This window comes from Coptis chinensis, chromosome 3, assembly GCF_015680905.1.
Source record: "Coptis chinensis isolate HL-2020 chromosome 3, ASM1568090v1, whole genome shotgun sequence".
NCBI lineage: Eukaryota > Viridiplantae > Streptophyta > Magnoliopsida > Ranunculales > Ranunculaceae > Coptis > Coptis chinensis.
The window spans coordinates 119,706,819-119,778,907 of record NC_141458.1 but is presented as its reverse complement, the minus strand read 5'-3'; the positions used below and the strand labels follow the sequence as shown (position 1 = coordinate 119,778,907).

Sequence of the window (72,089 nt, the reverse complement as noted above, 5' to 3'; positions counted from 1 at the left end):
AAGCACACAAACATGTCCAGATAAATTTACTGAAAAAAGAGGAAAAACATACCAGTGAAGGTTCCACGTTTGTGCTTAAGATACATTTCAATGATCTCATCATTTGGAAAATTCTTCTCTGTGGAAATTTTTCGGCAAACACCAAGTTGCCAATTTTCATGTTTCTTCTGCTCCTTAATTTTCCTATCCTGACCAATCAAAACAGAAGTCTTATTATAGGTGAGAAACAAATAAGGTGTGAACTGAAAAGGAAAGAGATATTTTGATTTCCTATAGGACCACAAAGGTCCAGTTCCACATTTGGTACTACCAATCTTCAGTTGGTAGTCCCTCTTTATGAACAGTCATATCATATATACGGAACAACAACAAAAACTATATATGGAGCAACAAACAGAAACCAGTAATATCAGAAAAGAGAAGTACCAAAGTGCAAGTGGGGCATCCACATTTAAACCCCGTGGCTTTTGTGTGCAATTTTCTTTACCACTGGTTACACAGTGCTCACAGGCAACTTTGGAATGGGCTCTCTTGCTACCTGGATGTCCACAATAGGAACAATGAGGAGATTTTGTCTTTGGTGAGTTCTCATTTGGATTGGGTAGGTCACAATCTCCAACAGACCTGCTATCAATCTGAAATAGAGGAATATCTCCATTGCCTATGTCATGTAACCTGCAGGAGATGCATATTTTGATAACACCAAATCATTCCATGATATAACATAAACTGGGTAGACTGAAATTTCCGACTAAAAATATTCTCATCAAACACACCTATTCAAGATCTCTTCCTCAGGAAACATTCGAACAAAACGCAAAGCTGTCTCAATACCAATCCCAGACACCCCACCTAAATCATGGTCATTCCCCACCAGAAGTGAAATTGCAACCAAGTGTACTTGCTTCAGTCCAAGTCCAGCTTCGAGATCTGACATGTAGTAACACTCAAATGGTTCCTGCATAAACAATGCAACTCTCAGCCTTCCTAGCAAAGCTGATATCTAATCGACCAGTAATTCAATCTGTTAACGATCACTGCAAACATAAAAATGGGGATGCCAAAAACAGAGCTCGTTGAAATGGACAAAAACAAAAAGGAAGACAGAGACGCACAAACATAAAGAAGCGAGCAAAAGTCTTGAAACAATTTAAAGGGCAACTAAAATTGAATTATAAAAAGTGTTTCCATTACAGAGTTTATTCTGTCTCTTCCTATAATGTACCCTCGATATATTTAAAATACTCCGAGCATGGTCGACTGACCTGAGAAAACTTTTGAGTATAATCACCATAATTCTTATGTAACTTAGCTTGAATAATTTCAAACCTATTCTAACCTTTTGTCTCTTCTGACCGCATTCTTTGTTTTGCACGCAAACTAGTTTGTTATGAAGATATATTTTTTCACTGGGGGAACTGACCAAAATCCAATGTCTGATTCAGGAAAAACAAATTCAGTTTTCTAGTCCAATGCCAGTCCCCATATACACCTTAGTTTTTCAATATTTAAACCATCGAGCATTATCTATCAATCTTGGAGGACCGATATCATGATCTTTATTCAACACGTAATATCATGATCACCTTTTTTTTTCCAAGTGTGGGTTTGAGAAATAAAATCTGTCACCACATCCACCACAAACAATGATATTGCTTGAAAGAAAAGAAATAAATGCAAGAGTAAAAGGCAGTGGTGATTTTACTAACATATATATATATATATATATATGCCAACGGTCGGTTTTGGGTCGGGTTTTAACAGTTTCGGTTTGGGTTTTACTATTTGCGGTTCTATCAGTTTTGATTCTCAACGGTTTTAGTATGAGAATTATAGAACCCAACCCAAAACCATTAAAACCCATGGTTTTTTATCGGTTTCAGTTTTAATTCGGGTCTTTATTATTTATTATAATTATTAAACAATTTCAATCATTTAAACACTAAAACTTGTTTTTATTTTTCTTTTTTTCTTTTTCTACATGATAATATTTTATGTATAATTAGTGATGTATCAACAATCATAATTACATCAATCTATGAACATATATCAATCATACACATTAAAACATTTACCATTCATGTGATAATTTCAAGCTTTGATATAGAAATTAAAATAATCAAATATCTAACCCCAAAAATTTGATTTTTTTTTACGTGCATACACATATTTGTTTTCTTGTATTAACTTGATCGTGTACACGTGCAATCACATATATTAGTTACCTTGATACATTTTACGTGCATACACATATATTTGTACACGTGTATTAACTCGCATTTTAAATTGAACATGTGAGTACATTCATCTTACAATTACATCTCATCACTAATTTTTAACATGAACACTACATATTGGTTTATAAAAAGTGCGTGTACCATAATATATCAAGCATGTGTATCCTATTTAAATATACACGTGCATAAGTTAATAAATATAAAATATATTAGTTAATTCATAATATACACGTTGACATTATTATTAACTAACATCTATGATACATTTGTTTAACGTATTGTTATAAAATATAGATTTAACAACACACATTCATTATTATGCTATATATATTTAATAGACTTTTATATATAAAAACATATTTTATATTATAATGTATGAGTTTGATTATCTTAAATGTAATATAATACTAAATTTTATATATTGAAATCATAATAATCGGTTTCGGTTTCAGTTCGGGTATCCACGGATTTTTTACTATTCAATTCTACGGTCTCAGTTCTTTATCGGTTCGGTTCTTAATGACCCGTTTTAAATGGGTCTAACTTTTTAAGACCCATAACTAGAACATTCGGTTTCGGTTTCGGGTAATTAGGTACCCATTGGCACCCATTGGGTAATCGGGTACCCATTACCCATCGGTTTCGGTAATCCAAACAAAATCATGGACTTCAAAAGTTGAATTAAGGGCTGATTTTTTGTAGATATGATCTCCCTACCATGGAGAACATGCTCACAAAAATTCAGCTCATTCAAAGAAGTCTAACATTAGAACATGCTCACAAAACTTTTAGGCCATTAGATGAAAAATTCAAAAATGAACACAAATGAACACTAATTTTAGCATGGTTAGACATATCCAAATATTATGATTTTTTGTGAGAATGATCTTCATGGTGGGGAGATCATCTCCACAAAAACTAGGCCTTAATTCATTTGTATGTCGAAAATGTGGCTATAATGTGCGCATAATGAATGTGCCTCTATCCCTCCCCATATATATATATATATATGGAATTCAAAAAGTTACTTTCACACTACAATGAAAGCAAGTGCACATGAAACTATGAAAGGGTGCAATAAAGAATTGAAGAAGCAATATCAGGCACAATAATGGTATTCAAATGAAATAGTTAAAACTGAAAAAACATGAGTACTTACTTTAGAACTGGGTCGAAGACATTTAATCACACACTTGGCACCATAGAGGAAAGCATCGCTGTCGGCTGTTATGCAAGCATCTACATGACCTTCACTATTTAGTTGGGCACAAAGTTCCTCTGCCTCACATCTTGCCTTTAACACCGGTATCCCTAGAAGTTCAAGTAGCTCCTATTATGTCAAAGTTAGTGCATAAGTATACTTTAATCACAGATATATTTATGAGGGAGATATCTTGGCTAACAAGGCTAAAAGTAACAAAAAACAGGTTTTTACTTATTGGGAACATGGTTGGTTCCATGTAAGCATTTAGGGAAGCAGATAGCGGATGGCGGAGTGTTTACAGATAGGGTGTGTGTGTGTTTCTAATCATGTTTGTGGGAATAAGGAGCCACATCAACACCAAAAGAAACTCTTATTACTGATGTGTTCTTGAATGACAGAAGAAGAAGAGGATGGTGATCTTACCATTGATACCAAATGGCATGATATTTACCGCTTAAGCTCTCTGCATCCCTAAAGTGGTTGTAGATAGTGAACACAAAAGGGATGGTGACAGATACAGAGAAACTTACAGTCTTGAGATGACATACATTATGAAAGACAAATTTCTACATACGCTCTCCACAATATTCTCCAAATACTGTGATGGGGGCATACTTGAAAATAGACTACCAAGTTTGCGTTACGTGATAATTTGACCATGCATAACTTTCTAATACCATGCATATCCAATAATTTAATTCAGGATTAATTCCAAGAGATAGTAAAACTTGATACCAACATCCAAACCCATACATTTTAAGTGTGTGCATTCCTAAAATATGAAATCCCAATATTTCATAGACATTATCAAGAATAGCATTAAACATGTAAACTACTATGTAACGAACAACAAGCATTTCAATAAAAAAAAAACTCACCACACATTCCCGAACACATTTCTGAAAAGCCCGATTTCTTTCAACAGAAACCCCATCCTCTACTTTCCTCACATCCAACCCCGTAAGCCGATAAAATCTCTCCATCCTTGCTCGAGCCTTCAACGGCGACGGAGTCCCATCAGTTACAAATACAGGAAATGCCCCAAGCTGCAAATATTCACTTACATTAAAAAATAATTAAAAAAAAAAAAAAAAAGGAGGGAAAAGTTTTTTTTTATTTTTGTTTACCTTGGAGAAAAGATTGATGGTGCGAAAGAAAGTGAGTCTGAGATGAGGGTTTCTTGCTTTATTCTTTAAAGCAGTTTCATGTTGAACAATCCAGTACGATAAATCAACTGCTACTTTCTTGTTTTGAAGAAAATCGAAATTTTCGTTTCGAGCATAGGGTTTTAGTATTTCCCAGAAACCCCCTCCAACACCCATTATTCTTAGATAATACTTTTCTTTTACTATATCTCGTTTCTCATTATTTCTTTGTAGTCAAGTGGAAGAACATGAAAGAGAGAGGAGTCGAAGAAGCTTTGGTGTTTTTGCCCGTTGGGGGGACTTGGGCTAGGAACGGTTTCTCTTGTTTTGTTTTTTTTTTTCCTTGTTGGGCTTCTGGGTCGAGTAATGGACCGGGCTTTGGACCTTATTTTATAGACTACTGGGCTTGGACTTTGCGTTTTGTTTAAGCTACTAGTGTAAATATTTTTACTCGGTGCAAGTAACTTTTTATTACTACATAACTGCAAACAGTGGGGGCGTGAGCGGAGGTAGAGAAGAGAGAGAGAGAAATGGGTTTGTGGTGGGGAGAGAGAGTTGAGTTTGGTTGAGAAGGAAGGAGAAATTGCTCGAGAATGTCGTCTTGAAATACACACATTTGCCTCGAAATACAGACCTCGACCTCGACATCTATGTGTTGTGTATCTCGGCACAGATCTGTACCCAGTTATAGAGGAACCGGACTCAACAAGAAAAGGCTAGAATCAAGACACTTTTCAGTCATTGATGGGTATTTTTAGTAAATCTTAGTATCTAACGGTGCAATAACACCGTTACAGATATTCATCTCTGTACCGGTTATAGAGGAACCGGACTCCTACTACCTGAAATTAGACTTAGTTTTGAGATGTACTATTGATTACTTTAAACATGAAACGATTGCAATTAATTAGCTTTGTGGATTGAATTGTTGAACTGGACGGAATTTAATTGGTGGTTACTATCTATTAGATCTTCTAAATGAAAATGACCAAACTCTTGGACCTATGATCTTGATTGGTATCTTAAACAGTTTTGGGATTGGAAGTTTGCTACGAGGCTTAATATCGAGATGTCGTCTACTATAAACATGATTAGGTTGATCTTTACAGTTAGACTTGTGGATTGAATTGCTGGAACTGGGAATGTGATTGGGGGTTAACCATTTGATCTTCTAAAGGAAAATGACGAAAATGATCATTTTTTGTAGTTTCGGTTGGATCATGATTAAAAATGTTAGCCATTAGGGAACTATTGTATTGGTATGTTCTGCACTTAGAATGACAAAAGCTGGTTTTAAAATTCCATACAATTTATTTCTACACATGAACTTCTTGCAGTCGCAGCTGTTCAAGATCTGTACAAGACTTTAAATTACCCTCCACAGCTAATAGGGTGGAAATCAGATGTAAGTGAACACAGGCATAGAAGGAACCCTGCAGGAATAGCTTTGACTGTTGTTGGAGTAGCTATAGTGGCAAGTGGCAACCTGTGCAGCAATTATCATTGCAATCCGTATAAACCGATCCAGAGAATATAAAATGCACAACGTGGAAGGTGATGGTAATTCGTTACCAATCAGTACAGCATATGGTAGGTGTTCTAGCCATTTCGCTATTATAAATTCTTTTCATCGCCTACATTTTCCTGGTCGAATCACTGTATGGTTCTTAGATGGTGGTTAGTTAATACCATTTGCCTGATTCGACTGAATACCTGATAAGTCTAAGGACTTTTGGGACATGACCTTGATTCTGTACCATTCTATAACCGAATGTTTTTGTTCTCGAAGTAGGGAAGCAATTTATAATTGATACTCTGTTCATATTGTTCTATGTCATCTTTTCTACTTGCAATAGAAATATGAACAGACTTCCATCTGTTATAAACCATATGTGTTTGAAAAGAAAATACTATATCACGTCTTTGTCTTTAGTAAATAATTGTTGTGTTCTCGACTTGGGCCGTTTGACCTTCTTTTCTCAACAGTAAATACCTACTACAAAATATTACAGATATTTTCTTAATTCCGTTGCTTCTCCGGTTTATTACAGATTATGTCTTTGACATTCCAGACGATACTCCAGAAAACTTGCCTAACATGTCTCCTCCCATGCTTGCTCTGAGGAGTCCACCCTCTGTTCGCCATGGCACAGCTGGAAACTCGAATAAAATAATAAGTTCTACAAGGAGAGCCAGAAACCCGGTGACTGCTAAAACTTATACTGTAGCAGAGCTGCAATCAGCTACAAACAGTTTCAGCAAGAATCACCTTCTTGGAGTGGGATCACGGTTCTGTTTTCAAAGCAGGGTTTCCTGATGGCCAAATATGATCTGACAACTAAACTTATTGTAGATCAGTAAACATTTTTTTCAAGTAAAACGTGATAATTAAACTAGCTCTTTCTGTCATTTTCATAACAGGTTTTAGCTGTGAAGAATATCAATACAGTAGCGCTATCTATCCATGAAGAGGAACAGTTGTTGGATGTGATTTCTAATGTTGCACGCGTGAGACATCCCAATATTGTAAAACTTGTTGGGACTGTGTGGAACATGGGCAGCACTTCTTGCGTACGAGTACGGCAGGAATTGGTCACTTGAAGATGCACTACATTTCAATGTACATGAGCGTCTTACCTGGATTGTGCGCATAAGGATTGCTCTTTCCATAGCCCAAGGGTTGGAGTAAGCAATGCTAATGCTGTTAGTTGTCTGTTTGTTTATTTTTTTTGCTTTAATGGAAAATTTATGCTGTACGGATATTTGCATTCGACCTGCTTGCCACCTGTGGCTCACTGCAATTTAAAGGCTGCTAATATCTTACTTGATGATGAGCTTATGCCTCGTCTCTGCGACTGTGGGCTAGCTGTTTTGAGGTGTCTCACTAGCGATAGTGTAAAGCTTAAGGTAAGCAATTTGAACAGAAATCATATCCTAATCAAGTCATATATAAAATAAACGGGTGTATATAAGCTTGACCATCTCAGTGATCAGCATATGTTTGCACTGCAGGCTTCTGAACTGGCTATTAGTTGCACGGGCTATACTGCTCCAGAAAACAGCCAACCCGGCGTATATCAACTGAAGAGTGATATCTATGCCTTCGGCGTGTTGCTTTTGGAGCTTCTTACAGGAAGGAAACCATTTGACAGGTGTCTTGGCCTTCTCATCCCCTAAGTTACATGTAAACTTGTTACTGTTCTATTTTCGTGATCCATCATGCTTTGCTTTTCTCTTTCAATATAGTTCACGACCAAGACAGGAGTAGTCTCTGGTGAAATGGGCTTCATCTTGTCTCCCTCTGTATTCAGGTAAGACCAATCAAACATTCAAACCCCTTGTATATATATTCAGATATGCATTCAGTTGCATTAATTTGCAATATTGTTCAGAAATTAGTATATAAACATGCATATGATATTTTGTCTCTGCAATGCCAACAGACTGAGCCAGAGTTCAGGCCTACAATGTCCGAGATTGTGGAATCTCTTGAGCTCCTGAATGATAGGAGTTCGACAGATGGTATTGAAGGGGAGTCCTTTGATTTGTCTCTTCAAACAACTAATACTCGCTTCATATCCTCTCCTGTTACTAGCTTCGCCTCTGCAAATGTACAACAATTTTTGTGAGAAAACAATCTGTTTCACCATCTGTTTGTTCAATGGCAATGTCATGTCAATATAATTTTGTAGTTTTCAGTTGGACAACAAAACTGTAAATCACATTTTGTGGTACTTTCTTGAGTGGCTCTGAATGAAAAGTGACTATAAATGTAAGAGTGACTCTGAATGTGTATTCACATATCTTATCCATTTTTTTTTTGTAAGATGAGTAGAATCCACATATTCCACAATATGTCCCATATTAGTAAGATAAACCTTAGTACAAAGTTATGAACTTGTTATTGAATTAGCCATACTCGGGCTCGACTGCTTGTTTGTCTTGCAATACAAGCTGAGCCTGAACTGATTTGGGGTTCGTTTAAAGCACGAGTCAGAAATTTAAGCATACTGAAGCTTGCCTAGCTGTGCTCTAATATCATCTCAACTCAGGGCTCAGCTCGTATCTGGCTTGCAATGCAGTCACAGCCTGAACTGATTTTAGCACTTAACATGCTGAAGTTTAATACCAGTCTAATAAGCCGAGAAAAACATACAGCATATCTTGTGCTAGGCTGCTATTAAGCTTCAGCATGTTAAGACGGAGACCGTCAAATTTATGATGGTTCTCACAACTGCCCCCATCTTGACGTCTAAGTAACTACCTGATTCGTGTTTTGAGCAAGTCAGGTTTCTTTAGGTGATCATGATGCTTAAGGACGGCATACTATTTGAGATGTTTACTAGAATCCCAGCCGATTTACTTCACAAGAAATTCAAATTCCAATGTAAGCAGTGGTTTAACATCATATCTAATCCAGTATTAATTGATACCCATCGCCATTCAATTGGAAGATGGTTTCCTTCAAGCAGCGTTACTAAGGATGACATAGTTGAATGTTAGCCATCAGCTTTTGAGTGCCAACGGCCAAAAAGTGGATTTGTCTAACTCAGGTATTAACTTAGGTTCATACTTTAGAATTGAATAAGAGAATTTCACTAGGAGAATTCAATTGTTTAGGTTGTTATATATGAACTTAATCCTAGTTCCAAGAAACTTTGCCTATTGATTTTCTAATTTAATCTTCTAGAATCTAGACCTATTTTAAACTAACCAAATTTCATTGTGAATTGTTTTCCAAACCTGTGAAGCCTTCATTGAATGAAGAAAAATGATATTTCTGAAAACTATCTGTCAAATTGTACTGGTAAGACTGCAGAGGAGATTTCTACATCTCAAGCAGCAGTGCAAATTTGACAGTTTTTTGTGAAAGCAAGGCCTTGAATTGGAAAGAAGAAAGGAAAGTTGACCGAGAGAGAAAACAAAGAGAAGAAGATGAGAAAACACTAGAACCAGAAATTCCACAAACTAATATTGGATTCAAAATGTTGAAACAAATGGGTTATAAACCTGGGTTAGCATTAGGGAAATATGGGTCGGGTCAGGTGGAACCAGTTGGGGTTGAGATAAGGCGAACGAGGGCGGGAATTGGGAAAGAAGACCCAGTAAAGGAGAGAGGAAGTGCAGGCGGCTAAGGCGAAAAAGAGGAGGTGGAGAATTTAATGGTTTGTTGTTAATTATAGGAAGGCGCAAGGGAGGTTGTTGAGCCGGAGAAGGATGGCGAAGGAGAAGAAAAGGAGGAGGAGGAGGAGGAAGAAGCAGAAGAGATATGATAACGGAAGAGGTATGTCTTTGCAAGTGCTAGGGTCTATTGTGATTTATGTTTCTCTTCTTGTTAGTTATGATCGTTTCAAATGATTTATGATGCTCAATTAGTTAGACAACACTCTCATATCAAGTTAACAGGATGAGCTGACCTTTAGTGTAATCATTGAAAACAACCTGAGTTTGCAATCTTGGAATGCCCTATTAAGGTTATGCTTTGAGAGTTTAAAATCTCCATTTGCACCTTAAGGCCTTTATCTTTCCATCCAAGTTCCGGATTTAATACTATTATACAGTTGATACTTGGATGTTGTTGCATCAATTAGATAATGTTCCATTGTGTGAAATTGTGAAATATAGTTGTTTTGTTTTGAAAGGGAAAGCATGTGGATCTTATTGGTTGCCTTCTTATCAATTTGAATTTGTCTATACTGTTTAAAACTTATATAGTATGCTAAATGCTATGCTTTTCAATTGGTAGCCAGGACTGTGCATGAATTCTGCAATGGCAAACATTGAACACGGTGAGCTCTAATTCCATGTTAAATTGACAATTTCTCCATAAGCTCGAATTTATGTGAAGGGTCAATTCAATTAATATGAGAGGAGAGAAATAGGTGGGACACACCTAGAAATTGGGGTGGAATAATCTCAACAACCCATTTACTAGACCACACTCTTTTGGTTGCATCTGAGACATCTAGTCGTGAAAGTTATCCTCTTTCTTATGCAGGATTTGCATGATATACTGGTGCGACTGAGGGAAGAACATCATTATTGCCTCTTCTATGGATTCCAGGTGAGCCTTGAAGTTCTAGTTAATCAATACAAGCAAGTGGTGTTTACTGTATGCTATCCTTTCTAGCTGTAAGTCCAGTCAGAGATCGAACCCAACTGATTGTTAGTTACTTGTTTTTTGTAGTTCTCAATGTTTCTCATACAATGTCTATTGTTTCAGTACGAATCAATGGAGGCCCTGTTGTCCAACTGTCCTGGAACTCATGAAGATGACCATTGAGCCAATATAATCCTTTAATTTAGAGGTTCCAAATCTCTTGAGACGAAATACAAAAGCTTGCAGTGGTAAGAACTCTAGTCTTAATATTATCATCATGAATGAGGTTGTTTACCTTTTAATTTGGAGTGGCGTTGTGACAACCCTCAGAGATTGAATTATACATGATAGTTCGTAACAGATGGGAGAATTTGCTTTTGTATTGCTTGGCTGCTTGCCAATTGTTTTACATGTTTTTTACAAAAAATTAACAGGATTCGTAGGGTGGAAATCAGATGGAGGTGATCCTTTTGAGGAGCCATGGAAAGGAATATCATGTTCTGGGTCTTCTGTCGTTATATACAAGTAACTCAAAATTCCTCTGTATTTTTGAGTATAACTTTTCATCTCTTTTTGCCGATTCCTCTGAACTCATACTTCCTCATCTCTTCTGAAACCAGTCAGCTTAGTGGACTTGATCATGGTGGATACCTTGGTAGGCAGCTCTGCAATCCATCAGGTCTAAAGCAGCTGTAAGTGTTGTCTCCAAAATCTCTCAAATTAACTTGGAAGACCTTAATTTGTAAAGATAATTATGTTTGCTCCAACCCCAAACAGGACGAAATACCTTACTTCTTGCCTCCCAATGCGACACAAACGTAAGTTTGCCTTCACTCGTAAATTGTGTTTTATTTTGACAAAGGTATGCCAGAACTTGTATTCAAAAACCTTAGAATATGTAATTTGATGACCGACTGACCTTTATATGGTGTCTGTTTTAAAGCGCCATATGTGGCTTGGTATTGGCTATGGTGTATCTACTGCACACATTTGTTGTTGTGCATGCAGAGGTACTTCTCTCTCCCTCTTCAATTATTGGGAAGGAGTCTCCTGGTTGCTTACCTACCATCATTATTGTACCCATTTTTTTTACTAATTGTTTGTGTTTTAAGTATCCATGGCTAGTTAAAATCTCAATGTTGCGTTCTTAATTATTCCTTCATTCAATTTCACACTTTCTGTTTTTCGTTCTTTTCACTCATGTTGTCATTCAGTTCCTCAGAAGTAAGAGAAAATTTATTAAAGGAGACTGATAATATCTAAATGCTATCTTTTTCTTAACCTAGGCACGTTATTCATTTATTTCTGTTTCTATCTATTGTTTAATACTCTGTTTCTTCAAGTTAAATCAGACTTTTTATGGAATGGTCTATTATATCAAGTGGCTTGTGCTCGTTAAAAGTCTCTGTTTATAGGGTACCAGATTCTTCAAAAGTACAAGATTCCTGCACACTTTATCTTTCCATAAAGGTTCTTTCTCACCAAAAATTACTTGACACTATGCTGGTCTGGTTTTAATTTGTTTACTTCCTCTTATTCTCACGGTTTTAAGGCGTTTTCCCTATTTTTCAAAATAAATAATTGATTTTTATTTTATGTTACTCTAAAGGGTGCGTTTGGTTGAATGGAGGGTAATCGTGCATCTCACATGGTAGTATACAAGTTTCATGTGACAGGAAGCATTTGCTAATATGTTTTTCACACTCGTGAATTTTGTACAGATGAATTCATAGTGGAAGGGGTGTTGAGAAATTCTACTTGGCAAATGAAAATTCAAAACTGAGTTTACCGAGCAAAAAATAAGTCAAAACCTGATTTTCTTAGTTCATGAAATGGTCTATTATATATATCAAGTGAGTCTTGCTCATTAGAATTCTTCGTTCATTCTAAGCCACCAGAATCTTCAAAAGTACTCCTACACACTTTTTCTTGTTTTAAGTTAATAATAGTAGAGACATAAACCATGTCTGAGCCCCTAATGCTTTATATGGTAGAAAATGGACCTGAGGAAATTCTTTCGTAAAAAGACTTTATCCTTATCCGCGTCATACCTTGGTATGATGAAACTCATATGATCCTGGAGATTGACACTGGTTTTAGGAAAAATCTTTGGAGCCAACATAAAGTTGCTAAATCGATTAATTTGCGCTTGCATCTGGGAATTATGGTGATTCATTATCTTTGCCCCTGTTTATTTTACCTTTAAGTTTTATGATTCCATTGGTGACTCTCTTTTTACTTCTCTGAGAGCTCTTAATGTCTGATGGTTCTCTTTGTGAATAATGATTGCCACATATAATTTGCTGGTTGTGCTGCAGGACTCCTCGCAGATACTCTGCTAGTTCCTATAAAAGAGTAAGGTAGTGTAATTTGCAATATGCTTTCCTTCTAACATGTCGGAGTCCATGCCAGGTAATTCTCTTACCATTATGTTGCAATTGTTAGCACTTTTAATCTGCAGATGCTATTCAGGCTACAACTGGAACATGTTATTTGTCTCCTTTACTTGTGACTTTCCTCAAAAGTATTACAGCTATACGCTATGACCATTGTGCACATTGGCAGCAGTATCTATAATTATAGAACTAACCGATGGAATATGCATTGGATAACAGACTGTAGTTTTTTTGCTTAGTTGTGGGAATTGTTTCTTTGTTGTGCTTGGTACTTGGTAGCATTGTAGTTGGACCAGAACTCTAATGAAGGGATGAGTAGATTTGAAAAAGCATTGTCTTGGATATCTACTGATGATTTTTATTTTTTCATTTTTTATTTGTAATACATTAATATTATTATTCTTTTTTTGGAATTCTTTGATGATAATCTGTTTTCCAGTGAGGTGGTGAGAAATGTGGCTAGTTAGTATATCTTGCCACCCTATGTTACACGGATAGGTTTATGAAATTGGTGAGGTAGTTCCTATGCCTATGGAAATTATGCATGACACTTGCAGGCTACAAATACTTGATTCTCTTGCCCACATCCAATTGGACTACGTAACTCTACTAGTATCATTACAATGGCAAATACTGGACAAACATGTTGCCAATGAGGTATGCCCTGCATTTGATATCATGACTTTCCAGCTATATATGTTCAGTAGCCTTGAGGTTGATGTCCATATTTTGTAAGATTTTGTCATCTTTGAGCTGTTTGTACTAATTGGTGAGTATACTGAACTGAGTTTGAATTTGTACCATAGTGTTCTGATATTATGCCTTCTGAAATTATATATTCACGTCTGAAATGATATATGTCTGCAGGCCAGAGTGGACAGTGTAGAGAAACCTTTTACTCTCTAACGCCTGCATCAGCACTTCAAACCTGTTCTGCCTTACTCTTCCGGCTCATTGCTTCGAAACAAAAGTCTCATATGGAAAATCTCAATGCGTTGATCTCATTGGTCGAGGTCTTACTGCACACAATCCTGTAAGTCATCAAACATATTCTTTCACCTCACCGGTCTCATTTAAGAACACACAAGACTTCTATTATTTGTAACAAAAAATATCACTAAAAGGTCTATCACAACCCTACACCGTTGTAGTATCAATTAAGTTGGTGGACTTCTGGTGATTTTAGATTTTCCGACCAATAGATTGGTTGTTTCATAGGAACGCTAATTATAAGCCTTTTCTCTTATAAGTTGGTGATATTACAAGCCTTAGTCCATTCCATTAAACATGTTAACACAATCAATCATGAAGGTGCAAAATCTGTTAAGAGGACAGGTGGTTGTCCCTGTCTTAACCTACGTTCATTACAGATCTTCTTAACAAATCGTATGAGTGCCGCTTCATTTGTTCTTTTCCCCTTAAGCGCCTCTAGCTTTCCTGTCTCCACATTTACAGTTAAAACTTGTTTCTTTAAGAGCCCATTTCCAATCTGAACAAGACTCATTAAGTTCTCCGTAGTTGCAATATCAATGAATGCGGCGTCCCATCAGCATGCCATCCTGGTTGAGATCCAACAGTATATTGATGAGTATAAATGTATCCTTATAACTATAGTTTTTGTCACTATAAAGTAATAATCACGCTCCTGAATTTGCATATAGTGTTTGTCACTATTGAGCGCTTGGAAGAGAAAAATGATGTATGAATGTCAGCAATATCAGAACTAGCATGCATGAAACTATCAATATATGGGGTTGAGCCATTTGTGTACAACCATCCCCCACTTTCTGCGACAGCAACACTAAATTTCGATCTCTTCCAGCTTCAGATTACCTGTGCCTAAGGAAAGTACTAATAAGTAATAACACATGGGTCCACCCCGAGTTGAGCGTCAATAGTGTTCTCTGTTTGTGCAATTGTGCCTCTTTTTAATTTTTTGAACGGAGTAGCAAAACCAGGTAAATCATTAAGGGATGCCAATCCTATATTTTGGGTGGCAAGGCCGAGTCCAATGGTTTTGAGGTTTTCATCCTCGAAAGTCAAAACCTCTTACACTGATGAGGGCTAGCAATTTTAAGTCCATTAGTCATCCCCACTTCAATTGACTTGTAAAAGAAAGAGAGAAAGGAATCAATTGTTCAATGTATTTGAGTGTTTCTACAGCAAGGCTTGAGACACTTTGAAAACCCAAAACTGGCAGCAGTCCAAAACTGGCTTGAGACATTAACGATAGAGACTATTTTGTACGTGTACTTCCACGAGAAAAAAAAAATGGCACGACCTGTAACCTTTGGGTTTGGCAAAAAATCGGAAAAAAAAAAATTGCGGAAATTTATTTGAAACTTGTTTTCTTTAACAATCTCTGAAATTTTTCATTAATGTAGTTTTTATGAAAAACTAAAAAAAAAAACAAACAAATGGCTTGAGCTGTATTTATTTGAGAACCAAGAAAACTCCAAAACTGGCAGCAGTATAAACTGAGACATTAACGATATAAAATTTGCTGTGTGGACTGGGCTCTGCACCTTCTTTAATAGACCATCGGGCTTATGGACTTGCGTTTTTCTTATGGCTTTGGGTTGAGCTTAACAAGGCAATGATTTTGGTTGACCTCTAGTTTTTCTCTTTGGTCTTTTTTGAGAAACTTCTCACAGTTTTTATATGTCAAGGGATTCATGAGTTGAATTACTCACGCTCTTGGAGACTGGAGTCCCAATGTGCTGAAGAACGAAATCTATAGATTGATTTGGGTAGGTGGAGCATCCAGACTTACAATTTACAAGTTGTATGGGTGCAGTCCACCTGTTTCCCTACCACTGTATCCTCGTATTATAGCGCAGCTTTACAAAACATCATGGGATGAAGTATTCAATCAAAGAAGGAGAGGAACATATCACATGCATTGAAAATCAGTCAACTCTTCATTACAAAGCAAGTCGACTAAGTCAAAGATATTTCAAGAACAAAAAGGTAAACAAACAAGCCTAGAGTGAGATAGTGAACTGTGAAGCTAAGTACTGGACAAAAAGGGAAAACAGACGAGTATAGTAATAGTGATATTTCGTTACTTCCTAGAGGTGTCAGTTGGGCTTTACCTTGGGCGTGGGCTGAGCCGACACAAATGCACATATTTTCATGGCTCCCAATCAATGCAAAACATCAGATCCGATTCACTCGTGATTCCGATTCCAATAAAAAAATATATTCCAATGCAAGTGGGGTACTGAGGCTCTAGCAAATCGTACACGTGTCTTGAACGTAGAACTAGGAATTCCGTGTGATACTTTCTCTTGGAGCAGAGAGGAAATAAGACGACAAGTTCAAATATTTGAATTTTTCATAGTAAGGAAAAGGTTGAGATATTAATTCACCACCGCATGCACTGATGAACTGCACCCCCTGCTCCAACAACAACATCAGCACTTTCATTTTCAAACTATTTCATCAATTTTCAATTATTTGTCTTTTACAAAGGCCATGCACTGATGTACTCTTAATTTAATGCAAATATTGCCTATATATCTTATATATTACTGATATATATATAATATATCCGATATAAATTATTGATTTTAACTAAATATGTTGATTTTGATTAAATATGGTTGATTTTGACCGATATATTAATAATATTTTTAATATAATCGATAATATTTTCGATATATCGATATACAAAACAAAATTTTAATTGTTCAACAAAAAAAAATGATATTTTCGATATATCGATATACAAAACAAAATTTTAATTGTTCAACAAAAAAATGATATTTTTGATATTTTTGATATATATCAATTTTTGAATACATCAAAATATTGACCGAATTCGATATTTTGGGCCTTGATTTAATGTACCATTCTTATTAAATCCCTTCTAACCCTATAAGAAATGAGATTTTTACTTCTTTAGGAAAAATGAACTCTCAAAACTATTGATTTGCAATCATTTTGGTGAAGGGAATATGATTTGGTTATAGACTTAGCTTGCAGGCATCCAATGATCCAAACCGTGAGGATTTGATCCATTTCCGAAATGAACACTATAAAGAACATCCATCTTTGCTGAGTCATTAAAAATTCGCTATGGATCAATTTCAGTGTGATTATAGTGTTGGTATAGACGCAGTACATTGTCTGCATTTTAAACGACATTAACGTAAACCCTATACATGGGCTGGTTTTAGCACCCCCCCAGAGTTCAGGTCCCAACCTAGTGTCGCGATCAAGTAAAATGCATTGCCGAGAAGAAGAAAGTTCAATAGGCGTGAGCCCGTAAATGAACAACGATATACGTCTAAGAGTACTCTACGTCTAATTGGCTAATTGCACTATTGCAGTCTGCCCACCATAGGTGCCATGCCTGTGCCGGAAAAGAAATCCACTCCCACACATATAAGCCTCAAAACTCTTCAAAATAGTTTAGTAGACTCAATTGTTTGGACGGTTGCTTTACTTGAATAGCATTTCCTCCACGTGTCAACATCTCCAACCAAAATGTGATTTTCTATTAATTTTGACCTTTGATAAATCTTCTTTTTCATATCTTTATGGTCGTCAACTAGTAACATAATTTTCTAAATATCGGAATATCCTACGTGGTAAATTCCCTACTTGTTTAAAACACCTCACCAGACAGATTTAAAAATTTAAACAGTGAGAAACTGAGAACCATTTAACCTGGAGATCTCCACCCTTAAAACAAGAAGCTACCTATCTCTTTCTCACTCTCTTTAAATCCCACAGCACTTCAAATCACTTCACTCACTAATTACTTTTCTCTCTCCCCATTTTTCTGATTTTGTCTCTGAATGTGAATTTATTGTACTTTTCTGCACTTTCTCTTTCAAACATACCAGAGTTTTTACTTTCAATGAATTCTGATTTCTGAGTAACTGATATCCAATAAGTATTTCTGTCTCTGCTTCATCTTTATTACTCCTATTCTTGTACTTCCATTCTTCATTAATGCATCACAACTACAACACTTCTTCTTGTTGATCAAACTTTTCATAGGTTTTTACTGTTAGTTTCTTCCTAGCTTCCAAGTATGGAAATGGAAAGAAAATTGAGAAAACCAACACCAAAACCAGCAGCAATGCTGAAAGAGTACTTGAGAGATGATTTTAGCTCATGTTCATCAAGTGGTTTTCGTTCATTTCCTCGACAATCATGTTATGCATCTGTAAGAACTTTACTAGATATGGATCTCAAAAATTCAAGAAAACTTCTTCCTCAAACTCGTCCAAAACAAGCGAAAACAACCAAAATCACTGCATTTCAAAAGGCGTCGATCGCGGTAATTAACATTGTCAAGCACTTTCAGTTTTCTCAAAAACAAAAAATGTTGCCAAGGAGTATTTCAAGGAGATTGAAAAGAAGCTTCACCAAGAAAGCCGATAGAGAGATCAAACGTGAAAACAGTGTTGTTATTAAGGTGAAAGACATTTTACGGTGGAGATCATTTACAGACGAAGAGAAGCAGAAACCGTTGGAGTGCACCGCGTCTTCGCCTGTCCAAACAACTATAACAACAATGACGACCACTACAACTTCGAGTAATAGTTGGTCTGATAGCGATTTTACGGAATTTTTACTCTCTTCATGTGGAAGTTCAGAGTGTTCAGGTGAAAATGAGGTTGATGAATGTAAAAAAGATTTACTAGAGAAGAAGAAAATTAGCAAGAGAAAGTGCAATGAAGTTGTTGAAGATTCCATGGAGAAGGTAATTAAGCTTATTTTTGTTTTGTTTAATGCTTTATTTAGTTCCATAACGAACTTAATTTTTATTAGATTTTGTCTGTTGGTAAAGTAGTTTACCTGAATTTTCTAGTTTAGTTATTAATTTTTGTTTGAATCTTAGCTGTTCATTCTTGTCATTTTGTGAACACATATCTTCCATAGAAATTTCGTTGACTTCGAGTTTTGCTCTTGCTTTTTCTTCAATCATTCTTGTATTAATTGTTTCTACTGTTCTGACTTCTGAGTTATTAGCTATTGAATTTTTTTAAACTGTTTAAGTTACAAAAGGATGGAATCGTAGAAATAAAAAACTTATTCTTACCAAGGGTCGAAGTCCCAAATACACTGTTAACCAGAATGGTCAATGTCTTTGAAGTTTAACTTTGATTATAAGACCCACTTTGTATAACACATGATTTAAAACTAACCTTTATACCATGCTTCTCCTTCAAACTAACCTTTAAAATGGTAATGTGGTGCATTGGTTACGCCCTAAGGCCTAAGTGTTATGTGCTAGTAGCCTAGAACACTTCAATATTTAGTGTGATCAAACAAATTATTTTCTTCTTGGACAAGAGCAATTACACTAGCAAATTCCAAAACTCATAAACGGACAATAGCGTGCTCATGATTCAGCAACTCAGTTGGCAGCATATAGACTGGAAGTCTGTTTTATACTTTTATGTTTTGGCATTTGTGGGATTTTGTTTTGATGCAAGTCCAGCTGGTAACTGTAGAGATTCACGTGTGCAGAATTTCTTGGGGGAAAAGTGGAAAACACTTGGGTACATTTCGAGTTTCCGTAATAAATTAGATCACTGATTCAAGTATTTAACAATTCAACTCCATGGAAGTATGTTGTCCTTTAGCGGAACTCGCGGCGTTGAATCTTACCAGACAAGTTGACATTATTAAATGATGAGATGAGATAGTAGTTTGGTACTCTGGTACTTGATAATTATTTTTTGTTTCAATAAATTTGTTTTATTAGCTAGGATATTATTAGGGGACAGGCAGTTGATTAAAAAAAAATTAACAGAAAATCGAGAACTGCCTGTCACATTATATTTGTCTGTGGGTGACTGGGTGATAATGTGGTATACTGGTATGAATGCGTTTGCTTCTCAAATTAGACATTGATGCATGCCCATTGAAGAATAAAATCCTCAATCTTAAAGAGTGGTGTGTTTGCCAGTATACAGAAAAAATATTATTAGTTTTAGTTTATATTAGTTACAAGCAGAAAAAAATATTAGCTTAGGTGGCAGTTTTAGTTTAAGTTTATAATGTGTGAAGGAAAAACACTTGACCATTGTGCAACAAAAAGGAATAGAATGAACTTAGTTTTAACGAATGTTTGTTAGGAGTACTATAGAGTATAGAGAACAGAGAACTAAGAAAGAAACCCCATTTTCATTTATATTCTATTCTTTTAGTCTAGGAATTTTCTTATGTAACTTAAATTATTTTAGAAATTGTTCCAGTACGATTATGACCTTTGATTTGAATTCAACCCCAGATCATACTAATTCACAACTATTGTAATCAATCTTTTAAAAAAGGTGTCATTATCATAGGATTAAATTATTTCTTGGCAAATTTTCAAATTCTATGCCTCTGATTTAATGGTTTATCTAATTATCATTTTAAACAGTGCCATGGAGATTCTGAATTCAAGGACAATGATCAGTTCAGCCCGGTTTCAGTACTTGGTTTTCCATTCGAAGAAGATGAGGATAGCTCCTCTTCTTTCCAGTCAAGTCTCGAAAGCATGGAAAGTAAGTTACCTTATGGCCACAATTAAGCTCATGAACATATTGACAACCACTGTGACACTAGTACTAAAATAAAAGTACATCATTACTAACCAAGCAGACTCAACCAGAATCAGTTGAACGTCTATTCAGATTTCCCACAAATGGCCCTGGATGAGATAACGCGAATGGGAATATAAAATGTACTGCTAGCTAGATACATTGTCGTGAGTGTTATGTCCTATGAAGGCTCCATTACCAGCAAATTAAGGCATTAAGGAAGTAAGAGATATAACTCCTTGAAATCTTGAATACATTATATCTAGGAACATTCTGCCAAGACATATACAACCTCAGTAGTCTAACATTGTTAATCAGATATTAATATGAAATCATTTCCATATTATACCAGCAAGGGTCAAGTATATCGAACCAATGCTTGTATTAGCATATAACTTTGTTTAGAAGTTCTGATTCTCCGATGAGCATATTGTCAAAATTCACATTTTGCTTTTTCAATGACGTGATTCTTGATCCTGAAGATTTTCATGATGAGGATCCTCTTAATGAAAAACTAAGTGTGGCGCATTTAATTAAAACAATGACTTGACAAACTTGTATAATACTTTGCTGTAGTGTGGTGTGTGTGTGCACAGAGAGTTAACATTGGTATTTAATAGAAATGTTATCTTGAATTAACAGGGACAAAGCACAAGCTTATGCAGAAGATCCAACGCTTTGAAAGTCTAGCTAAAATAGAACCTCTTGACCTAAACAAACGGATTGCATCACTTGAGCTAGAAGACTCGTTCGAATGTCCTAGTGATTCTCAGTCCAATTCTGTCAACAATGATGAAAAAGTGGATCAAGAAGAAAATGAAGAGTACATTAAGACAGAAGAAAGGGCAAGAGAGCTACTTAGACTTACCAATGAAACAAGTGGCAAATACAGCGATAAAGATACGGCAGACGGTCTCTTAATGGATTTCTTTAGAGATGAAATCATGGAAGGGAAACGTGCTAAAAAGACATCAAAAGGAGATGAATGTGACAAGGAGTTTTTGAAGGTGGCAACAGATTGGATGAACGGAAATAATGCATTGATGGATTGGAGAGTCGAGGAAAGCAGAGGAGTACATGTTAAGGAGATGGAGAGGGGAGGAATGTGGAGACAGTCTGAGGAAGAAAAAGGGGAGCTAGCTTTAGAGATGGAGATTAGAATCTTGAATTCTTTGATGGATGGCTTGTTATTTGATCTTTTATCTTGATAGATTAATCAACGACAATTATTTAGTTAACTTCCGCGTACTTGACCAAATTCTCAGGTATGAATGACTTGAAGGTGATTAATGTAGATTGATCGAGAAGTATGTTCCTCATAGACACAGGGAGTAGTTTGTGAATATGAGAGTGTAGCTCCGGGTGGTATTCATCATCATTTAAAACTTTAGGTATTTAGGAAAGAACCACTTGTTCGATCTTGTGTATTACCAGAAATGAAGTAAACCACCTCCAGTAATGTAAGGCGATTTTGGATTCAATAACACCACTTTGTACTTCTGATGTCTCTTTTAATCTCAGTTGGTTATTAGTAATTAGTTAGTTCATTTGAACAATTTGTCAAGAAACGGATTAGCTGTGGAACTTCTAACACGCTAGCACCTTAGCATGCATGGAGGATTTTGTACATGTTCATGAAGTATTGGATATTTAGCGCACACAACTGTAACATTCCTTTTAAGCTTAATAAGCATGCAGGTAAGTCAGGTATCCGCCAGTGCGCCACAGCTACGTACATCATCATCGCTCATGAGGCAAAACGCACTGAACTAAGTAGCACATGATTTTTTACCCTTTTACATATGAACAACGCCATTTCTTACTAGGCATTGTGACTTTGTGAGTATGGTTATCACTTGTCAAGTATCTGTAGCCAAACAATCTATCTATCTCAACCTCAATTTGATTAAAAGGCATATTCCATGACCTACACTCATTTCCCCTTCCACAGCGTTAAGGACCTAAAATTGGAGCTAAGATCGTAAGAACACTATATATATATTAGTCTATCCAGCCTGCGCGCAGTCCTGCCTAAAGGTACTTTTATTCAAGTAACGGTTCGCAAACGATTATACAGCCTCCCCTGTGCATCATAGGTACCAAATTATCTGGCAGTCTCATTTGTACTATCCAACTTCTCAACATGGTTTCGGCGAAAAAACTGTTGGTTATACGATCCAACAGCAGCTATCCGGAATAGCTCACAAGATATAATATGGCCCACTTAAACGCTGAGTTGAATCTCAAATTTTCTCTAAGAAAGTAAGAAAGTGTGGTATTTTCGGGCTTTAGCCGGGTATCCCCATGGATTAACTTTAGGACTCGAGATCTCTACAACCGGTACAGAGATCATCTCTGTAACCGTGTTATAGAGATCTCGAGTCCAATTAACTTTGTTTACGTTTATCGTTTTAATACCCAATCATGGGCTTCTACGTTTAAAGTTAAGAGACCGGTTCCTCTATTCTGTACCACACACACACATTTCGTATCTCGGCGCACACACATATCTTGGAGCACACACACAGGTATCGAGGCACACACACACACAAGTATCGAGGCACACATACATATCTCGGATTCGGATCAACGGCAAGATAATACGGTTATAGAAATAATCTCTGTACCCGGTTGTAGAGGAACCGGTCTCAAGTTAATTTGGGTGAGCTTCTAGACCTAATCGCTGATTCAAAGTTTCAAACTATAAAATAGAGTGGCAGAGGCACTATAGAAATTCGTGGGCTGGGTATGTCTGCTTAGCAAGGCTTACGATAGTTACTTTGAAAAATAATATGGCCTAACTAAACTTGGATACTGATCCAACTTCCTAGTTCAAGCGGCTTGGGCCTAGAAATAACAATTCCTGAAAACAAATTTCTGAATTCTTTTGTATATATACTTAGAGTTTAGATGTAGTATTTCTCATTGTACTGTATGTCTGTGTGGATGATCTTTGAAGTATCAGTATGTCTAAGACACAACTTATTTGCTGTTTAACTTTGGAATGTTCACCAACACTCATATTCATAATTCATCGAAGTCTCAAGTTTGAGGATTTTGGCGGACCTCGTCTGGGATATTTGCTGGTTTGGGCGTTTGGCAATACTGGTTTGAGTGCCTTTCAAACTATGGGCCAATTCCAGCACCCTAAGTTTAATCAAGTCTAGACCGAAACACCTAATGTTCCATGGAGATAAACGCGTTCTTAATCATTTTTTTTTATCCATTTCAGAATTTGATCAAATGAATAAATAAAACTAATAATAGTAATAAATCAATATAGAATTTCATACATATCTCATTAGTTTGGATCGATCCCCATATAAAAAAATTTATTGATAAAATAATTTCACCGACAGTGCGTGCTACAATTGCATTATTAAGAATCTTATTTGGCCTGTTTTAGTAGTTACTAATTCCTACTCAATCAATCAGCTTCATCAGATTTTGATTGTATACAACTCCATTATTCTTGCTAGCAACTTCCAAATTTTGATGGACAATATTGAAATTTAATTAATAACAAACGACTTTGGTGACTCGTATGTGTTATATCTATACTGTGGTTTTGTTGATTGTGGACGACTTGCATGCATGGCATGGCATCTTGTCTAGTACGTACGGTTTTGCTCATAGTGCAAGTTGAAGCACATTTATTTATATTATTGGTTATCTGGAGATATGGAGATAGGGGTGCCAACGGGTCAGTTTTGGGTCGGGTCTTAACGGTTTTGATTTGGGTTTTATTATTTGTGGTTTTATCTGTTTCGGTTTTCAACGGTTTTAGTATAAGAATTATAGAACCTAACTTAAAATCATAAAAACCCATGGGTTTTTATCGGTTTCGGTTTTAATTTGGGTCTTTATTATTTATTATGATTATTAAACAATTTCAATCATTTAAATATTAAAACTTACATTATTTTTATTTTATTTTTTTATTTTCCTACACGATAATATTTTATATATAATTAGTGATGTATCAACAATCATATTTACATCAATTTATGAATATGTATCAATCATACACGTTAAAATATTTACTATTCATGTAATAATTTAAACATTTGATATAAAAATTAAAATAATAAAATATCTAACCTTATAATTTTGATTTTCTTTTTACGTGCATACACATATATTTGTTTCCTTTGTATTAACTCAATCGTGTACACGTGCAATCACATATATTTGTACATGTGTATTAACTCGCATTTTAAATCGAACATGTGAGTACGTACATGCATCTTACAATTACATTTTTTAACATGAACACTATATATTGGTTTATAATAAGTGCGTGTACCACAATATATCAAGCATGTGTCTCCTATTTAAATATACACGTGTATAAGTTAATAAATATAAAATGTATTAGTTAATTCATAATATACACGTTGACATTATTATTAACAATCTATGATACACTTGTTTAACGTATAATTATAAAATATACATTTAACAACACACATTCACTATTATGCTATATATATTTAATAGACTTTTACACGTAAAAAATATATTTTATATTATGATGTATTAGTTTGATTATCTTAAATGTAATATAATATTAAATTTTATATTTCGAAATCATAATAATCGGTTTCGGTTTGGGTACCCACGGGTTTTTTACTATTCGGTTCGACAGTTTCGGTTCTTTATCGGTTCGGTTTTTAATGACCCATTTTAAATAAGTCTAATTTTTTAAGACCCAAAATCGAAACATTCGGTTTCGGTTTCGGTTCGGTTTTGAGGTAATGGGTACCCATTCCACCCCTATTTGGAGATCTTTATTTTATACCAAATATGCCAACAAGGAGAAGAAACGGATGGAGCCAGTGGCTTAAAAACGTGGCTATGACGCGACTTATTAAAACATGGAAGAAGTCCTTACTTTAGGAATCAGGACTGACATCAAACGCCTACATCCCCAACCCCATTCTTAAAAAACACGATATGTAAAAACGTATAGAAGAAAGAGCTTACAAGAATGCGGGGATTTGTTTGTTCAAAAATTTCTGTTACACATTACTTCGTGAACATAGCACTGCTGGACAAAAATGGTTGAAAACATAGCACTGCTGGGCTGCATAAGTGACTGCTTTGGAGTCTTGAAATATAAAACTCAATGTCGATTTAGGTCTTTTTGGTTCAGATTATGTAAAATATCCAAATTAGTTTTAAAACCGTTCACTGCTGTATTTCGTTTTCTAATATTATAAAGTAATTACTTTTCCATTGCTTTGGCCAATGTCAGACTGATATTGCCAAATTGTCTTCTGTTTCTTTTTTCTGTAAACAGGCAGTCTTATGTCAAAAAAAATTAATAAATGTAGTGATCAATGAGGTTGTAATCCTTCCATTTAGAGCAGTAAAATATAGCCATACGCAAAACGGTAATATCAGTGTGATATACTGCTGCGTTATCATATTACTCACAATAGAACAGAAGGCTTTGATCAATTTTATTCTAATTTGTGAGAATTTTTCATTCTTTAAACCAAACACCAACCAACAGTACGCCAATTGAAATGAAGTTATGTTAAACAAGTTCACTCACTTCTTATATTCTAACTAATAACTTCACTGAGTTTTATTTCTAATACATATTAGATATTACCAAATTACCAAGTTCATTTAGAATTCTAGATCATCACCGTTTACCCAAAACAAAACAAGAGGGTGTGGAATAAGAATACAGTTGAGATAAACACGTGCGATGCAGGTGCATTTGTTGCTAGTAATAATAATACAACTCTACCAAACAGTGTGTAGATGTTGTGTTTACTGGACAACGACCTGATGATTCGTGTGGTAGGAAATGACTGCACTCTTCTTGGGATAAGAGTTGTCTACTTATCAAAAATTTGGGGTAAACTTGAATCAAACCTTACGTAGTTCATCTCTCTCTACTTATAGATATTTGAGATGACCTCCCTTATTTGCTCCAAGCCATTATGAAGTGTAGATCCATCTTGCGTACTATCTTGATGATTCATCATTACTCTACTGTTACAAAGTTAATGTCTGTGTGATTGTGGCGTTGATTGAGCTCTAAGATCGCGCTAGTTGGTTTGCTTCTATAAATGGTTGTAACTGATGCTGTTGGATGACCTGGGTGTTGGGTCATGAGTACGGTCTAATGGTATATGACGAGCTGAAGGTGGACGACCTGGTATGTGGACATGTGCACTGTAGTGTGGAACGGAGGGTACTTACACAGCCCCCTTTATTTTTTATTCGTTCTTTGGATATGATAGCTGTCGCATGGAAAAAGAACGGTTTAAAAAGTAAAGTTTGAAAGCACGTGTCTGACAGCTGTTTGTTTTGAATTTAGGTTTTGGAAAATGTGCGGGAACTATTGGGCTGGATTCGTGGGCCCGAAATTACGGCGTTTTGTGGGTGACTAATGATTTAGGTGTTTGGGAACACGAAACATTTAGGTTTTGGCAGCTGAAGGGTTTTGACTTGTAAAGCGTTTGTCTCTGTTCATTTTTTCAAGCAAAAAAAAAAAAAAAACAAAAAAAACCAAAGAAAAAAAAAAGAAAGAAAGAAAGAAAGAAAGAAAAGAAAGAACTTTCTCTTCCTTTGCTATCAGGTGTGTGTTTTCAACTTAAAAAAATTTGATCTTTTAATCTTTCTCTGAACTTGAAATGTCTATGACTAGTGATAGTTTGAGTGGTGAGGTTGAAGTTGATGAATGGAGAGAGAACAGTAAATGATGAAGAGGAAGATGTTGAAGCTAGGTCTCGTAGTGGTGCAGATGTTTCGTCTTCTTCATCTTTGGAGACGAGGGCTGAGGATGTGAGGAGGCCTAAGTCGGAGGATTGTTATGCTTATCTGACGGAGGATTTTGGTTGGGTGGAGGCCGACCTGGCCATGTATGACCTAAGGGGGGAGAGAAATTTGTTTCTTAGTGACTACATTCCTTGAAGTGGAGGAGTAGTTGTTTGCTATGGACAGATGAAGGCTGGGATGAAGTTGCCTCTATCCCGTCTTACTGTGGAGGTACTGAATTATTTGGGGAAAACCCTTCATCAGTTCGTAGGGAACAGTTGGAGGATCTTCCATGTGTTGGATCTGTTGAATGATAGGGGTTATAACATCTGTTTAACATATGTGTTGGAGCTTTGTTGTGAGGAGGTCGGGTAAAATGAATTTCAGTTTTTAGGTCGGAAGAGAAATCGCTTGTTATCTCTGGGGTGAGTAAGGAGGAATGGAGTCGTAGGCCGTTTTTGGTTGTGGGTAGATATTGCCCTCCTCGTTTGGAGTTGGCAAGTCGTGTTGTACAGTTTGTTGGTAGGTCATTGGTTTTAGGTCGTAGTGTGTGTATGGTATATTATGATTTGGACGTTCTGACTTATTTGTTTTGTTCTTGCAGAGGTTTCTATTTGTGTTCGTACCGAGAACGGTGTTATAGAAAGGTTTGCTTGTTTGATCTTGGAGGAGAAACGAGCTTTGCTGGGGGAGGTTGCTCATTACTTTAAGAGGCGTGGAGGAGAGAAGATTAACCGTAAGAGGCTGGAGCAAAAGAAGAGGGCTCGCAAGGCTATCGTTGTTCTCTCTTATTCTAGCTCGATTCTGTTATGGAGAGGGAGAGCCAAAATAAAGCACCTGTTTCTAAAGGGAAAAGGGGTCGAGGGGGAAGTGACAACCGCCTCGGGAAGCTAGGGGCGGCCGGAGGAGTCGCTGAAAGCCGCTCTACATCCGTGACGCCTGAGTTGGGTGACGAAATCGCTTTTGCACCCCAACGCTCTGAGCTGGGGGATGGAGGACGCCTCGCATCCAACCGCTTCTCCTCCGGGTGATGCAGATCGTTTCAGATCCAACCGCTTCTCCTCCGAGATCTTGGGTGCCGGAAGTGCCGGTGGTGTTGCCTTTGGTGGAAATGCCGGGTGGAGGGTGATGCTCCCACTTCGCCCGAAGCCCGCTCAAGAGGCGCTTCGAAGTGGTTGAGTCGGAGGGGATAAGAGGTCCCGAACTGAGTCTGAGGAACAACCTAGTACTGTTAAGGGTCGTACTTCTTCAGGTTGGGTACCTTTGAAAAAGATGAACCTGATTGGTCTGGCTGTTGATGTTTGGGTGGCTGAGGCCCTTGGAAAGAAGAAAGTTGATGATGTTGATCCTGGTCAGGAAGTGCGGCCCCAATTGCGAAAAGTGATAATGACATTCTGGACAGGTTTGTCATGTATGAGGATTCTATTAGCTGTTTGAGGAAGTTTGTGAAGAATGGAGACTGCAGTTTTAAGTCCACGTTGGTTGCTGGAGGGCTGATGGAGAGCATTGTTCTTGATGGGGATAGGCGTAAGTTGGATAGTAAAAGTCTTGAGGTGAACCTGAAGGAGATGGATCGATCACTGTACTATGTGAGTTTTATTCTGTTATGAGTTTGTTTTCTTTGGGTTTTGCCAATATATATATGATCTAATCGTAATTTGTTATTTGTCAGGTTCTGGCCATGTACAGGAAGTTGAGGGATATGGCATCCTTTTCCGATTTGTACAAGGAGCTAGATGCCAGCAGGAAGGCTTATGGCAAGCTGGTGGCCGAGCAACAGGTGGAGAGGGTTAAGGGCTCAGGTGCAAGAGCTGGGTGGGAAAGTGACTCTGTTGCAACCCTCTCTTGACTCTGCAAAGCTGGAGGTTCATCAGTGGGTCGCCGAGTGCAAGAAAGCGTGAGCCGTTGCTGAACAAGCTGAAACTGAATATAACAACCTGGTTGACTTGGTGGAGGGTGGTGATACTTACGTTCTGGTAGATGATTATCTGGAGCTAGATCGTAAGCATGAGCTCCTGAAGATGTCAGTTGAAAGTGGAGCTGCAACAGTGTCTGTTGAAGATACTGGTGCATATGCTAGTAGACGGTCTGACCTGCCATCCGATCTAGGTGCTGCTCCAACTGTTCCTCTAGTTGTTTCTGTCTCGAACGTTTCTGAAGTTGTTGTTGATCCGGCTAGTGGCCCAGTAGGTGGAAAGGGTGGACCACTGGAGCCTTTGAATGTGGAGAATCTTCCTTTTGTTAATTGATCTTGCCGTGCTTTGTGGTTGTTTGTTATGTGGATGAAATGTTTAAACAATATTCTCTTCCTTGCAGAGTTGATACTGATACTGATACTTTTGATTTTTATGATGGGGATGCTAAGGTCGTTTTCCTAGGATAACCTGGGGGCCTCATGTATCTAATCGAAATTATATCTAAGTAGAAATATTTAAATTACTTACTTGTTAAAATTGGCTTGAAACATGTATGTGATTGCTTCTGTTACTTTTGATTTGTTGTTTAACGACATGTGTTGCATAATAGTCGTACTGATGAACTGTTTGATGTTGCTAGGTCGTATGAGTGTAATAGGTCGTCTGATTGTATCAGGTCGTAATGTTTTTGTGTACGATCTGGTGGGTTTGCGCAGCTAACACCTAGGCTTTGCCCTGTGTAGTTGTGTGCGAGCTGAGTCATTCCTTTTGGGGGACACTCTCATAATTAGCCTTTGAATGGCTATTGTAGTTGAGTATAACTTAAACTATTTTGAGGTCGTAAGTTGACTTGGGGTCCTTTTGGGGGTCTCCTGGATTTTATTTGTATGATAATTGGCCTTTGAGTGGCAATTACAGTTGAATCATACTTAATCCTGGTATGGGTGTTAAGTTGATTTAGGGTCCATTTGGGGGACCTTGTTTGAATTGATTGATAATTAACCACTGCGTGGTTGTAGTTGAGCCGTTGTAGACTCTGCCTTTGATGTATGCCCTGACATTGTGATGTCCTATGTCGGGTTACAAGCTGTATGGTCCTCATCTAATGCACAAAATGAGAGTTGTACACAAAATGTTAATGAAATTTTATTCCTATCGACTTATGTATATGGAGAAAGACTTATTGATAAAATCGCTTTAGAAGAGCTGTATTCCAAGGTCGGGGAAGCATATCACCGAGCTGAGTTTTGATCCAGTATGCGTCATTTCCAATGACTTTATCAACAATATATGGGCCTTCCCATGTTGGGACGAGTTTCGCTGGAGCTATTGTCTTTTTGAGGACTAGGTCTCCAGCTTGAAAAAATATTGGGACGACCTTCTTGTTGTAAGATCGTTAGATCGTTTAGTGGTACCGAGCTAGGGATATTGTAGCTGCTTCTCTTTGCTCTTCTAGGAGATCAACTTCTTTGGCCAAGATGGTGTCATTGTCTCCTGACTCGATGATGTCAAAACGTGTGGTTGTGAGTGTGAGTTCTGATGATATTACTGCTTCTGTTCCGAAGTAAAGTGTGAAAGGAGACTTATTTGTACTGGCTCTGGTTGTTGTTCGATCTGTATGACCATAGAATGTTTTCGAGCTGTTCTGGCCATTGGCTTTTCTTGCTTTCCAACTTCTTTTGGAGGTTTTCTTTGATGGCCTTGTTTGCGGCCTCTGCTTGACTATTGCTTTGTGCATATCTAGGTGTAGAAAATGCTTGAGTGATGCGCCATTTTTGTAGAAAAGCCTTGACTTGTGTTCCAGCAAATTGGGTTCCGTTGTTCATGACAAGGGTGTGGGTGTGATGATATTGGTTCATATGAAATTGATGATGTTGACCTCCTTGACTTGGACTAATGGGATTGCTTCAACCCACTTGGTAAAGTAATCTGTGGTTGTCAGGAAGTATTTGAGCCCTGTTTTCTTTTGTGGGATGAATGGTCCCATGATGTCTAGCCCTCACATGTGGAAAGGCAATGGGCTTGCAATATTGATCAACTCCCTTGCTGGACTTAGGTGGTTGTGGCCAAATATTTGACATTGGAGACATTTAAGAACGTACATTTTTGCCTCGATATGCATGTCTGGCCAATAATATCCTTGGGCTATTGCTTTATGTGTCAGGGATCTTGCTCTTGCATGGTTATCGCATTCACTTTTGTGGATTTCGTCGAAAATAAGTTGGCCTTCGCGCGGAGTTATGCACCTTAGGTGTGGTCCTCCTGCGGATTTGCGAAATAATCGTCCGTTGATTACTGTGTATCTTGGGGCTCGAAATTGTATTGTACGAGTATTCTTTGTCTCAGCCGGCAGCTAACCCTGTAAAATGTATTTAAGGAATAGGCCTATCCAAGATTGATTGATTTCCTCTTCGGATGATGGTTGCAAGTCGGTGAGGCTGTTAACACTTTCTTTTTGGTATGCGGGTCTTTCCAAGATGTCTATGTAGAATGTGCTGGGGCAAACCTCTTAGGTCTTTGAGGCTAATAAAGCTAGACTGTCTGCATGTCTGATATCTTCCTTGGGAATGTGCTCCAATGAGAATGTTTTGAACGATCCAATGAGGTCATTGACGACTTGAGCGTACTTTGCTAGGTTTGCTCCATTCGTGACATACTCTTTGGTGATCTGTTTGACGATTAGCTGGGAGTCGCTGTAAGTTTTAAGCTTTGGAACTTGTAGCTGTTGTGCCATGCGGAGGCCTGTGATCAATGCTTTGTATTCCGCTTCGTTGTTGGACGTTGCGAAATCGATCTTGATTGATTTTTATAGCTAGGTGCCTTTTAGTGATGTTAACAAAGCCCCCAGTCTACTGCCGCTATTGTTGCATGCTCCATCTACGTAGAGGTGTCATGTGTCAGGGGTGGCTGGTTGATGAAGTGAAGTGATGGGCTCGAGTTCCCAGTTGGTGTCTTCGACGGGGAAGTCCGCAAGGAAATCAGCAACGACCTGTCCTTTGCGAGACGTTCTGGGAACGAACTCTATGTGGTGCTCTCTGAGCTCTTCAGCCCATTTGGCCATTCGAGCGGTTTTGTTGCTGGAACTCAGTAATTGCTTGAGGGGTACATCGGTGATTACCTTAATGTTATGAGATTGGAAGTAAAGTCGGAACTTCCGAGCTGAGTAGAGTAAAGCGAGCATTGCTTTTTCCATTGGAGAATAGTGTTTTTTCTGAATCTACTAACATTTTGCTAGTGAAGTAGACTGGTTTTTCAACACCTTTGTGTTCTCGGAAAAGAACTGAGCTAATTGCAAAGTCGGTTGTTGCAAGGTAAAGCCCGGTCTTCGCCTTCTTCTAGTTTGGACAAGACGGGCGGTGTTGCATGATAAGTAAGCTTTCAAGTCGGTGAAGGCTTTGTGGCACTTGTCTATCCATGTGAATGTTGCGCCTTTTTTGAGTATTTGCAGGAATGGTCTACATTTGTCAGATGCTCGTGAGATGAATCTGTTGAGTGCTGAAACCATGCCTGATAACTTGTAAATTTGTTACTTTGTGGTTGGTGCCGGCATCTCAAGGAGAGCTCGTGTTTGTTCTGGATTTGCTTCAATGCGCCTTTGTGACACGAGATAACCTAAGAATTTTCCTGAGGCTACTCCGAATACGCATTTTACTGAGTTGAGCTTCATCTTGTTTTGGCGAGTCGTTCAAATGCTTCTTGCAAATGTAAGATGTGATTGCCCGCCTTTTCACTTTTGACCACCATGTCGTCTATGTAGACCTCCATGGTGTCTCCGAGCAAGTCTTTGAATATTTTGGTGACCAGTCTTTGGTAGGTCGCACCGGCGTTTTTTAAGCCGAATGGTATGACGTTGTAATAGAACGTTCCTTGCTCGGTTACGAAGGATGTCTTTTCCTGGTCTTCTTCTGCAAACGGTATTTGGTTGTATCCACTGTATGCGTCCATAAATGATAAAAGCTCGTGGCTGCAAGTTTGGTCTACCAGTATGTCGATCCTTGGTAGGGGGAAGCTATCTTTTGGGCAGTGCTTGTTGATGTTGGTGAAGTCTATGCAAAGTCGTACCTGACCGTTCTTTTTTGGGACGGCCACAATGTTGGCTAGCTAGGTCGGGTACTCGACTTCTCTGATGAATCCAACATTTTTGAGCTTTTCTATCTCTTCATTGATGGCTTTTTGAAATTTGAGTGTTAGTTTTCTAAGTCGTTGTTTGACAGGCTTGATAGTTGGATCTACATTTAACTTGTGGCAAGCGACTTGAGGGTCGATTTCTGGCATATCGATATACGACCAAGCAAAAATATCTTTATTGAGAGATAGAAATTTGACAAGTTGCTCCTTAAGTTTGGGGTCTAAATTAGCCCCTACATAAACAAACTTTGGGTAGTCATCTAAGCCTAGATTGACTTTTTCTCCTGGTTCTATTTGAGCTTATTTCCCTTTGAGCTTGTCTGCTGTCGTTGCTGTAGGGTTGGACATTTGAGGATCTTGCTTTCTTGGGACGTCTTTATCTTCGATGACCTGAGGCTTGGATGAGGTCGTTGTGCTGACGTGATTGCACCGGTGAGCTTCTAGTTGGTTGCTTCTGAGCTCCATGATGCCTCGGGGATCGGAAAATCGTAGGACCTGGTGTAGGGTTGATGGGATTGCTTGGATTTTGTGAATCTAACGACGTTATAGAATGGATGTGTAGGATGACTTAACATCTATCACACTGAAGCGTGTTGAAGTTTTGACCATGTCTTCCTTCTCTCCAATAGAGACTGGCAGGATGACATCTCCAATGACATCTGTGCGATCTCCGTTGAACCCATAGAGCGGTGCATTTGATTCTATCATCACCGAGTCTGGCAGGTGCATGTTCTTGTAAGTTTGATAGAAAATTATGTCGCACGAGCTACCTGGATCGATGAGAACTCTTTTTACTGTCCACCCGTTGATTTTGACGTGCACTACCAGGGCATCATTGTGGGGTAAGCACACCTTGTCTAGATCATCTTCGGTGAATAAAATTATTGTTGTTGTTTGAGGATTGGTGGGATTGATCACCTCAGCCTTGTGTGAGAGGTGGTAGATTTCTTGAAGTGCTTCTACTCTTCTGCGCTTCTCCCGACCTGAGGTTTCATCATTTGAGGTGTTTGTAATCATGTTGATTACTTTCTCCTCATCGTGGTCGGAGGAGTGCTGCCTCCTATTGTGCCTCGAACGACCTAGAGATTTAGATCGTCGGGCTGTTTTTCTCCTGCTTCTGTTGTTGACAGGTCTCTCGTTGTTGTAGCTCCTGCTTTTGTGGCGCTTGGCATCCAGCTTGTGCCTTATATCATTTTCTGGCAGGAATTATTTCAATCTACCTTCCTCCACTAGGTCTTGGAGGTAGTGTTTGAGGCTCCAACAATCATTGCTGTCGCTGGTGGTGGAGCTTGTGGAAATGACAGTATGGACGTTCTGGTATGACGATCACCTTGTTGATGTTAGGCTTGAAGTATGGTGCTATATATATCTTCTTCAGGATCTAACTCAGCGTCCTGGAGAAGTTAGAGAATTCCTTTTTTGTGTACGAAGGCTTGCTGGAGCTGGCTTTCTTGTTGTTGTTGTTGTTGTTGTTTGAATATTGATGGCTTTATTTGGGTCATCATCTATCGCTTACTGCGAGGACTTCTTTTCCTTTGCGTTGGGCCATCCATTCTTCGTATTTGATGTACTTGTCGACTCTGTGATACAAGTCGTTTAGGGTCTCTGGCTTGTTGCGCATGAGAGACCCTACTAGTCCGGAGACGTCTAAGAGGGTGTTTGTGAATGCAGACGTTGCAAAGCTGTCTTTGAGTTCTGCTTCCAACGAGAGGAGGTCATTCTTGAAATGCCCTAGGAACGCACGGATTGTCTCTCAATGCGCCTGTCTTAGCTGGAACAACGAGTCTAGGTCGGCCTGCTTCTTCCTGTTGTGGAAGAATTTTGCCGCGAATATTTCGGCCAGCTTGTCGAAGTTGCTAATGGAATCAAGAGGGAGTGTGTAGAACCAATCTATGGCTCCGTCCTTCAGGCTGGCCGGAAAGAGTTTGCACTTAAGATAGTCGTATTCTGGCACGTTGTAGAGTGCGAGGGTCTGGCTGAAATATGCTACGTGCTGGCCTAGACACGAGCTACCGTCGTACAGCAGGAACGTTGGTTGAATGAACTCTAAAGGCGACTGCTTGTGACTGATTTCTGTTGTAAATGGTGATGCATTGTACGTCTGTAGTATTTTCTAGGCGATCTGGAGTGCGCTATCCTTGTCATTCGCCTTCTCCAATCTTTGTGTGAAGTCTTCCAGCTTTTGATTGGTGGTGTTGGTGAGGGTTGTGATGATGTTGTTCTCCACTGCGTCTGAAGGGCCGTTGTTTGCATTGAAGGTGGTGTTTTCGTGCATCATCTGGTTTTCTTGTTGAAGTGCTACAAATGACTCTTGAAGCGTCTTCATCTGATCTGCTAATGCTTGTAATTGTGCTTCCATGGTGACTTGTTTGTGACCAACTTCGTGGGATTGAGAAAATGGTATGTGTATTTTCTCAAGAAAACGAACCGGCAGACGACGCCAATGTAGATGTTGTGTTTACTGGACAACGACCTGATGATTCGTATGGTAGGGAATGGCTGCACTCTTCTTGAAATAAGAGTTGTCTACGTATCAAGTTTCTTGGGGTAAACTTGAATCAAGTCTTACGTAGTTCATCTCTCTCTACTTATAGATGTTTGAGCTGACCTTCCTTATTTGCTCCAGGCCGTTATGAAGTGTAGATCCACCTTGTGTGCTATTTTGATGATTTGTCATTATTCTGCTATACAAAGTTAATTTCTCTGTGATTGTGGCATTGATTGAACTCTAAAATCGCGCTAGTTGGTTTACTTCCATAAATGGCTGCAACTGATGCTGTTGGACGACCTGGGTGTTGGGTCGTAGAGTACAGTTTGATGGTATGTAACGAGCTAAAAGATGGACGACCTGGTATGTGGACACGTACACTGTAGTGTGGAACGAAAAGTAATTACACAGTGTATTCAAACTCACAACTTCGTAGCTTAGTTATAACGTTCCTTTCAATTCACATCCGCTACTTTTCAAGAATTTCGTGAAAAAGCGTTGAAGATGTTATTGTGTGTCACATACGTAAATTACAGGCAGCAGATCACTTTTAACGCCATAGCAGGTTAGCAGCAGCGTTTCTCTCGTGAACCTTTGAACCTGATGCAAGTGTGCAACACAACACACATTTTACTCGCATGGTCCTAGTACTAAATCTATGTCCTACTGAAACTTCTTTTCATCTAATCACATGGTTAATAAATACTACATTGATCAAAAATTTCACACATTGAGAAAATGAGAAAACAAAAAGACCCACATAAGATGTCAGCATTTGTGAATCAGAATCTGACCAAAACTCCACACATGAATGGGTCTCACACAGATCTACATCACCATAGCTAGTACGACCAGACCCACATACAATTGTCCTATATTCCATAATAAATACATATTCTAACTCTTCCAATTGTGTTGTTGTCGTACCATCAAACAAGTAGTCTCAATTTCACAACAAATCACTCTCCCAAATAACCCTACAAGTCTAAAACAGTAAATCAACGATCATGATATGAGCCCAAGACTAATATATATATATAAATAAGTAAAGACTATTCTCACAAGAACAATTCTCTGGCCCCCACTTCTCTCTCTCTCTCCTCTTTAAAGAAAGAAAGAAAAAAAAAACTTGTTGTTTTACCTGTGATACCTTTCTTTCTCTGTTTCATTCTCTTCTTCTGTTTCTTTTTAAACATGCAGAGCAGCACAACAACAACAACAACAACAAGAGAAGCGTAGTTTTTATTTTCCGTATATAATTGAGAGTGATGAGGAGCGAAGAACAAACACGGTCCTTGTTTGGGATATCACTATCTGATAAACCTGTTTGGAAACAATTTGTCATATGTTCTTCTGGCTTCTTCTTTGGTTACCTTGTTAATGGCATCTGTGAGGTATATATATGTAATATGTTGTGCATTTTTTTTTTCTTTCATTCATACCTTGTTAATATAATATGTTTGATCATTAAAATATCTCGGTGTTTCTAATTATTGGGTTTTTTGTTTTGTTTTGTTTAATTTTTTGTAATTAGGGTTATTAATAACATTGACTGTTTCTAATTGAAAAAAAAATAGAAATACTTTTTTACTGTGAAATTATGACAAGCTTAAGAAACCACGTACTGGTAAAACAGCAGCTCTTGAGTTTATAATTCATTTTATTTTTATTTCAGGAATATGTTTATAATCGGCTACAATTCAGGTTTGTCGGTCCATCTTTGTTAATTGGTTCTAACTTGTGTATTATTGTTGCATTGAATGATTGGTGTTTTGTTGTTTTGTCAGCTACGGATGGTACTTCACATTCGTACAGGGATTTGTTTATTTGATACTTATTCACTTCCAAGGTTTCACAGTCAAGCAAATGGTTAATCCTTGGAAGACTTATTTGAAACTGTCCGTCGTTCTTATGGGTTCACACGGCCTCACTAAAGGGTCTTTGGCTTTCCTTAACTATCCCGCTCAGCTCATGTTCAAATCCACAAAGGTGAATCAATCATAGTGTTTTGTAAATCACAACATCGGCCTATTGCTCAATTTTAGGAACTATGAATAACTGTAACCTTGAATGCAAATGTAATTCCAATGTAAAATTTTATATTTCTTATGAGAAATTTTATATGAAAATTTCTTGGAAACTGTCGAATCGGAGAATTTTGTTGCACTTGATGCATCATATATGGCCCAAATTATATAACTGAATTTTCACTGAATATTTTTTTTCTAAGTTTTTCTTTTCTTGATGGTGTGGTTACTCTAGGTTTTACCAGTAATGGTCATGGGAGCCTTCATTCCGGGTCTGAGGCGGAAATACCCACCTCACGAATATGTGGCAGCTATGCTCCTTGTGTTGGGTTTGATCCTATTCACTCTGGCAGATGCTCAAACCTCCCCAAATTTCAGTGTGCTCGGTGTTATTATGGTATTGGGTGCTTTGGTCGCGGACTCTTTCCTGGGAAATTTGCAAGAAGCAATTTTCACGGTGAATCCTGAGACAACACAGGTGATACACGTGTCTTCATTTATATGCAATTTTAGTGTGAGAAGGACCCATGGAAAATGTGAGTTCTTATTTAACTCTTTATCTCTCATGCAGATGGAGATGTTGTTCTGTTCAACGGTTGTTGGTCTGCCTTTCTTGATTCCACCCATGCTTGCCACAAAGGAGCTCTTCACAGCATGGAATGCATGTTATCAGGTAATGACGAGTTTGGGCTGCTTGCTAATTGACTTTCCCTTTGTGAATATAATATATGTTTCTGTCATATTATTGCGTTGATATGAAATTTCATCCTGTAAGTATGTGGATTGTTGTTGCTTTGAAGCTCAATTTTTCCATACTAATCATAGGACAGGAAACTTATTGCAAGCTTAACAGACTGCCACCTGTTGCACTAGAAAAACATACTCTAGTGGCGTACCTGTGATGGAATCCCTCCCTCGTGTTGTTGAGGAAGCAGCCTCTTTGGCAGCTGTGTCAGCCAAAGCCATGGATGTGTATTACAGTATCTAAATGTCCGGCTTGTCATTCAGGTTATGCAAGAAGGCGATATCTTCTATTCTTTATCATCTAATGACAGGTGGTTATTGCTCTTAATGATTAATCTCGTTAATGTAGATATAATTTAATAGTCATGTAAGGTCTGTATAAGCCCAGCAATCTGTTTGGAAAAGTTCTCAGTCTTCTCACCAGGGGTGAAAGCTAGGTGGTAGAAATCTTCTCATTTTTTATTTGAAAAACGAAAAAGTTGAAAGTTGCAAGTTTTTTTTTTTTTTGGCTTGACAATCAATATCATTTTGCAGCATCCTTATGTTTATGGGGTGCTCGTGTTTGAAGCAATGGCCACGTTCATCGGCCAAGTCTCAGTTTTGTCGCTCATTGCCCTCTTTGGGGCTGCAACAACTGCCATGGTACGCCTTTATTTTTAAGTCTTTATGGATTTAATATGTGACAATTTTGTTAGATGTTTTTTTCATTATAGATAACATTTAGTTATTTATTTTTCGAATATCTATATAAACAGGTGACAACAGGAAGAAAGGCAGTAACATTATTACTATCTTACCTGATATTCACAAAGCCATTAACGGGGCAGCATGGGACAGGCCTCATACTCATAGCCATGGGAATTGCAATGAAGCTGGTGCTAGATAACAACTCGAGCAAAAAGAGGAATGTAAGAGACCCATCAAAGCCCTCGTTCAAAGAAGAGAAGATTCAATTGGGCACTATGGACGAAGATGAAGAAAGAAAATCGTTAGTCTGAAAAAAGTAAACTATATCTTGTAGTTTGTGGCTAAAAAAATATAAAATAGGGAAAAAGAAAAGAGGGGGGGATTCAACTTAGGAATGATTGCTGGAGGTGTTTATGATTAATGAGCGCCTATTAGAGTTCAGACTGAAAGTTTAATGGTTGATCATGATCAGCATGTCTTAGGCTGTTTTTTTTTTTTCAAAGGAAAAGGTTGGATAGAAAGGTTTCTGTTTTATACATGTGTTTAGGGCATAGTTGCTCTTTCATAACAAATGCTTATTCAATATATTCGTTTTAATGTTTTTCGTTTCAAGTTTCTAGTAGTAGTTTGAGGTTGTTTTCTTTGATGATGAAAATGAACACACTGAAAAAGGTGGTCCTATATTATGAATCATTTGAAATCTAAACAGTATAAAAAATCTGGGTCTAAGCAATGGTGATTCTGTTTCTGTCACGGTGGCAGAATCGTGGTTTCACGATTTTTTTATAATTTTTTTGACTTTTTGGGGGCCAAATGATAATTTTGCTATTTTCAAATTTGTTTTTTGTGGACAAAACTGTAATTCCACGATTTTAAATTTTGTGTTTTTTGCAAAATGTGGTGGGCTAAGATTTGATAGCGCAAGTACAGCCGGCAATAAGAAATCCGTCTCTCTCTCCTTTAAAGAACCCGCCCCACCTATAGTTTTTTTTTTCATACCTCGTTTTTTTGTTTTTCTGATTTTGCTTTCGCCAAACACTACTATTACAATCCATGCTACAGCCCATGCCATCGGAAATTTCGAATAAATTTTCACACTATTATTACAACCCATGTCACATCTTATGCCATCTGAAATTTTGACAATTTCATTAGAAATTCTGAACAAATTTTCAGAATATATATATATTTTTTTAAGTGGAAATTTTATTGATACTACTAACAATTTTACAAATAATTAGGACAAATGTCATGAAATGTTTGTTCGCATCAAATTTTCTCGAATAAAGAAATCATATCCTTCTAAAAACCAAACTTTGTTAGAACCAAATCATGCATAACGCTATCGCCTATAACTTTTTTTGAAGTCTCTTGAAGAGCTCAACAAACTATTATTCTAAGAAACCAAAAGTGTCGAAACTAAACGGAATGAAACAGCGCTGGTTAACCCTGCAAGCTTCTCATATTTCTCCATATTTTCTGTCGCTGCTCTTTTAATTGTTTCTCCCATCTCAAAGTCACCATTCCCGAACCCTACCAACGGAAAGACTTCAGTTACATCAACACATACATATTTTTCTTCAAACTAACTGTAAATCAAGACATCTGCAGACTGAAGTATCGATCTGCCCTCATTCGGATCAGTGAGAAAGTTTATTTATTATTTATTTATTTATTTTTATCCCAACAAATTTAACATATTTAGTTTAAATTAGTGGGTTAATGGCATAGTTAGCAATTCGTAATATGGCAAAAATTTGATACGGAAAATATTAGAATAAAATTCGAGCTTTGATAAGAATTCGTTTTTTCAATTTAGATTAAAAAAAAAACGAAACTACAAAAGTTCGGGTTCATAAGTAATTCGAGTATAATACGAAGCTAAAAATTAAAAAAAATACGATAAAATTTGACAACATACTCAGCAAACTTATAGTGAAAATACTAATAATTCACAAATAATTCATGAATAATTCGCGGATTAATGATTTCCTGCTGAATTAACGAATTATTCTTTATCATTGATAAATACGACCTTTTTTAACTTTTTTTTCGAATTAAACGAATTCACAAATAATTCACCAAATTGCTAACTATAGTTAGTGGGACCTCCTTACATCTAGAGCAACAAATTGGGTCGGAGATTCAAATTTGAATTTTAGAATCGGGGTTTTTTATTAACCCGATTGATTTCGGTTTCGGATAGATAACATAAAATAAGTGTGAAAAACAACAGGCACATCACGCGTACCAGAATAGGTTTCACGTTCATCGAACGTGCCCACAATGCTAGTTATTTTAATAAAGATGGTTATATGAACTTCACCTTATAGTAACTCTTAAAAATGGACTTACAAGATGAATTATAGACTAATTTTTTGTGAAGATATACATCACATGATGGAGAACACTCCCACAAAAAATTAGCTCAAATGAATATGTTTAATTTTGTCAAAAGTTATTATGAAATTAAAAAAAATTAAAGCGTTTGATAATTTTATAACATTTTAAACGATATTTTTTTGTGAGAATAATTTTTATTGTGTAGAGAACATCTCCATCAAAAATCACTTTTTAATTAATTGTATTTAGTAGTAGAATTATTTTGGAGTCACAATAAGATAGAGTTCATGTAACCATCTCCTATTTTAATTGAGTAGCAAGTTGCATGTGTAATGTGTTGTCTCTTGTCTGAAAGTGAACTTCATTTTATTTCATTTTATGGTATGGTCTATGGTCGATGGTGGTCTGGTGGAGGTTATGTAGAAGGGTTGTTCGAATTTCGAAACGTACATATCTCGGGAAATTGAATTCTGTTCGTCGTTTACTCAATAAATATATAATATCTTCACGAAATTAATTAGCATTTCAACATAGGAGGACAGTTTAACTATTTGAACCCCGTGAAAGTCTTTATCTCCAGAGAAAAAGGAAAAAGTGGGGTCCCGTGAAAGTTCCATATTTGCGTTTATTGCAACGTAGATTGTTAGTTTGTTGAAGTAGACTTCTCTATTGTACAATAGCAATTCAACTGTTCAGGTTCCAATCTTGAGCAAGATTAAAAATATCGCTGATATATATGATATATTGCTGATATATATATTGTTTTTTTGGTACACCAATATAGATATATTTGATATATATTAGTATATCTTCAAAGCTAAGGGGGAAATGGAATGGAAGAGGAAGATGGAGGAGGGAGATGGAGAAGGAGGAGTGGAGATTTAGAGTGTCCGGAGAGGAGAGGAAAAAAAAGAGAATGAGAGGCGAAGAAAAACGAAGGAAGAGAGAGAGATGAGACATGCATGTAAATCAACCAAGTTGGTTTTTGTCATATATATATATCGGTTTGTCTAGAGTGCCACTCTAAATCTGCCACTCTTATCTCACACTTTTTCTCAGCCGTCCGATCTGTTCCTGAGATCATCAGATCTAATTCTGATAAAAACTCGAAATTTCAAAATTTCAAAAACCAAAAAACGAAAAAATACGAAATTGAATATCTTCTTCTTCTCCACTCCATAAATTTCCGAATCTAGATCTGGTGAAACATTAAGAACTTTGATAGTTGAGTACACATCACCAACTAAGTACTTAGTCTTTGATAGTTTTTCCTCATAAACTTCAAGAACTTTGTTAAGTTTCTCAACCATGGGATTCAATGATTTTTTCATCTGGAGTTCCGTTATAGAAGACTGGAATCACCATTCTTTGGTAAACAATTGGTGAAATCAAGTTTTAGAAGACTGGAATTAGCATTCACAGCTGCTGATTCTTTTAGATCATCAAGTTTTAGAAGATCGTACTGGGTTTCAGTTTCACATAGTGCTTGGCGTGCTACAATCCACTGCAAATGCTACTAGTTTTCTACTTATCAATATGTTGAACGAGGGGCTTGATTCAATGGAAAACAAAGTACGGAAAGTCGATGTCGGGGATGTTCTTGATCTTATTTCTAACATATATGAGAAGCCTAAAGCTCAAGGAAGATACCTTTGTCCGGCCTACATTATGGGGGGGATATGGTTGAGATCGACGACAAGTATATATCCTAATTACGATTACCCGAAGAGTTTTATCGAGGTGTGAGCAGATGAAAAGATGAGTTCAAAGAAATTGGAACACTTGGGATGGAGATACAGGCCCTTGTAAGAAACTCTTGTTGATTATGTGAAATGCTACCAAGAACTTGGGTCTCTTGAAGAACTGATTGAACTCGCCATCTCTCAAAGAATATTATGTACAACAATAGGAGATGTGATGCTGAGTTTTGAATCTATATTTCTTCGATAATAAGTTCGTTATGTAGCTAGAACAATAGTTACTATCATACCAACTTTGATACAAAATAAATTCTTGGAGGCAAATTGATTTACGTCATGAAAACTCTGTAAATGTTCTTAAACCAATTTGCATGTGAAAACGTACACTTTCTATTTTAAACTGAATAAATTTTCTCTGACAGTTCAGATTTCAGATACATTTTCAACAATATATGGTACAAATAGTTTATCATTATAATGATGAGAAAGCATCATTCAATGACCAGTCGAGTTTTCCTTATTTTGTCCAGCTTCAGGCCAAAACTTAACGCCAACTCTTTTTTCCCTGCTTCAAGAAGAGCTTGTTTCAGATTTCCAAACAATGGACTTGGTGGCCTAACCCCCGAATCAAGCATCTCTTGAAAGTATGCACAAGCTTCATCTAACTTGTTGTCCCACGAAAGACCATTGATCAAAGATGAAAACATATGCATACTAGGAAGGATGCCTTTAGCCTTCATCTGATTCCAAACCTGAAGAGCCATATCAACACGCTCCTCGCTACAAAACATCCTTACAATGATTTCATAGGTGTTTGCACTAGGTTCACACCCCAACTTGCTCTCCATCTCTTGAAAAACCCGGTATACATCTTTTGTTCTTCTGTTCTTTATCAGATGATGTATAATAATCTCATAGGTCCTAGAATTCGAACTCCATATTTCTTCATCTCTTCAAGTACCTTACATGCATCCTTAAACCGCTCGGATCAACAGTAAGCTCCCACAAGTGCATTATAAGTAGGTAGTTCAGGTACAAAACCACTTATCTTCGACTGCTCAAAAAAATCAATTGCTTCATTCAATCTCTTTTTCGTACCCAACCCATGAATCAAAGAACAATAAATATGTGGACTAGGCTTCAAATTCTTAGCTAGTATCGCCCAGCGAAATATCTCAAGTGCTTCATCATACTTCTTAGACTTACAATAAGCATTAATAACAATCCCGTAAGTAACAAGATCAGATTCCAACCCTTCATCTTTCATCATTTTACACAAATCTTACACCATTTCCAAATTCCTTTCTTCACCCCACCCTTCCAAAAGTATACTATACGTCTTCACATCAGGCATAAACCTTTTCTTCTTCTTCATTTCATCAAACACTTGTTGCGCCTCTTGAACATGTCGCGTCTTACTCAGTGTATCGATCAAACGATTATAATCCGATAACTCATTCTTCATCCCAAACTTTTCCATCTTCTTAAAAGTCTCAATTGCTTCTTTCGTCTTTCTACACTGAGCATATCTTCTCATTATCAAACCAAATGTCTCTTTCGTTACCAACCCTTTACGCTTCATTTCCTCGACTATATCCCATATCGAGTTAAACTGTTTAATCTTATCCAATGCTTCAATCAAAGCATTGTAACTCTCATTAGTATGTTTATACCCTTCCTTCTTTTCCACCCATCTAAGAATGTAAGTGCTAGAGCTCCTGCATTACTTAATTTATTTAACACTTCCACAACCAATGGTAATGAAACATTTGAATGCCAAAACTATCAAGGGAGTGTTCAAGACTTGATGAGTCACCCATATGGGCTGTTAATATTTTGCATAGCTTTTCACTGTCTTTCGAAATTTCTAAATTTGAAGTCTCCTCAGTAGTCTCAACTAAAACTTGGGTATTCATTGACCTGAACACATATCTTTTATTATGGAATGAGACATGTTTGGGTATTGAAACTGGATCTTTTTGATGGGTTAGAAAAGTGGTGTGGAAATGGTGAGATAGAGATATTGAAGATTTGAGGATGGTTCGTATAGTTTTCGGGGAGCGAGTGAAGAATTTGGAGAGAGATTCTGATGATCTCACTATGCTTTTCACTCCAAATTGATAGGTGATTCCAGTCTTCTATAACGGAACTCCAAATGAAAAAATCATTGAATCCCATGGTTGAGAAACTTAACAAAGTTCTTGAAGTTTATGAGGAAAAACTATCAAAGACTAAGTACTTAGTTGGTGATGTGTACTCAACTATCAAAGTTCTTAATGCTTCACCAGATCTAGATTTGGAAATTTATGGAGTGGAGAAGAAGAAGATATTCAATTTCGTATTTTTTCGTTTTTTGGTTTTTGAAATTTTGAAATTTCGAGTTTTTATCAGAATTAGATCTGATGATCTCAGGAACAGATCGGACGGCTGAGAAGAAGTGTGAGATAAGAGTGGCAGATTTAGAGTGGCACTCTAGACAAATATATATCGATCGATCGATATATCAGATATAAATTGTTGATTTTGACTGATATTGTTGATTTTGACCAAATATTATTGATTTTGTTCGATATATCGACAATTTTTCCAATATATCGATATACAAAATAAAATTTTAACTGGTAAACAAAAAAAATAGATATATCCAATATTTATAATATTTTTGATATATATCGGTTTTTAAATATATCAAAATATTCACCGAATTCGATATTTTGGGCCTTGATTTTAAGTGTAATCTTCTTAGAAATATCGTCTATTTTGTTTTGTTGTAAAATGAAATTGTCGTCGGTCAAATAACTTGTCCATTTACATTTTACAGTTCTACATTCTGTGATAGAGCAAAAATTTTGTTTTCTTTTTGTAGAATATTTATGTCATATCTGCCCTTAAAAAAGCAGACAATTTCAATCTTTCAGGGTGTGGAAAAGGGATAATGAAGTCACATAATCATTTGATCCCTCGCTCAACTATATGTCTATATCTGAACTGACGAATAATTAGCTTAGCAATGTGCCTCTCTGGGTATTTGATTGTTTGTTTGATAAATTGTGATCAAGTGATAATCTCAATTCTCAACAATAAAGTAAGCCAAGTGGAGAAAAAGACTATAGATGTATTTGGCTATCTATTAATATCATGAATTTCAAGGCAACCCCTCCCTGTATACCGAAAATATAATCATTTACTACAAAATCTCTATAAATTGATGGCTAAAAGTTACTTTCACATCGTGTCTGCTGGCACTTTAATTCCTTCACGAGAACGCAAAGTGTGGGATACACAAATTGTAACGATTACAGAAGGGTACGAACATTCTATATACTATATAGAGACACCAATAGTCCAATACACAAACGGAATTTCAAGAAAGGTTAGGATTCCGCTACTAGATGGGGAAATTAGAAAAAAAAAAAAAAAAAAAATCAATTTGGATTGACGGTGTTTTTTTTTACAAGAAATTGGGCCTAGTACCCAATTTTTGAGAAAATAAAGTCTAGATAACACAGTTTTTGGTGAGTAACTCACAAGGACAAATTCTAGCAATTAATAACTTACGGACCCACGATTTCAAATTTAGTAACCCTCAAGGACAAAATAAGTTCCTGACCATTTTTTTTTAAATGCCACTTATACCCTTTTGTGAAAATAACTCTCAAAGGCAAATGACCCGGATTTAAAATAAATATTTTTCAATTTTACCCTTTCTATCATTTTACTATGAACAATGAGTATTCATACTTTCTGCTGGTGTATGAACAATGATTGTTCATATCAAAATAGGTGAATGTTCATACCCAATCAATGTTTATACCCAAAAGACCAAGGACTATGAACATCGAATGTTCATACCCAAAGAACTATAAACATTGAATGTTCATAACAAATTCTAGCAGTTATACCCAAGGACTATGAACATTGAATGTTCATACCCAATCAATATTCATATCCAAGGACTGTGAACATCGAATGTTCATACCCAAGAACTGTGAACATTGAATGTTCATACCCAAAAGACTATGAACATTGAATGTTCATACCCAATCAATATTTATACCCAAGGACTGTGAACATTGAATGTTCATACCCAATCAATATTCATACTCAATGACTGTGAATATTCAATGTTCATACTAAATACACCAGGTCGTTTCGCCTAGGCCGGGCCGTTAATTATTTCGCATCAGAAGTATACTTAACATTTCATCTACCCGATCTGTTTTTTATTTCGCGTCAAGGGTATACTTGACCTTTCATCTACCCGGTCCTTGAGAGTTACAAAAATAAAAATGTCCTTGAGAGTTACTTTTTCGGCATTTTTGTCCTTGAGAGTTGCTCCCTTTTTTTTTTTATCTTAATAGGAAATCCTAATTGGCTCATTTAGTAGTGGGGGGTAATACTAACTAACCCCACATGGCATTCAAAACTGAAACAAAAACAAAATCGTTTCCTCACTTCCTACGGCTCTTGATACTTGCTGTGTTCTAATTTATTCCATTGAGTAGGATTTTAACAACATTACCGTAGTAGTTTTGCAGAATATATATAATCAATATATCACATTCTTACTGCATACAGAGTTTCTATTGGGTTCTTTACTTCCAAGAATGCATACTATACTTGGGAGGGAAAAAAAATAAAAAACTAGAAAGGAGCTGGTTCTTTCACAAATCCAGCAATAAAACATTTAGAAACGGGATAACAAATCTGAACTTTACAAGTCTTATATCAAACCATGTTTTTCCTAAACCTTACAAGGATTCTAATGTGAAATTCAGTTACTATTGAATACTTGAAACAAAAAGAAACACTAGGGCATTCGCAACTAAGATCGACAAACAATTATTTGTTTTCAAATGGCAGTATCTGCGCAATTAGGTGTTCAAGCTTGTGAAAATCATATGCATGTAAGTCGTTTGTTTCCTTCATTTTCCTCCAGCAATCACTCTCTCCAAGTTGCTGGCTCTTTCTTCAATAACATTAAGTTCTCGCATGAGCTTTTCCAACTTCGCAACATCCTCGTTTTGACGGTGCTCCGCAACCTTTTGCTTGTAACCAGCAACACTCATCATCTGCTTTAAGTTCTCATGTTGTCTGCAAACCAAAATTAAATTATGTTCAGTGTTGCAAATTCGAAATTTCTACATAACAAGTGTATTTCTTTTCAAGCAGAAAGCATGCAGAATTACTTAGACGACAAATAAAGATGCAATCTTATCACAGCCACAAAATCCTAGTTAGCAAACTCTGCTAAGAAAGCTTATAGTGAAGCAGTCACCATAAAGGCCAACTTGCCTCATGGATGCCCATTTCGAGCTGGTAGACCTTCTTACATGAGGGAAATGTACAGATTAAAATGAGGAGAATCTCAAAAATGATGCACTCATTCTCACTCTCACTCTCTCAAAAAAAAAAATCGACAAGAAATTGAAATTTCATGATAAGAAGATTGTTAATCAAAAGAGAGACAGATGTACCATGTGGACATCATTATATGCTAGATGCCAAGGGATGAGTCAATTGTTCTTACACTTAGGGATCTCGATTTACTGTTCACAATTTGTTCTGCTATGGGCACATAAAGGATAATGAGGTGCATTACTTCTCCCTTTGGACATGTTAAAAGTTAAAACAGGTAAACCATCACACTGTCAATCTTATTGTCAAAAGACCGAGGCATTATCAAAAAATATTTTTCCCAAGTTGTGAATACATGACTGGTATGCTCCAAGCCTCTAACATAGAGAGGGGGCGTGTTCAGGGATTTGTTATATCCACTTGAGCTCAATGATGATTCGAGTAGATACAAGGCTAGATTTTTCCTAAGAAAGGACAAATGCATGTAGGACTAACTGGAATCATAAAATATCACCTAACTCGAATAATCAAACGCGACAATGGAAGTCCGCAGATCACTTGTCCTTACAAGTGGGGAAGAGTAAATAATAAATGGTGGTGGGGAAGATTAACATGATTCCTTTAAACAAGTAAATTGGGTTGGGGGCAAACCATAAGTACTTATTTTCAATGGTAAATAGACCCGCCATATTTTTTAAACTCTGTTGGATACGTATCCACTTGTCCATGTCGTACACACGGACACACATACGGTATGAGATATACCTCGACTTTTGATATTTTGTATCCGTGTCGGATATGGACACACGTATCCGAACTTGGCTTATTTTCATTAAGGGCCTGCTTGATAACATTGTTTTCCCGCTGGCAAATGTTATTTTCCCACTGAAAAGGGTATTTGCCGCTGCTTGGATGCAATTTGGGACCTGGTAATTTTTTTTGACATTTGCCAAATTTTCCCTCACGTACCTTATTTTCTCGCTTATTAGATTGGGAAAAACCTATCCATCTCTCCCTTGGATAAAATTTGCCAGAGAAAAGGTCCCTTATTTTCCCATTTCCAGATTTGCCTGGCAAATTTAATATTTGCCACTAGTATTTGCCCTGATTAAGTGGGAATTTTTATCAAGCACGCCCTAAATTTGCACTCTAAGCTACAAATGTAAATTGATTGCAATCGTTAAAACTCAGGAGCTGAATAGGATAGTCTTAATCATCCCAAGGACTTACACTAGACGCCCCAAATGAGGATGATAAGGTTATCATCATGGTTTCAAGCTGATATATTAAGTGTCATAAGTAGTAAGCAGTTCCTCATTACTACCAGGAAGAAAAATAAGAGCAGTAGTCATCAGCAGAGTAGCAAAATTAACTGAGTGAGTGTTGAAAGATATATTAGGATCTAAAGAATCTAATTCCAAAGAGTCTGAACAACCAAAGAAGAGAGACTCACTTTTGTAGTTCTTCCCTCCTTTTTCTTAGTTTTTCAAGTTCAGCCTCTGTATTTAGAGCTCCTCGTAGCTCTAAATAAACTGTAATCTCTTCATTCACAACTTCCAAACCACATTCAGCTAGCCTCGTATCATACTCACCCAAAACCTGTAACAGTTAATTTTCCTGGTGTTAGAATTTAACACTAGAAAACAAGATCATATTTTTTATCAGCAATACGAAAAGATAAGCTGAAGAAGCAAATAAAATGCATTATTCTATGCACCACTTAAGTATAATTTAAACTAAGACTTGAAAATAGTTCATCTAGAGGGTGTTTGGCAACTGAAAGTCACACGACTTCTTAAAGTACAAGTCAAATGGTCAATAGAAAGTGTGCGTTTGGCAAAAAAAATATAAACATAAGCAACTGCAAGTAAAAGTAAATGAAGTCATTTGGGTAGTCAATAGTAAGTTTGGATGGTAAAAATAAATATTGAAAGTAGTCAATAGTTAGTGGAGAGTGGGGTTAGTTATTTTTCCTTCCTAAAAAATGTAGATATGGGAAAAGAAAATAGTGGAGATTTTGTAAGAAAAGAAAAAGAGAAAATAGTGGGATATGAATATGACGTGGGATAGTGAAAAGGTGATAACCAAAAAATTTGGACTCCACAATTTTGCTTCTTACCATTTGCTCAAAGTAGAAAGCAAGAAAAAGGGGCTTTCTAAGGAAGCAAAATACTTGCTCCTATTGAGCAGTTTTTTTGTTGTTAACAAATATACTTTGTTATCATTTTACTTTGGGCAGTTAAATATTGACTCACAGTAGAAGTTAGTTTGGCAACTGTTTAAGTTGTATATCAGAAAATTTCACAAGAAGCTCAGTGTCGGCATCGATGATATGCATAGTGAAGGATTAAGAATCCAAGAATCATTCAATGTAAATCTAAACGCCATCTCCCAAAAAAGTTGGAAAGGAATAAGGATCATAACCCACCTCCAATGACGATAATGAGGCAAGAGTCGAAATCTCCAATTCATAGGTCTTTATGATCTCTGATTTATCAGTCCGGCAAACCACAAATGCCGGTCGTCTGAAGAAAAACACATTAAAGCATATTTCCACAATCAGAAAGCTGCATGCTCAAAGTTCAAAATTTACCTTTGATGTCTCTCGTTTGGAGATAGCTGTGAACGGAGTGATCTAAGAGACCTTACAATACCTTCAACAAGATCCATTTGAGATTCAGTCGTTTCATTTGTCCATTTCTGAGGAAAGAAACAGAGGAAACAGGATGAACCAAGGTATCAATATACTAAAAGCAAAATCAAAACAAAAAAGAAAAGAAAAAGAAAACAAGAGTAGAATAAATAACCATAAACAAGGCGAGATCATGTTCCAAAAAAATATACAAAGTCCTTTATGTTATACCAATAAGCTATACCTGATGCAGAAAAAAGAATAATGGTATCCAGTTGTCATGCCAAAGCATCGGCAGGAGGAAACACATTCATCTTGTAATAAAATATCATTTATCTTTTAATAAGTATTTGTATCAAGAAGGGGTTTGACCAAAATTATGTTACCTTTGTATATACATATAGACAATATACAATAAAGCTATAGTACTTATATATACATATTCAATAACATATCACGTGATCTCACCTTTGTAACTGATGGATACTCAGATATCATAATTGATTCCTTTAAGCAACTCCCAGATGTCTTAGGAAGTCGTTGCCAAAGTTCTTCTGTAACAAAAGGCATAAAGGGATGAAGCAGACGCAACCCGTTATCCAGACAAATCCACAGAGTGTCACGTGCAGCACTCCTTGCTGAATCAAACTTTGGATCAGCACCAGCAAAGTATGGTTTGATCACTTCAATAAAAACATCACACAGTTGGAATTGCCACCAGTAATATACTGCAGTAGATGCCTCTGCGAACTCGTATGAATCAAGTGAGGACACTGTTTTGGATATGGCTTTGTTCAAGACTGATAGGATCCATCTGCAGCTGAAAGGCATAGTTTCCAGCACAAGATCCGTAGAAGGGGTGTAATCATCTCCCAGTTTGGTCATGGCAAACCGTACAGCATTCCACAATTTGTTACACCACTGACGATAACCAACCACTCGTTGGATATCTAAATTAATATTTTCAGCCTGGAAGAAAAGGAAACAATTACCTCAATGATTGGAAATTACAACATCAAATCAAAATAGAAGGGTTGCGAGAAGAACCTGAGCTGTGTATGAGACAAGGGCAAAACGCAAAGCGTCTGCACCACATTCAGCTATACCATTAGGGAAATCAACTACTTGTTGTTTTTTGGCAAGGTCCAACTCATTAGGGTCCAGGTTACCCTCTTCCAACCTTTTCTGGAGACCTTCCAAAGATATACCATTTATTACTTCTAAAGGATCGACAACATTCCCCTTGGACTTTGACATTTTTTTACCATGAGCATCACGGATCATTGGGTGCAAATAAACCTGCAGATGAATTTAATGAATCCTTGGCTACAAAATCAACAATTATAGAATACAGATGCACCAAGCAGCCTTTTGTGCATAGTAAGTTAGTAATACAGTCTTGCCGGGTAGCAAAGGGACGTCTTGTGCATCGAGAAAAAATTTAAGAAAATAATGAGTAATTATTTTAATACAGGGAAGACATAGGCGTTCAAAATACACCCCATACAAAAAATCAGCTCCCAAGAATATGTCTAACATTCCCAAAAGGCCAAAAGTGACGTTCAAGCTTTTGGATTTATCTAAAGGTTCCCTTTCTTTTCTTTTTTTTTGGATTTATCTAAAGGTTCCCTTTCTTAATTATTCACCGCTCATGCTTTTCTTGTTATTATGGCAACAATAAGCACAATGGATATGTAGCACTGAATTTGTACCCCACCTTATTCATGAGACTTCTTCTTTATTTAACAACCATACGTAATTGATCTAGGAACTAGCAAACTCAACCAATGTAATTTTTTAATATGCTTTAAATTTCTAAAAAGTAATTAAATGCAATTTCTTTAATTGATAAGAAACTCAAAATAAGATAGTCGAGATGCATCTCCTCATTGTCCATGGAAGCAAATCAGTAATTCTGAGATACGCAATATCAGACTATGAACCATTTATCATGCATGTATCCATATGTGCAAATTATTGGGCTCAGAACCTGTCTAAGAGAGACAAGCGAGTATCAGAAACGCACCTTTCTAAAAGGTACATCACCTCCAAGTTTCATTCCTAGCATCACCATCCGAGCAACCCAGAAGAAAATAATGTCATGTCCAGTTTCGAGAACCGACGTTGGATAAAATTCCCTAAAATCTTCGGTATCCTCTGGCCAACCCAGTACAGACAACGGAAACAGTCCAGACGAAAACCAGGTGTCTAGCACATCGGGATCTTGGGCCAAATGGAATTTCTTTCCAGCAAAAATTTTGTTTGCCTGCAATTGAGCTTCTTCCTCATTTCTTCCAGCCACCCAGTGGTCATTGTACACACCAAACTCTTTTAGTTGGTCGTCCTCAAGCGTAACATACCATGCTGGAATGCGGTGGCCCCACCAGAGCTGTCGTGAGATACACCAATCCCGAATATTCTCCATCCATCTGCAACATATCAAACCCATAAGTAAATTTTGAAACTCTTCACAGAATATGTTATAAAGAAACACTGTAAACTCATATATATGATCATGATCTGATGATGATGAAGATGAAGATGAAGATGGAATATGTTACAACAAGCTTCTGACATGCAGCTATAAGAAATTGAGACATTCAATTCGAGATGCATAATGATAAAAGAGCAAAGCAATATAAATGAATTCCAGGTCTCTGTACTTCCATAAACTTCAATGACCAGCTTCAATGCAACTATGACCTCATAATTGCACTTTTTTATCAAATATCTCAGACTACCAGCTCAAGTCCAAAGTCCAAACTATGCCTGCTCTGGGAAGTAGACAGACCTGAACGTTAATTCCAATGGCTGGTCCTTGTTTGTTACTAAGGTTAATTGTTTAATCGGATAAGTAACAAAGTAAATATATCTCAAGCAGTCTCATAACAGATCCAATGGAGTGCAATCTAAACGACAGACTATACTCTCAGCTGAAACTCCTCTCCAAGATTAGCATTCTGACATGAGACCTTTTTTCTTGTTTTATTACTACTGTTCAGTCCTTCCTATCCTTTTGACCTTCAAACTATTGCAATCACAGAGTTACAAACTTAAAATCAGTTGAATGTGTCAGCCATGAGTCCAATTTTAATAAGTTCCGTCATACATGTAACATGTATGCCAAGAAATTTTTCGAATCATCTAACAAGATTCAACAAAATAGTTTCCCATGTCCAAAATATGATGTAGATACAAAAAATATTAGTTAGTAATATGGATTCACAAAGAACCTCTTCCACTCAGCAGAATACTTCTTGGGGATGATCTCAATCTTCCTCTTATCATCATCGAAAACAACATCCAGCGCATCCTTGGCCATGACAGTACAGTTCACATACCACTGTGGCTTTATCAAAGGTTCGATAACATCATTACTCCTTGAACAAACTCCAAGGCTCATCTCATTATCTTCAGCACCTCTATATAGTCCCTGAATACACGGACAACTATGTTAAAATAAAATGAAGTCTTTCAAATAGCTAAAATAGAAATTGCTTAGCACCAGACAGAAAGGAAAGGCAACTAAGAAAAATTGGGACAATTAAACGTAACCAGGTATTCTACTTAAATCAATCTAACGTATTCTGTTAATCATAGTAGGAGAATGAAAGTCGGTAGTAAATAAGTTTATGGACAATTATGCAAAACTAAAGATAGTAGTATTTCTTTCTTTATTTTTAAATTTAATTTTTTCCTCTTTTTGAACACTAGGAAGTTGACAAGTGATGCTTCATTGGCATAAGATTACCTTCTTTCGTAATGCTTCAATCACAGCTGCACGAGCTTTAAACCGTGGCATCCCCTCAAACTCAGAGCCACCATTGCTATTTATTTTCCCATCATCAGTGAAAATGTTAATAAATTCAAGATTATGACGCTTTCCAACCTCAAAATCATTTGGATCATGAGCTGGGGTAATCTGAAAGAAAAGTTTGGAATATATAACATTAATAAACAACAAATTTGGATTCAAGTAGCACATCTCTGAAGTTGTAATGATAAAATAGCCCTAGAGTTGGAAAAATAAATAAATCATTTACCTTAACAGCACCCGTCCCAAATTCTTTATCAACAAGAATATCATCACAAATTATCTGCAGTTTTCTTCCATTGAATGGATGAATTGCGAACTTCCCATGAAGATGAGTATACTTTCGATCTTCAGGATGTATAGCAATTGCTGTATCCCCAAGCATTGTTTCTATTCGGGTTGTGGCAACAACTATCTCACCTAAGTCTCCCTCTAAAGGATACGCAAACGATGTCAACACACCGAATTCCACTGGGAATTCATACCCAGGAACTTCTAGCATAGTTCTTGGCTTTATGTCTTTGTGGTCTACCTAAAACGCCAGCAGAGATCAGAATGCAGTTTCTCAGGTAAAAACAGCATAAACTGATTATGGCATACCTCGATGTCAGATACAGCTGTTCGCAAGACACAATCCCAATTAACAAGCCGGTAATCCCTGAAAGGAAACAATGAGATAAAAGCGATTAGAAATAGTACGATGTAAAGCACAGGGTCAAACCATGGATTTGTGTACTAAACAGGTATCAAATAAATACAAGACTAGATGAAACTGAGAAAAACATATATTAGGCTCAATTCCTATTTTAAAAAATCAAGTTTACATACTAAATCTTCAAATGGTACATTACACAATTATATTTGGGTTGCCTTTGGATATACCAATTCAGCTATTTGTATGATACTACTATGATACAAGTAAAAGGCGTCCAAAATTCCAAGAAACTTACCTATAGATAAGACCTTCTCTGTGTAGACGAACAAAAGCCTCTGTCACAGCCTTTGACCTTCTCTCGTCCATAGTAAAGCACTGACAACAACCAAAATAAAGACTTAAAAGTCCTCTTAGATAGATTTTATATTTTAATCCCAAATATGAAACTCTTAAATAGCTAAGTTCACGGTTATACAGAGATGGAAGAATATCTAAATCCTAACCTCTCGGGACCAATCAAGAGAAGCACCCAGCCGACGTTCCTGATCTAAAATTGTGCCTCCATACTCGTCTTTCCACTTCCAAACCTTGAACAAAGAGGTTAGAATGGAAATGTTAAAAAATTATGTGAATGAAGAGATTGTGCATTCTTTCTAAAGCTGAGACTAAATCATGACTCTTCAAACTCACTTCAGACACAAATCTCTCCCGACCGATATCATGCCTAGTTAATTTCCTCTCGCGCATAATTTTCTTCTCCACAACAACCTGCAATTGCAACAATACTTCATAGTCAGCTCTGCTTCTAAACTAAAAGACAACTCTTTTTACCACTACAATCAAAAGGGGTTAAGAGAGGCTACTTGCAATAAGACCAAAAAACAACAGCAACAACAACAACAATGAAGAGCAAGAACCACATCCAACTAATCTCCATTCACTCTGATAACATATCTCATCAAAATGAATATGACTTAGATTCTAATAAATACAGAACCAACAATCATTCGAATTGAACAAAGACCTCCGCAAAAACTTTTGAGCGCAAGTCCTACTAAGTGAGAACTTAGCCTACTTTGTTTAAGAGCACATTTAGAGAACTAGAATCCAAGACTAATTCAGCATGCTGAGAGTACAGAGTAAAGTATAAACTAAATTCTCTTCACAGTAATAATATAATAAATCTTTGCTGACAGCATCCTTAAAAATACTTAATCCTTTTAATTACTTTATCCGAGGAGAAGATACTCCAAATGTCAACAAAATGAAAAAATGAGTAAATAAAAATTGATGGAGACATTAAAAGTAAACATGCCTGGGTGGCAATCCCAGCATGGTCCATTCCAGGCACCCACAAAGTATTATAACCTGACATTCTCCGCCAACGGACTATTGTATCCTGCAGTAAACATAAAAAAAATCAATTTTTATATTGCGCAGGAAATAATAAGATCAGAAAAGGAATAGCTTATAAGGTCACCTGAATTGCAGCAGTAAGGGCATGGCCTATGTGAAGAGCCCCGGTCACATTTGGCGGTGGTAGAACCTGAACATCACAAGACCCATGCATTTAGCAAATAGTAAGAAAGAGAACAACTTCCTCACTAGACGCAGAACGGAAGAACACTAAAGGCATATTTCATAGTTCTGTAATTCTATTTTTTATAAGTTTTCACATAAAGTAAAGAAAGGTGCAGCAGGAATATCCCATTGGTAGCCATCTCTTGACCAACTCAGTAACAGCGAAGGACCAAAAAATAAAAAATTGAAGCTTGATCACTTCCAAGTTCCATCATAGTAGTTATATTTTAATCTGTGTAAGTAAGACGCCAGTAGTTTGATTATGAAGCAAACTATAACAAATCAATATGTAGTATGGTGCCTTTATAACTCAGTAAAGCCAAATCAACATTGATTCATATGCCTGTTGCCTGATAAGCAATTATATTCGTATTTCACATTTCCAACAAAAGTAGTGAGGTACTCACAACCACAAATGGGGGTTTGGAGCTTTTAGCATCTGCCACGAAGAAGCCTGAATTCTCCCACCACTGGTACCATCTAAATCATCAAAGGAACGATTTAATAATAATGCGATTCGGCAAGGGAAACAAAACAAAAAAAAAAACACAACACTTACGATTTCTCCACAAGGCTAGGATTATACTGTTTTGCCATCTGAGAAGATAGCTGTTTCTTCTCTCCACCAGCAGTAGCAGGGTCAACATAGTCTTGAGGGTTTTCATCCTCCCCACCCCTTTTCATAACTTTCTTTTCACTCTTTTTCGAAACATTGGATGCTTTCTGCGCCGCCTTGGTAACAATATACATTTTTAAAAAAAAAAAAAATAAAAAATATATATATATTCTGTTATTTCGAACCTGAAGTTTGGCTGCTTCTTGTTTCTGTAGTGCCTTGAGTCTCTTTGCTTCCTTTTCTTTAGCCTTTTCTTCCTTCTTCTTCTTTCTCTCGAGCTCCTCGGCCGTCATTGGTTCCTACAATAATATCAAAATCGATGTGTCAATTAATTCATAAATAAATAATGTGTAAAAAGGATGAGTTAGTTTTACTAACCATGGTTCGATGGTGTTTGGGTAAAGTGGAGAATGAAGGAGGAGAGAGGAGGCGTGAGTGTAGCAGGTTTGATGCTATTCTTGTTAACATAACATGGGTCTTTCCTACTTTTCAATATACAATATAGGCCTAGTACAAAATATTACCAACCCTACGGCCTCAGGCCCAATTGTATTTCGACAAACTAAGGCCCATGACCAACGATATTTTGAACAGTGTCCCTTTCCCATTATAGTCCCATCCAGTTTCATCTCTACACTATATGATAGCCGGGTATTTAGCAACCCCTCTCCACTGTAGAGTAGGCAATTTGTAATCTCCATAGTTGCTAAATTTCGAAACACCTCCCTCACAAATATTAATAATATTTATTAATAATTTAAAAAAGCATCCCTAATATCACTTAAATTATATAATTATCTCTAATTTTCCTCACTAATATTAGAGCAAGCTCTCTTTTATTAATAATTTAGAAAAACCTTTTTAATGTCACTTAAACAATTACAATTAGAATCCAAAAAAATCATGTAATTATTTCCTATTAAAAAAATAGATGAGCTTTTCCTACATAATTACAATTACCAATTACAATTAGAATTCAAAATAATCATGTTAACTATCACGAGGGACGGATTTCAATACTTTTAAGACTTTAGAAAGAAAAAAAAAACCAGTGCACAGCATGGTTTGCATTTGCATACTTGTATATTACAATTGTTGTTCAAAAAATAATTGTGCAATAATATATGTGAGGGAGGGGTAAAACCGTCTATTTGTAAAATAAAATTTATGCGTGTCTTTCTTGATTTATCACATTGCCCTCAATTTTACAAACAATTAATAGATTGCCATTGACCGAAAGTTAGACACGTGCTAATTAACTAGTCTATCTATCTATATATATATATATAAAAACTCATGCATATTCTCTCTCCTCACTATATCGCTCTATTTTCCAAACCAAACAATATTAGTGGCTATTTAAAAAAATGGTGCTAATAATTATAAATACCTCCCTAGAGTTGTTTAAAACTACCTAATCTATTCTTAATTTTCTATAGCCTCCTCAAACTAAACAAAGTAAAAACCATTCCCTAATCATAAACACTTGGCACACTATTCTTTGTATCCCTTTTTTAAGAGCTTATAACTAATGATGTTGAAGGCGAATATTTCCGTAGGAAATCTCGGAAGGATGATGGTAGAGTTGGAGGATTTGATGGATCTCATCAAGTGAGCGGAGCGAATGTTATGGGCCGAGGGGGGTATGTGGACAAAAGGTCACTTGGTTGGTTTCTGACTATCTGTCCTCATTCCTCATCTCTTCTCTTCGTCCCTCTCCCTCTCCCTCTCCGCTCATGCCTCCACTGCATAGCAGTATACTAGTAATGGTAATTCTAGAGGCATTAATGAGCACGGACGTGGTGGGTCAAATTTCTAAAGGAGCAGTGAAGGAGCTCTTGCCCCTACTAATTGGAAAAGCACAAGCAAGGTTAGTGAGACCAATTTGCAATCAAGTCATAATTCTAGGCACTCAATCAGCTTTACTGATGGTTCGGGAAATGAAAACAATCTTAGGAAAGTCGAGCTCAAAGTAGGGGGTGTAACTCGAACAATACATCCTAAGCCTTCTTCAAATGTTGGTGATTCATCCATGAAGTCTTCACACCTATCTGACATCTCTCGGCCAAGGCCAAAATTGATTCTTCAGGTAGTTCATCATTCTTTTTGCAAACTTATGAGAGTGCAGATTTGAAATGGTGTCATACGATTATCATTTTCAAATGTGTTTTATGCAAGTTTATGGGACATTAAATCATCTTAACTTGACTTAATAGTACGACAACTTATGCAAAGAACAAAAAAAAAAAACCTCGCGAGTTTGTCAGTCTCTCCAAAAAGATAAATTGAAAAATCAAATAGCAAACAAAAAATCAATCGAAATGATCGATTTCTACCTTTACTTTTGAAGGTGCTCTCTTCAATACTTGATAGATCATCAATAACTGAAGGTAGTTCTAAATTGCAATGATTTACTTTTCAGGTTTTCTTTTCCTTCTTTAAAAAAAAAAAAAAAAAAATTAAATCTTTAAGTTTTCTATTTTCGGTATAACTACTGATGGAATTCAGTGTCATTTCACAAACTACTTGGACTTAAGTGATAAAAGTTTCAAAAATCAATATGGAAAATTATGGTGACATATCTAGGTATATGAGTGACGAAAAGTCACTCATTTAAAAAGTTGTGTATTCTGTTAACGAAACAGTTTTTCAAGTCCAAATCATCATTTAAAAGCTAAATGAGATCGAGACATGGTATTTCTCCCCTTTCCCACCAGAATACAACGACTCTCTAAAGTTGTACTTCTATGAATTTTTTCTCAATTTCATGAAGCGCCCTTTAAAGTTTGGCAAGTTTCGTGATTTTCAACCAAGGTTTGCTTGAAATCATATTATGCAAATGATTTAGTGTATGGATCTCTAAAACTTAAAAACATTTTCAAGCAGGTTCATGGAAAGAATAACAAGGTATATGGCCAAAATATGTGTTGTTTGGCAAAATTGCTTCTTGATCACAAGACTCTTTATTATGATGTCGATATGTTTCTCCTTAATGTTTTATGTGAATGCGATGAGCGAGGATGCCACATGGTTGGATACTTTTCCAAACTAATATTATTAAATTGTCGATTTCTCTATAAACTCGAACTTATGTGAATGGTCAATTCTATTAATATAAGAGGAGGCTCAAGTGAGAAGGTGAGTAGAATAATCTCAACACTCCCACTCAGCGGGACACGCTGGAAATAAACACAACACTTTTTTTATTTTTTGTGCAATTTGTATCTGACAGGACTTAAACCCGAGACCTCACCATATTAAATTGTCAATTTCTCCATAAACTCGAACTTATGTGAATGGTCAATTCTATTAATATAAGACGAGGCTCATGTGAGAAGGTGAGTAGAATAATCTCAACAAATACATTGTGTTTTAAGTTAGTCGCCTGCTAAATAAATGAACAAATATACAACAGGCCCTGCTGTATGTTTATCTTTATTTTATTTTCCCAGGTGTTTGCAGCATATATAATCTCAATACATGATTTGATATTTGATGAAAAATAGGTTGAACAAGCTAGCTACTAGAGAAGCATTGTATATACTTTAGATGATCCGACTCTTATTTAATTTTTTGATCTCTTTATAAACGTTATAGTTGTTTTTGTTTTGGTAATGATGCTTCAATATGTGGTGATGAGAAACAGAAACAACAAGGGATAAAACCTTTATCAATTGTTAATACTGTGTTAGGTACCTCACAGACTCACACCCCTGAATTCATCCATGGACAATACCAAACCGAAAACCCATCTCGAAAAAAATTTGGGTGTGTTTGTTGGTTTGTTCTCTTTCAATCTCCGACAAGGTAACTAGCAACTAGGTATGGTCCTCTTCTTCGAACCAAATAGTGCAACATACTGTATTTATATATTATTCTCATTTTTTATTCATTATCCTTATTTTATGATGTTATTATAAGGTGTAAAACTGTAACCTTTATGTATGGGTTCTGATTTTATCATTGTTTGTGTTGAATTGATTTGGGGTCTAAGTGTTTGTGACAATGTCTCAATGAGTAGGAGAAAAAAAAAAAATAAGGGAACATCATAACTAAGTTAGTGATTTATTATTTCTACTAAAGCTGAAACGTTGTTAAGAAGCGGAAGTTCATGCATAAATGTTTTTTTTCCTACTATAATGATATGAGGGATGCTACAGTTCTTCTACATAGTTCAGAGGCATCTAAATCCTAGAAGAAGAGATTAAATGCATACACATTTTCTTATTTTGAGAAGAGGTAAGAACGATTTTGATTTGTTCATAAACTTTATATTGTTCTTTTTGTGGTTTCATCTTAAGATAGGACGTCCAAAGTTTTATGTGTCACCTCAATAAACTTTTAGCTTGACCCTATAATTAATCAATCAATTTCTACACTACTAAATTTATTTTCCTCCATATTGACTATTTTCTCTTTTGTTTTGATTGATAATTAGTGTAGCCTTAGCCCTTAGCTGAATTCACTGTGGTACTTTAAGGTTTCACCTAATGTAGTTAGAGGTAATGAGACCAAAATGTATGGTGATTGTTGTGCCCTTACTGATTGTTTTCTCTACTTTAGGAATGACTGCTCAGGTTGTGGCATTTTCTTGAACTAAATTAGATATTTAGAGGTTTCCATATTGCATTGACATAGCATGGGTAGTTAATAAGGTGACCATGCACACATTAGTTAGTTATTGACTAGTCATGCTCACTGTATAAGTTTCATGACTAGACTTAAATATCAATGCATGTGTCTTCTTTGTCTTGTGACACAATGTCAATAAGTACTATCACTATTGAATCAGAAAATGTTTTCACTTGCATTACCTTAAATCTATATATGAACTTTTCAATTTGGTTTATTTCTGATTCTGTTATTTCTTTCTTTAAAAGCATTGGAAAATCTAGACTTTGTGCCTGTCACCAATGGTAATATTCATGTCTCAGTTACAAGATGACTTTATGCCTACCACCAAGCAAGTGCACCATTCTAAACTACAAGGTTATGAAATTGCAATAAGGTTACCTAACGATCCCAAGTTAAGATGTGCGAATCAAGTAGCGGTTACATGGCCAACATTGTCGACATTTGTAACTTAGATAACAATTTATCCTTATAAATAAATGTTTTAGTATTTTTCTTTTCAATCAATGGTTACCTTCTCGTGGATTTTAATTCTCATATTTGAATGGTTTTTAATTATGTTTTATCACTTCTCATGTAGGAGGGAGGTGTTGGGGTTTCCTTACAATTTAGTGTGTCATTGCATGCCTTCACAAGAACAACAAAAAAAAGTTTTTTTACAAGAAATCAGGGGACGAAAAATGGAAACAAAACCTACAAAGAATCCATGGTAAACAAAACACTAACTAATAAGTAATAACTAACCCACCGCACTTCCCAAAACCCGTAATTTTTCTTACTAAGAATTAACTTGATATTGGTGGGCTTAAATATTCATGTATAACTTGCATGGACTAAACACATTGCTTCCATGAATCGTGAGGTAAAAACAAGTTTTTTTTTTTTTTTTTTTTCCAACTTTGTGTTTTTGGTTGCTGGTTTTCTCTTCTTTGATAGGGGTTATTTTTTTTAGTTGTCATGATTGCATCTGTTGACAGGTTTGAACTTGCATCACTACATAATTGTGCCATCACTTAATTGTGCATTATCATATATCAAAATTTGATCAACACTTTAAGTAAAGCCAGTCGGAGACGTTTGTAGGAATCTAACTAAACAAATTATCATAATGCACCCTTCCAAATTAGCTCCCCAAATGTTTTTTTTAAATAATGGAGTTAGTGTTTTGTTGGTTGTGAATTGTGATTATTTGTCTACTCATGAACAAACATTCTTTCGACAAAGTGCGTTAATCTCCAAAAAAGAGAAAGAGAAGATAATAACACTTGGTTTTCTTGTTGTGTATTTAAGTTGGTTTTTAACACTTGATAAAGTATATGATATGCTCTGACGAATGCTTAGGTTAACCTGAAATTGTATAACATTGTGTATATTTTTCTATTGAAGTATACACACCATATCTTGCACAAATTCTATTACAATAGGTTGTGGGAAATGTAATAATATCTTAATCCAGTTCCCTTTTAAATGATATATTCCCGAGGTTTGGCTGTAATAGATATGCTCAAAGCTGACCTTGGAAGAATCCCAACATATATGAGCAATGGAATACCAAGTTGTCTTCATAAATGATAATATACGACTTGTAGGCTCACCATTTGCCCTGTTGCCCACCAATAGTTATTTATCTAATTGTATGCATAAATTGTCCTCTCATGATGTTGCATAGAGATATTACCAGTCAAATTAAAGAGTTTCACTATGTAGTGGTGGAGCCAGGGGGTTGAGGTTACGCCCTAGCTAACCATGTACTCCACCATTCTAACTTTCCATATTATACTCCACTACTCCACACTATACATTTAATATTTGGATTTTGGAATCTAATTGTCCAGTACTACTTTGTTCCATAATTAACTCTTAGTGATATTAATTAATACTTTGAGTGTGTCACTCAAAAATTGGTTACCCTAAACTTACTAATTAAACAAATTATCATAATGCACCCTTCTAAATTAGCTCCCCAACTGTTTTATTTAAATAATGGAGTTGGTGTTTTGTTGGTTGTGAATTGTGATTTTTTGTGTTTTTGTATGCAGTCTACTCAGGAACAAACATTCTTTCGACAAAGTGTGTTAATCTCCGAAAAAGAGAAAGAGAAGGTAATAACACTTGGTTTTCTTGTTGTCTTTAAGTTGATTTTTAACACTTAATAAGGTATATGATATGCTTTGACTTTCTTGGTGTATTTAAGTTCGGTTTTAACACTTAATAAAGTATACGCGATATGCTATGACGAATGCTTAGGTTAACCTGAAATTGTATAACATTGTGTATACTTTTCCACTGAAGTATACACACCATATCTTGCACAAGTTCTATTACAATAGGTTGTGGGAAATGTAATAAGCTCTTAATCCAGTTCCCTTTTAAATGATATATTCCTGAGGTTTGGCTGTAATAGATATGCTTAAAGCTGACCTTGGAAGAATCCCAACATAGATGAGCAATGAAATACTAAGTTGTCTTCATAAATGATAATATACGACTTGTAGGCTCACCATTTGCCCTATTGCCCGCAATAGTTATTTATCTAATTGTATGCAGAAATTGTCCTCTCATGATGTTGCATAGGGGTATTACCAATCAAAAGAGTTCCACTATATACGCAGTGGCGGAGCCAGGGGGTTGAGGTTATGCCTTGGCTAACCATGTACTCCACCATTCTAACTTTCCACATTGTACTCCACAACTCTATATTTAATATTTGGAATTTGGAATCTAATTGTCCAATACTACTTTGTTCCACAATGAGTCCTTCCACAATTAACTCTTAGTGATATTAATTAATACTTTGAGTGTCACTAAAAAATTGGTTACCCTAAACTTATAAACACGTATTCCAATTCCTTTGTTGTTTTTTAAGCCTTTTTCCATTGTTTCTTTTTCCTGATACAAGGCCCATGTACTGAGCCAGTTGTTCTTGATTTTTTTGTATATATATAAAAGGAAAAAAAAGAAGGAAAAGTAGGAATCAAATTATTTGAGAATAGAAGTTAGGCACTTATAGTCTAATAATCTACAAATCTTATGAGCACGACTAATGATCTACTAATCATATGACTAATATTTTATTACCTTTTTAAGAAAAATAAGGGAAAATAAAAATAAGGAATCAAATTAGCACGATATCCACGAGAGAATTTAACTAAAACCCATACAATATTTTAATAAGTACTTAAGTGAGAGGTTTTGTTGGTATACGATTTTCCTACCCGACGGTAATCTCGACAAATTCCCCTTCAATCAATCTAAGCATATACTTAAGTTTGGCACCCTTTTTATAACACCCCGTGTTTTTATACGTATTTTTCTATTTAATTAATTAATTTAATTGTTTATTTTAAAAATTTGTCGGATTGGACTCCCGGATACGCAAGCTTGGTTTTTTTTGGGCCCGAGTGTTGGTGTTAGGCTTGGGTTTTAGACCCAAGATATAAACACATTGTTTGAAGAATAGGGTTTGGAAGATAATAAAATATAAAAAATGGAAAAGCAAAAGAAAGTCTGGTTTCTTTTTCCGAGAGGTGGAGCACGACGGTTCGGGCTAGGAAAATTCGTAGGAGCTGTTCATACAGGTGAGTAGCTATTTTGCTATTTCACCGAACTTATGGTTTTCTGTGCATTGATACTGTTCATTATACTGTGGTGTTGGATTTTGTGCCATTGGTTTTAGTAAACTTTCTTAAATTCGGATTTGTATTTGTGTCGAAAGCTCACCCCAACAATGACCAGGCTACCAAGTTCGCTAAAAAAAATATATGCCAAACTTGAAGTTGACTTTAACTCTAAAAAGAGAGAAAGGTGCTGCAAACTAGATATACATGGATCAGAGGCAAATTTTTAGGAAGATTTGGACTCTAAGATTGTGGAATCCATCAGGAATACGTTGGATAGGCGTCTTCAGTTCTATGAGGACGAGATTCGCAAGCTCAGTGAGCAGAGATTCATGCCAGTGTGGAACTTCTGTAATTTCTTCATTTTAAAGGAAAGCTTAGCTTTCATGTTTGAGATGGCTTATCTTTTTGAAGACTCATTACGCGAATATGATGAGCTAGAACTTTGCTTTTTGGAATCAGTAATTGCTACTGGCTTGAAAAGAAAGGAGTTTGGAGGTTTAGACCACGGTGATGATCAGGCAACACTGCTAAAGCCTGAATACAACCCATTATCACTGAGACACTTTTGTTGTTTTTGGCGGGACGGATTGGATGGCCTATCCAAGCTAATGTCTTCTGCTCTTGCATTAGTTCATTGGACTGGTGCGTTTTTGAACTGTTGAAGCTCAAGAGAGCATCAATGGCAGCCAAGAAATCGCCAGTAATTGTTATTGTTGGTTTTTTTGTGTTTTATGATTGTGGATGATTGGGTTGATGTTTGGGTGTGAGGGGGTGTGTTTGAGGTTGATATGGTTGTGGTTGGGGCTGTTGAAGCTCCAGAGGAGCCATTAATGGAGTCGACCTCGATTTTGTCAGTATAACAAAATCGCGTTTTGAGGGTATCGGTGGATAGGGGTTTTTACAGAGAACCAAACCGCTGGGTTCTTTTTGTGTAAAGGTGGCCGGTGGTGGCTGTTGTGGTGGTCGGTGGTGGCTGGAGAATTTGATGAAGAAGGAGGTGAACAGTGACCCACGATTTGGGCTTGGGCCAAATCGTGGTGGGCTATATGTTTTGTTTGGTTTTTTTTTTTTTATTTTTAGAATTTGGGCCTTTGACTTTGGGCTTTTGGGGTTAGATAAGTTTGGACTGGTTGACTGCTGTTGACCCTTGGCAGGTCGACGTTGACTTTGACTTTGACCAGAGTTGACTGTTGACCAGGGTGACTTTGACCAGAGTTGACTGTTGACCAGAGTTGACTTTGACCAGTTGACCCAATTTGACCTTTTAACTCGATATGATTTGGGTTATTAAGATAGTCTGGACTATTAAGATACTTGACTTTAAAGCAAGACCTCTATATATATGCCAGATTAACTACTATGTGATTTTCGCGTTTTTACGATATACAACGTTATGACACTTAAGACATCCCCAAATTAATAACGCGTAAATAAAAATACGGAATCAAGATACTCATTCGTTATCTTAAATGATATATAAAATAAAGTTCAATAACGATAAATAAATTTACCGCGACTCTTTTAACTCCAACGACTCAAGTTTTGGGATTTGAGTTTTATGACCGATGATGTCATATGTTAAAGGTGGGCATTTATTGAATGCTACCATAAATGGCCCGTTAATGCGTTATATAGGGGTATTCATTGAATGTCGAATGAATGACCGGTATTCATGAATGTCTGTGAATACCAGGATTGTTTGGACTACCCTTAGAGGCTCCGCGTATTCGCCATGTTACCAGATTCCTCGAAACATCGGGAATGTAGGGTTGGGTATTCCTCAATGCGGCGGGAATGACCTAATGCATGGGTTGTGAAATATGTGTAAAGAAAAAGTAAATGATTATTTGATAAGAGAAATCGATTTGATTATCGCGAGTGTATTTGGGCTGCATTGGAATACCCATAGGATATCTACATATAGTATATAAAATTGCTAACTTTCTTTTCGCAAAGGGGTAGGACTTAATAACATTTTGTCTAGGGGGCGGTCCCACCCTTATACAAAGAAAATGATGGATATCGGTAAGTTTTAATTTAATGATTTAGATATTAAAACGAGTGATTTGAATGAGTGAAAATAAATGGAAGTCTTGCTTTGGGAAGAAGCTATCTTGGGTTGAAATGACTAACTACCCGCTCTTTCAAGTCGCGTGAATGATTAAGTTGTGGGATAATATAACATGATTGTTTGGATAATTAAAGTATGATAATGTTTATATGTGTTTAGTTCACTCATACCAAAGAAATTCAATTTGTCGACCCATGTATGTTTGCTTTGTTTTGGCAACGTGGGGGTTCTCTTGGGAACATAGGTGGGAAGGCGCTGGAACCGCTGGGCGTGTGATTTAGGATTCTTGCCCCCGAGCGATCCGGGAGTTTAGTTTATTAGGTAGGATCTTTTGGAAGGATGTAATAACGTAGGTTACATTTTCATATGACATGAAATACAATGTTGAAGACCTGTTATTCTTAAAGTTTGTTTATGTTTGTATTGGGATGGAAGAAAGTTTTTAATAAAGTGATAGTTGAGGAATTTGGAGATTTTGTTGTTAAGTTGATCCCCGCTTGTGATGTGGGTTTTAGGTTTTGACATGTGTTGTATCACCCCGTCATAGCCTGGGTTTTTAGACAATTGAATATAGTGATGTTTGAGATATTTATATTTCAAATATTCATTATTTTAATTGTTTAGAAAATCGGGCTGTGACACTTTTACTTGCATCAACAATGGCTATAAGTGGTTATTCATAGAGATGTAGAAGTGTAATATACTACTCCCAAAGTTAGGGGACTTCGGCCTTGCTAAATTATGTGATCATGGAGTTGATCCTCAAACTTCTTGCCATGCAGGTGCTCTCTATTATATTGCACAAGAACTTGCTAGAACTGGCAAAGCAAGTACACATTGATGTGTATCCATTTGGAGCATTTCTCACTACCGTTCTAAGTCAAGGTATGCGTTTTCTTCTTTCTTTCTAAAATTTATGTTTTGTAATTAAACCAACATCTTTAATAAGGGTATTCGATCACATTCTCCAACTCCACTAAGGTGTATTTTTTTCATTGAAATTGATTGAATTTTTTTATAGGATTGAACTTTTAGGATTTATTTGGGTTCTTAGAAATGAATAGAGAATGGAACATTTAGATATGATTTAGCTAATAAAAAGTTGGGATTTCGGTGCTATGTTGATTTTGTTTGGGAGTGTCAAGTTGTGGGTCACTTATAGCTCAAGTAATTCCCTCTATTCATAACTACAAACCATTAGGTCGTTGAGTCTATTCAATGTTATCAAGTTATGAAATACATTACTATATGTATCTAACGTACATTCAGATTTTTTTCCCACTTATCAATGCATTACATTGTAATAAAAGTGCATTCCATTTGGTAAGATCAAGTAGAAGACTTTTGTTTTCTTCACCAATAATTGTTAGAGTAGGAAACTTGACATCCTAATAATGTAAATAAGATGTTAGTTTTAAGAGATCAGTATTAAGTTGGGTAATAGAGAAATTGCTACAAAAAATTCACGACAAACAAAATACTATTTAATAAACCCACCGTACCTCTTTCCATAACCCATCATTTTTCTTATTCTCCCTTCCCATGAAGATTAATCAAACAGTCCAAAGTTTTTCATTTGATTTTTTTTTTGGCTTGATCATGTGATGTGGTTCTCTCTCTTTGCTCTGTTTTCTCTCTTTGATCATGTAGCAAGGTACTTGAATTTCGACTGTTAAGGTTTTCTAGAACAAGATGTTTGATCACCATATTTACCATCTTCAACTTCTTAATCTCTTAAAAAAATTCAATACAAAGCTAATACTCAATTTCTGTGAAGACCCATGATTTCTTTTTGAGGTTAGGGGTTGCACAATTTATGTTTTTTCCCCTTTGCTTACCTTTGATTTTGTTGCAAAATTACTAGAAATAATCAATGTTGTGATTACAATGATCTTGATTGAATTTGCATATGCACCAAGTGAACTAAAATCCTATAAAATTTAATTGTGTTTCATCTCTTTTTTTTCTTCTTCTTTTTTGCAGCCAATTAAATACATTTAAATATAATCAAGCGCAGACTAAACTCGCACATCAATAGGTATTTTAACTACAAATGAAGCATTTTTTTCCTTACAGTTTTTTAGTCACTTTAATTTCTTTGTAAGTTAAGTTTCTAAGCTAAATATGTGCTTGGATCGGATCATGCCTCTAGGTTTTGGCTTCCTTAGTTTGCACTTCCTTGCAAATTATGTAGGGTGAGATGTGCTAATGGTCAGTGTCATTTCTTAGAATATTTGAATGAAGTGAAAAGTTTTACTAACATAAACGTGCTTCCTTAGAGTCCTTATGACAAGAATATAACTATTAGTGCATATGAATTTTTGTGAACTTACTTATATTCATGTTGTTGAATACGAAGTATATTGATTGTTTATAAATATTAGTTTATAAATGATCATAGAATATTAAGGAAATTTTATCAAGGATCGGAGTTGTACAACTTGGATCTAGAATGTTAACGTACTAGAATGGTTTTTCATGGTGTGTTTGCCTTAAAGAAAGAGAAGCTAAGTTTAGTTTATGGAAGATGTTGTATGAAAGACTTCATTAAGGTGTTCATAAATTTAATGGAACATTTGGTGGCAAACGTATGTATGTTGGTGTAGGTATTAACAATTGTTAAACTTCAACACTATGTTACGTAAGCATGCGCCATGTAGTGCTTTAGGGCCTTTGTAACTGTTTAGTGAATCATGTCTACTAAATATTGTCATACTGTCTTAAGGCATTACAATTTACAAGTCTAAACAAGCCAATTGTCCAAGACAAGCTTTACATGCATTTTTATATATAGTTTTGTTCCTGTCTTATTGGGAGAACTTCTTTTTTATCACTACTTCCTTTTCGTTGTCAATTTAATTAGGACTCTACTAGCATGTTCGATACCATGAATAGTCAATTTGGTTTCTTATAAGGACTATCGAAAACTTTTATGATTGATGTGCCCACGAAACCCCAATGAAGTACCTTAGATTGCCATCGTTTAAAGTTTAATTTTGTTTCTTAAATGTTCAGTTATGTGAGAATACTGATGTATCAGTTTGTTTCTCAAAGTAATTGTTCAAAAATAAGCTACATATAGAATTTTGTACATAGACAATGCATATCATGCCCTATGATGAAAGAAACTCAATGGTAAGTTCACTAGCTACAATATTGCACTGTTGAGATCTCATTGGGTGAAAACTTCAAAATTGTTCCAGAAGTAAACTCCTAGGCATCCTAAGGATGGATTCAGGGTTAAGACAACTTTAAGGGACGTGATAATTTTTATATAGTGAATCATTGGATATGAAAGATACAATAGTTGACTTTTGGAAAGTAATAAGAAGATTTGGTCTGATTTAATCTCATTCCTTATCCTTAGATCATTATTCAAGTTTGGATTGTAAACGTGGTTGAAACTCATAGGTCATGGCAGACAGACTTCCAAGCCGAGGCTCGATCTTAGTAACTATTTGTCTTTAGGAGTTTTTTGTTTCTAACATTCAATCACTTGATTTTGTTTTCATTCTCATTAGATTCCTCACTACATCTACTACATGCTTCCATTAGTTGTATACTCCCTTTCTCAAGTCATTCACTTGGTTATTTACATGAATTTTCAACAAAGGAGGCTTCAACTTTACATATTCGAGGAGATTATAGTGCCAACCCAAAAGGAATCA

The 72,089-nt window shown here is 36.4% G+C and overlaps 4 protein-coding genes and 1 pseudogene across 6 annotated transcripts in view; 2 read left to right on the top strand and 3 right to left on the bottom strand.

The window, feature by feature from the left end:
- LOC147513723 (5'-3' exonuclease family protein) overlaps nucleotides 1–4,885 on the bottom strand; it is an 8,206-nt gene extending 3,321 nt beyond the window's left edge. The window contains 7 exon segments of the mRNA XM_086596932.1: nucleotides 53–188; nucleotides 427–461; nucleotides 464–675; nucleotides 777–958; nucleotides 3,397–3,567; nucleotides 4,320–4,487; nucleotides 4,569–4,885. Of these exon segments, the coding sequence (XP_086453058.1) occupies nucleotides 53–188; nucleotides 427–461; nucleotides 464–675; nucleotides 777–958; nucleotides 3,397–3,567; nucleotides 4,320–4,487; nucleotides 4,569–4,763 (1,099 nt within the window). The 5' untranslated portion in view covers nucleotides 4,764–4,885.
- A 13,103-nt stretch (nucleotides 4,886–17,988) lies between these two features.
- On the top strand, nucleotides 17,989–22,139 carry LOC147513722 (uncharacterized). Its single transcript, XM_086599552.1, has 3 exons — nucleotides 17,989–18,801; nucleotides 20,473–20,596; nucleotides 21,275–22,139. Exons 1-3 carry the CDS (start codon nucleotides 18,127–18,129, stop codon nucleotides 21,838–21,840), a joined length of 1,365 nt encoding a protein of 454 aa, XP_086455678.1. The 5' UTR covers nucleotides 17,989–18,126; the 3' UTR covers nucleotides 21,841–22,139.
- A 14,860-nt stretch (nucleotides 22,140–36,999) lies between these two features.
- On the top strand, nucleotides 37,000–40,011 carry LOC147513721 (UDP-galactose/UDP-glucose transporter 2-like). 2 transcript variants are annotated; one of them, XM_086596929.1, is made up of 7 exons: nucleotides 37,000–37,335; nucleotides 37,617–37,645; nucleotides 37,729–37,930; nucleotides 38,204–38,446; nucleotides 38,540–38,641; nucleotides 39,247–39,354; nucleotides 39,468–40,011. In XM_086596929.1, exons 1-7 carry the CDS (start codon nucleotides 37,210–37,212, stop codon nucleotides 39,708–39,710), a joined length of 1,053 nt encoding a protein of 350 aa, XP_086453055.1. In that variant the 5' UTR covers nucleotides 37,000–37,209; the 3' UTR covers nucleotides 39,711–40,011. The 2 variants fall into 2 exon arrangements, with proteins under 2 accessions (XP_086453055.1, XP_086453054.1); XM_086596928.1 differs by having other exon boundaries at nucleotides 38,204–38,641.
- A 3,629-nt stretch (nucleotides 40,012–43,640) lies between these two features.
- Nucleotides 43,641–45,813, bottom strand: LOC147513720 (pentatricopeptide repeat-containing protein At1g77360, mitochondrial-like; annotated as a pseudogene).
- A 2,159-nt stretch (nucleotides 45,814–47,972) lies between these two features.
- TWN2 (valyl-tRNA synthetase / valine-tRNA ligase (VALRS)) lies at nucleotides 47,973–58,597 on the bottom strand. 2 transcript variants are annotated; one of them, XM_086596926.1, is made up of 20 exons: nucleotides 58,477–58,597; nucleotides 58,284–58,397; nucleotides 58,042–58,214; nucleotides 57,890–57,962; nucleotides 57,382–57,447; nucleotides 57,217–57,300; nucleotides 56,592–56,669; nucleotides 56,405–56,488; nucleotides 56,197–56,276; nucleotides 55,847–55,904; nucleotides 55,476–55,778; nucleotides 55,184–55,354; nucleotides 54,666–54,865; nucleotides 53,459–53,861; nucleotides 52,480–52,731; nucleotides 51,901–52,401; nucleotides 51,394–51,500; nucleotides 51,229–51,325; nucleotides 50,254–50,399; nucleotides 47,973–48,536 (listed from the first exon to the last, which is right to left on the bottom strand). In XM_086596926.1, the coding sequence occupies exons 1-20, from the start codon at nucleotides 58,564–58,566 to the stop codon at nucleotides 48,368–48,370; spliced, it is 3,249 nt and encodes a 1,082-aa protein (XP_086453052.1). In that variant the 5' UTR covers nucleotides 58,567–58,597; the 3' UTR covers nucleotides 47,973–48,367. The 2 variants fall into 2 exon arrangements, with proteins under 2 accessions (XP_086453052.1, XP_086453053.1); XM_086596927.1 differs by having other exon boundaries at nucleotides 58,042–58,205.
- Nucleotides 58,598–72,089: the final 13,492 nt, after the last annotated feature.

Coding starts and splice junctions, on each gene's coding strand:
- LOC147513722 (XM_086599552.1), top strand. CDS start 18,127: ATGGAAATGGAAAGAAAATTGAGAAAACCAACACCAAAACCAGCAGCA. Junction 18,802..20,472: donor TTGAAGATTCCATGGAGAAG/GTAATTAAGCTT, acceptor CATTTTAAACAG/TGCCATGGAGATTCTGAATT. Junction 20,597..21,274: donor AAGTCTCGAAAGCATGGAAA/GTAAGTTACCTT, acceptor TTGAATTAACAG/GGACAAAGCACAAGCTTATG.
- LOC147513721 (XM_086596928.1), top strand. CDS start 37,210: ATGAGGAGCGAAGAACAAACACGGTCCTTGTTTGGGATATCACTATCT. Junction 38,642..39,246: donor CATGGAATGCATGTTATCAG/GTAATGACGAGT, acceptor ATCATTTTGCAG/CATCCTTATGTTTATGGGGT. Junction 39,355..39,467: donor GGGCTGCAACAACTGCCATG/GTACGCCTTTAT, acceptor CTATATAAACAG/GTGACAACAGGAAGAAAGGC.
- TWN2 (XM_086596926.1), bottom strand. CDS start 58,566: ATGTTAACAAGAATAGCATCAAACCTGCTACACTCACGCCTCCTCTCT. Junction 56,489..56,591: donor GGGAGAGATTTGTGTCTGAA/GTGAGTTTGAAG, acceptor TCTTTGTTCAAG/GTTTGGAAGTGGAAAGACGA. Junction 52,402..52,479: donor TTGTCTCATACACAGCTCAG/GTTCTTCTCGCA, acceptor CTTTTCTTCCAG/GCTGAAAATATTAATTTAGA.